This window comes from Gorilla gorilla, chromosome 7, assembly GCF_029281585.2.
Source record: "Gorilla gorilla gorilla isolate KB3781 chromosome 7, NHGRI_mGorGor1-v2.1_pri, whole genome shotgun sequence".
NCBI lineage: Eukaryota > Metazoa > Chordata > Mammalia > Primates > Hominidae > Gorilla > Gorilla gorilla.
This window is the reverse complement of record NC_073231.2, coordinates 10,377,844-10,449,932: the sequence shown is the minus strand read 5'-3', so window position 1 is coordinate 10,449,932 and position 72,089 is coordinate 10,377,844. Positions and strand designations below refer to the sequence as shown.

The window sequence follows — 72,089 nt, the reverse complement described above, 5'->3', positions numbered from 1 at the left end:
TCAAGGCATCCTCCTGCCTCAGCCTCCCAAAGTGTTGGTATTACAGGTGTGAACCACCACTCCTGCCTTCTTTACCAGTGAAGCTGTCTGACCTAGGTTTCCATAGGCTAGTCTTAGTTTGTTTGGCCTTCTGTAACAGAATATCTTCAACTGGCCATGATCTCATTTTTCTCTGTGTAAAATCAGTTACAAAGTCTCCTTGTGCACTTCCCACTCTGAAATCCTATGCTTTTGCCGCTTTCCAGTGACAAATCTAATAGTCAAACAGAAAGACAAAGCAGTAAGCTTGAAAACCAAAATCACAAGTCCGGATGGCAGGTAGGCGTTCAGAGGACAAGGTGGTCATTGTGGACTAGATATTCCATGGGGGAGTTTTGGCCTCAGCTGGACTCTAAAGGAACCCAGGACTGAGTCCTTGGAGAGGAAGATTCTGGAGGTTAGATGGAGAGGACAGCAGGAGCACTGGCCCCGCATGAGCTAGTGGCCCTTCCCTAAGACGGAGAAGATCTTTGTCCTTCTGATGGAGAGCTTGTCTCATTTTTCTCTGTCTGTTCTTCAGAATACCCTGAAAATGTTTTTAGCATACGATTTCAGAATCGTCACAAAAAGCCTCAGTGTTTCGCTAGTTATAGAGAGATTCTAAAAATGTGTGGATCAAGGGGTACCACTTCTACTTATTAACCTACTTGTGGTAGGTAATATATTCATCACAGTCACTTGCAAGTAGATATTGCTCTCTTCTAAAGGCATACAGCCATTCATCCAAGTTCATACAGTAATTATCCAAGGCTCTCTGCCCCTAGTTACAAGAACTGAGTTAATGTGCTCCTGAGTTTGTCTATATTTTTAATGATCATTTCATTTCCCTCATTAAGCATTTAGGTTGGTCATTTGAAACGTCCAAATTGATAATGTTCTTTCATCTTTATGTGGTTTTCATGGAAGCATGAGAACTCCTCAAAGTCAGAGCAGTGGCTCTAAAATGGATCTGCTCCAGTCACTAGAACTCCTGCATTCCCAGGACAAACACCTGCGTATCCAGGACCATGTTTCCCAGCCCAGAAACGACTCCTGCACACCTAAAGATACCCCATCAGCCCTCACCTCGCCTGTTAGCCTCCTTCCCAGGAAATAAAAGCAGAGGAACAAAGAAGCCACAGAGTTTCATCTCGGGGATATGGAAATGAAATACACTGCATAACTGTTAAAACTGAATTGTGTCCTCCTGAAATTCATATGTGGAGGCTTCATGCCTAATGTGACTGTATTTGGAGACAGGGGCTTTAAATAAGTCATTAAATGTTATCAGTCCATTCTCACCCTGCTAATAAAGACGTACACAAGACTGGGTAATTTATAAAGGAAAGAGGTTTAATTGACTCACAGTTCCACATGGCTGGGGAGGCCTCGCTATCATGGCAGAAGATGAAGGAAAAGCAAAGGGATGCCTTACAAGGCAGCTGGCAAAGATAACTTGTGCAGGGGAGCTCCCATTTATAAAACCATCAGACCTCATGCGGCTTATCCACTATGGCAAGAACAGTATGGGGGCAGCCGTCCCCAGGATTCTATGATCTCCCTCTGGCTCCCTCCCATGACATGTGGGAATTATGGGAACTACAATTCAAGGTGAGATTGGGGTGGAGACACAGCCAAGCCATATCATTAAGGTGAAATGAAGTCAAAAGGAAGGGGCCCTACCTCATATGACTGTGGCCTTATAAGAATAGGAAGAGACACCGGGGATGCAGGTACACAGAGAAAGGGCCATATGAGGACACACCTGGGAGATGGTCATCTGTAACCCAAGGAGAGAGACTTTAGGAGAAACCAACCCTGCCCACGCATTGTTCTCGGACTTCCAGCCTCCAGGACTGTGAGATAATAAGTTCCTGTTGTTTAAGCCACCCAGTCTGTGATATTTTGTTTTACAGCAGCCCAGGTAAACAAATGCAATAACAATAGAAGAAAACTGATCAGTGGAACAGAAAAACCAACAGAATGGATGTCTTTCACAATGACTATGAAAAGCTTGGAAAAGGATTCCACTAAAGCTGACAATTCTTTCATAGCTGGATTACGGAACAGTTGGACATGAAACAAAATAAAAACGATCACAGCTCTCCCTCTGTGCCTGAAGCAGTTTCTAGGGGGAAATTCAAATGTGAAAAGCCAAGTGGATGATCTGAGGTGTTGTTAACTCAAGTGAAGGCGCCAAGCATCAGGCAACGTGGACTTTCTGACCAGCACCGTGTTCTTGCCTGCAAAGCTCCTTATTAGTAGGGATTGGCACAACCCTGGAAATAAACTTTTCTCAGGTGACACATCTTCAGTGAGAACATTGTTTGAGGCCTCTGTGCTCGAAAGACCATGTTTGGTTTTTGAAATGTTTGGTTTTCTCCTTTAGAATGGAATAGCCTGGGGAGGAATAAGGAGTGTGGATGGCACCTGCCCAGGAGATGCTTTCTTTCTCCCTGTAATCCAGATACAATGCTATTTTTATCTATTAGGTGGCAAAAGCAGCAATGATTATGCCTTTCATCTTTTTTTATGAGGTAAAGCTGCAGGCCAGGGGATGTGTTTAGCTATTCTGTTCTGCACAGAGCCTTCTGGACAGCTGATCTTGAACGATGTGCAGTTGCTAAGGTTGCTAGCTTCTCCAGAGTAATTCCTGTTGAAGGCTTTCCCACCATCTTGCACAGTTGGAGTCTGGGGCTGTTATGAAGTTTAAGAAGAAAAACAAAGCAAAACAGAGAAAACAAACAAGCTCACCAGCTTCATCATGTAAGCAAAGATATCTTATGAAGGAATTGGTTCAGTTCACATAAAAACCTTGGTATACAGAGGCAGGAAAATATCATTATACCCATTTCACAGAAGGAGAAACAAGGAGTGATTAGAAAGAAGGAATGAAGAGGAGAAGGAAGGAAGGAGAGGAGAAGGAAGGAAGGAAAGCAGAAAGGAAGGAGGATGGGAAAGGGGAGGAAGAAAGAAGGATGCGAGGGAGGAAAAGAAAGGAAGGAGAATGAGAGAGAGGGAAGGAAAGAAGGAAGGGAGGGTTAAATGACAGAGGGAATGAAGGAGGGAAGGAAGGAAGGAAAGGATAGAGGAAGGGAGGGAGTAAGGCACAAAGGTAGGTGCGGGGGTCCAGGCATGAAGGGAATGTACCTTTCATGAGTGTGGTTACATTGAACTGCACGTGCTTTGCGTTGGAAACCGTAAAGTCATAATGGACGCTTCTGAAATGGAGCCACCTGGTCTACCATAGTCTCTTCTGAAGAGACTCAGGCAAGATGATGCCATGTAGGGTGGGTAAGAGGCAAGGGTCCAAGCTCCCTTTAGCTCTTCACCATGGTTTAGTCATTCAACCTTTTCACTAAGCTCTAGTGAAAGGCTTGAGCTTGAATCCCTGCATCATCATTTACTAGCTTTGTAGTCTTGGGTTAATAACTCATTTAATGAGCAAAAATGGGATGAAACTATCCGCCTTTTAGGATGGCTATGATGTGAGCTCAGATTATGTGCATTGGTTGCTTAAAAATTGGCAGGTCCTGTGGAGATGGAGCCGTGTCATTCTGTTCCTCGCCTTCAGGGCGTCCCGCAGCGTAGTGTGGTGCTCGCACCTGTCTGCGTTCACCATGAGTCATCGCTGCACCTGCATCTTGTGGCGTTTATGCGATAGTGATCATAATGGTAAGTGCAGCAGCTAATGTTCATTGAGTGTTTGCCACTCACCAGGTGATGTTCTAAGTGCATTTTATATATTATTTTATTTCCAGCACATTTTGAGGAAACTGGGGAAGAGGGGTTAAGCAGCTGGACCCATGCCTTGCCACTGGTAAATGGTGGGCCTGGAATTTGAGACCAGGGACCTTGACTTCAGACCCCGTGATCCCGACAGCTCTACCATAGTTCACTCTGTTTCTAGCTTGAAATGTAGCTGCTGATTAATTCTTTATGCCTTTTTCCATAGCCGGTGATTTGAATAATTGCTTTTCAGTTAATGATCTCATGATATCAAACCTTTTTTGCATTCCATGATGTTGTGTGTGTGTATGTGTGTGTGCGCAAGTGTGTGTGTGCATGTGTATGTGTGTGTGGTTCTCTTGTTTTTAGTAAAAATAAACAGGAGGGTTTTCGTACCCACAGATTTGAGTTTTGAAAGCTCTTATGTAGCACTGGGTGGGGTGTGAGAAAGAGAGGAGAGGGAATTGTCATTTTCTTTTCCTGTAGAGATCTTTAAATTGAGATGGGTTATCTGACTGAAAGACTAAGAGGGGTGCTAGGATTAAGATTCTAGGACGGTCTCTGAGATCCAGGCTGGAAAGCATAAATTCGCTCCTCCCTACTGTGAGTCAGTGACTCTCGGGGGGATGCAGCAAATCCTGGGCTCTGAGTCCCAGGTTCTGTTTCTCTTTGGAGGGCTATGTAGGGAAGGAGCCTGTCCAGCACTGGCCCAGGACGTTGGATCTAGCCACACAGACATGTTTGCTGAGAACTTACCTGGTGCCAGGCTTTGTACACTATGTCCTTGATCTCACAATAAAACCTGCACAGAAGCAATATTTTCTCCATTTGTAGAGAGGTGGAAATGAAGGCTTAGAGAGGTTGTAACTTTTTTCAGAACCCAAAACTCATAATGGAAAAGGCCAGTTATGCCTAAAATTGGTATGAAACCTTGGAGAAAATACACGATACATGTAAAAGCTGAGATAGGATAAATTACTGTTGTTTAAGCTACCCAGTCTATAGTATTTTGTTTTATGGCAGCTGAAGTAAACAAGTGCAGTAACAATAGAAGAAAACTGATCAGTAGAAACAGAAAAGCCAACAGAATGGTTGGTTTAATTTCAGAAGATGTAGGTAAAGTTCTTTACAAGTCCCAAGCTTTCCCTTTATGGTTGTGTCAAGAGGCCTGAAAGCTATCCAAAATGGTACCCAGTCCTCCCACACATGGGTACACACACACACACACACACACACACATACACATCATGGAATGCAAAAAAATCAAAGCTCAAGCACTGAGCATGCCTCTCTCTGTGCTTTACCACCTAACATAATAAAGGTTTTTAAAATGTTGAACAAAAAATGAATTCTGGCTTGGGTAAACAAGGCTTGGAAAGGAATGAAATGCAGGCAATTTTAATTTACTGGCAGTAGCAGCTTCTTCCTTACTAGCATTTAAAGCCAATTAGCAAAGATGGAGAAAAAATTCTAAACATCGGAAACTTCATAAACAAAAACTCACTAATCCAGGAAGCTGCATGGCTCGCCACCCAATTATACTCACGAAAGCAGCACATGGCTGTCACTGAAGAACAGCCAACAGTGCTCTGAAATGAATCGTGATGGGTGTAGAAAATGTCTGAATTATGTAATAATAGCTTACATCGGTATACCATTTTGATACGCGGTATCTCTTCAAACAGTCACAGCATCCCTGAGACACAGCTAGGGGAGCCATTACTCTGCCCACTGAATGGAAGGGGAAACTGAGGTGCAGCCACCTGAACTGATTCTCCAAAGTTTACATAACTGATCAGTGGGAGAATGGAACCACCCCTCCTCAGTGGAACACCTTTTTCCTCTCTTTTTTTTCCCTTGAAATTCATGGGAAGATAGATACAAAATGGAAGAATCTGTAGAAACTCCACAATTGGGGCTTATTTGGTAGAATTGTGGAGGACAGATCTGTTTAAATAAATGGGCCTTTCACCTGAAATTCTTCTCTTCCAACATGGTCACACGTGCATTACCCAATAGAGGATGTCAACTCACAATTAACATGAGCTATTTAATAAAGCCCATCTCCACGAGTCAGAGGTTTATGACACGAAGTGATTTTATTTTACTAATGTGGACAGAACTCTCCATGATACAGCTGGGACTTTAACTCAGGTTTAAAAAATAATTGAAGAGTTGCTAGTCACTTGATAATGAGGGGAGATAAGTAACTCACAGAAGATGAATTGAGGAAAATTAGAGGAAAGGCTGAAAAGGAAGGTTGCTATAGCAACGACAGAACTCACCTTTTCCCCATAATGACAGTGAAGGTCAGAATGGGCCTTGGGTCCCAGTTGGTACCATTGAAATGGAAGAAATCAGGTATTCTATGGCAATTCTCTCCCAAGGCACTGCCTGGGTTATGTAGATCTCTTTAAGCTAAACTTCCGTGCTTTTAATCTTCTTTACCTCTTAGGACTCTTTTCAATCTCTCTTCATTTCTGTACCGCTTATCATTCCACCCATATTTTTGGCGAATTTTATCGTTTAGCCCTTAAATAGAATTGAGTTTTTCATTCTACATTGACTCAGCGATCTGCAAGTAATGGATGCATTTAAAAATGACGACAATGGAACCTAAACCCAAAGAGTTGTAGACTCATTCAGAAGGCACCAGGGATGCGTTCGGCAGTGGGAAAGCCACAGTGCCCAACTGCACAGAAGCATGCTCTTGTGGGAGAGCAACGAGACTCACAGGGACCCTCCAGGGCTTGTGAATTCACAGGGGGATGAGACTGCACCTCGCTTTGAGTCTAGATTATTAAGAGTTTTATTTATCATCACCAAGAGCTTTATTTATGATCAGCAAGAACTTGATTTAGAGGAAAGACACCTTATTTAATTGAAATTGTCGGGGAAACTTAATGAGGAAGAATATAATTATGATGCTCGGTAATTAGCTCTGTTGGCATGAAGCAGGCAGGGATCGGAGTGAAATGCTGAAAAGTAAATCAGGATCCCTGATTTCTGGGAGTTCTGGTCCCAACCCTAATTCCCTGGTCATCTGGGAGGAATGACTGTCATTTCTCCTCTCTCCCTTATTTTTCTTTTTACTGTTTTGCTGTATGTAATAGAGAAATGTATTCTTGAACTACAAGATCCTGGAGGGAAGGAATTCTCTTATTTATCTCCATAAAAGACCCAGAAACCCATTCTTTCTCTGGGATTTTCTTTTTTGTCTGTAAAACAATAATTTTTGGGGGGGAATGTGGGAAGGGAGATTTTTTTTTTTTTTTTTACGCTTTACCATATCCCCTTATCTTTACCTCTTCCCTTCATTTGATTATTTCCCGCTGGATTTCTGATATCGTGTTGTCGTCTTCTATTGATGCTTTTCTCTACTTACACTTCATATACTTCCTTTTTCTTTCTTCGTCTCTGCTACTGATGTATCTGTGCCAGTTGTTTTCCCCTCTGGTGATGTGTAGATTTATGAACAAAATGACTTAAGTTATTTGGCATACATTATGGCTTGAAGATAAACTAGATGGAGATTTAAAATGAACTTGTCTGTTCCCCAATTGCATTGATGTTTATAATGATGGCTTTAGAGGTTGGTTATTATAAAAAATGACTTAATGAAGGACAGCATATTTGAGTGAATGAGCTTAACTACTTGCACCTTACATGTGTGCAAAGCCAGTGGGCAGTGGTTTTTTTGTTGTTGTTGTTTCTCCAGTAGTATGGCACATCCATCTTCAATTATTTACAGGAATCTCATGGCATCTTGATTCCCTCAGCTTGTCAAAAAAAATTGCAATGAACAGCAAAGAAGACTATATTCAAGCTTATTGCAATTGGGGAAAGAGACTATTAAAATAGGGGAGAGACATAGAAATAAACTCTTAAAACAAGGGGGAGAGTTTGTCAGCACTGGGGTGAGCTAGCAGGAAGCACTGGAGGACTTTGGAGGGGAGGGTAGCCAATATGCTTAATTGTCTGTGTTTGTTAATTGGCATTTATTAAAGTTAGCCTCCTACCCTGCCACATAGGCACTCAGAGATACATACACAGAGATATGTACACATGCATTTGTGCACACACAGATACAGACACTCATACAGATGCATACATGAATACACTGACATATATGTACAGACATACACAGATACACGTGCGCACACAGACGCATGTGTACACACAGAGATACATATGTGCACAAACAGATATAAAAAGGGATGCATACATACACACATAGATGGGGAAACAGGAAACCTATCCTTTTGAATGACTAAATTTCAAAGAGATAGCTCCCAGATCCTTGAGAAAGACGGTCTTGGGTTGCACAACTGGCAAGAGGCTGGGAGATAATTTACGTCTCAAAGGGGCAGAGAAAGAACTTACAATGGTGAGTTTTCTAAAGTAAACATTCTAAGTAAAGGGAAGTCAGGGGTCTGGAATTGGGAAGAAGCCTGTCTAAAGTTTAGTCCTGCAGAGGGGTGCATTGACCTTGGCCAAGCTTAACAATTCATATGAAAATCTGATATATAGAAATATGCAATTTCTTGCAAGATTTATGTGGATTTATCATTAGCACTGGCCCAAAATGCAAAGGTGAACTAATTGTTGGCTAAGGAAAGTGATTTTGACTGCAAGCCAAAATGAGAGACATTAAAATAAAAATAAAAAGAATGTGGCAGTATCACGGGAAACATGTACCAGTGGTGCTATGCTATAAAGTGTAACTAAAATTAACCTCACATTCTCATAGTATATGTTTTCCTTTTTTTTTTTTAACAGAAAAGTGTGTAATTTGGTAATTTTGTCTATATTTTGTTTTTTTAAACTTCTCTAATTTTTTATTTGAGGTCAAGAGACATTGAGACATTGTAGAAGATCAGGAACTTGCATTCACATATTGGTCATATGACTTTCTCTTAACTTGGCCAACCTCAGACTCTCTTATACAAATGGACACCATAAATGACTTGTATCATTGTCATGAAGATTGTTGTAGATGGTCAATAAGTGATGATTAAGCCAGACGTGGTGGCACTGCCTGTAGTCCCAGCAATTCGGAAGGCTGAAGTGGAAGGATCACTTGAGTCCAGGAATTTGAGTCCAACCTGGGCAACAGAGCAAGACCTCCATTGCTTAAAGAAAAGTGAAGATCAATAAGTGATTATCTTATTATTATTCTTTATGAAATATGAGAAGTGCCTTAAACCTGAGACCTTCTATAACCTTTAATTTTGAGAAAGGCTACACTTTGTGAAAACAAAGTTCTACTTGGCTTAGGGAGACACAGATTGCTATTTGTGCCTCCCTGTCACAGTGTCTGTCACAGTGGTACAATGTTTTCAATTTTTAATTTTACTATTTTAAAATTGTCTTTTATTTCATTGGACTTAGGGGTACAAGCGGTTTTGGTTACATAGATGAACTGTACGGTGGTGAAGTCTATGATTTAAATGCACCTATCACCTGAGTAGTGTACATTGCACCTAATAGGTAGTTTTTCATCCTTTACCCTCTTCTTACCCTTTCTCTTTCTGTGTCTCCAGTGTCCAAAACTGGGGATTAGCCCAGGAGGGTTCTTGGCTTCACCCAGGAAAAGAATTCAAGGGCAAGCCAGTGGTGTTAGTAACTTGTGTTGAAGTGGCCGTGCACAGCAGAGGGCCTGCTCTTTGCAGAGCAGGGCTACCCCACAGGCAGTGTGCCCAGAGTAGCAGCTCAGAGGAGCTCTGCAGCCATATTTATACTCACTTTTAATTACATGCACATTAAAGGGCGGTTTGTGCAGAAAGTTTTAGGATGAGGCTGGTAATTTCCAGGTTGTCAGACATATATGGGTCTGCCTGTCAAGAGAATTTGGGGAGAGGAATCTAGGGAGGGACTTATTTGGAAGGAATGTACTGCACCGTGAGACCAGGTTTTTTACTTGGGGAAGGGCTGGGTGAGCTGTCCTCCCTCCTGAGCCTGGTGTGAGGGCTTCCAGAGGTCCCTTAGAGAGCTCTGAAATGTGCTTTTTTCTAGACGGACTCTGGTGGAAGAGACTGGCTAATGCCCTTCTCAGCTCTGGGCAAAGCAGAGATGAGGTCCCTCCTGTTGTGTGGGGATCAGCCCTCACTGCCCTAGCATATGGGTGTTTGCTGTAGCCCAAATGTAGGCTACACTGGGTTTTCCTGAGTGCTCTTTCCAGGACCACCTGAGGGGACAGAACTCTCATTTGGAAGGGGGCAAAGGTGACCATGGGGTGCCCTGGGTGCCCAGTCGAGTGATGATCTGAGGCTCCAAAGAGCTTATGAAAACCACCAGGAGAAAGAGGCAGTGATATTTTTGGCTGTGTCTCCACCGCAAATCTCATCTTGAATTGTAATTCCCATAATCCCCACATGCCAAGGGAGAGACCAGGTGGAGGCAATTGAATCAGGGGGGTGGTTTCCCCCATGCTGTTCTCAGGATAGAGAGTGAATTCTCATGAGATCTGATGGTTTTATAAGTGGTCGTTCTGCCTGCATTCATTCTCCTTCCTGCCACCTTGTGAAGAAGGTGTCTTGCCTCCCCTTCATCTTCCATCATGATTGTGAGTTTCCTGAGGTCTCCCCAGCCATGGGGAACTGTGAGTCAATTAAACCTCTTTCCTTTATTAATTACCCGGTCTCAGGCAGTTGTTTATAACAGTGTGAAAATGGACTAATACAGGCAGCTATAAACTTCCAGACTCACCCAGGATATTAGCTCTGCTATCCCCAGGCTCAGAGGGTGTGAAACCTTCAGTTAGATGCTCTCCCTCCTCCCCAGCTTCAGCCTTGATGGGAGCAGTGCTGTTGGCCAGCAGGTGGAATGGACAGAGAGAGGATGAGAAGGAAGATTAGGGCCCCTTTCCCTTGGGGTAACATTAAAATCTTGGACCCAACATTCTAAGGAATGAGAATGAGTCTAGGAATGAGTTCATTCTAATGAATGAGCTGCATTTAGACTCAACATGAGCAAGGACCTCTCCAGCGACCTAGACTGACTGAGCAGAAAAGCTACTGGACCTGCAGAAGTTTTCGTTAGGGCAGGGGCAAAAATATGGCATGTGAATAAAGATCAACGAGATAGTGGGAGTCAAGAATAAAATAGTGCTTTTTAATGTCATGCGTTCTGCTTGCTCAACCTGCCAAGTTATTTCATTCGAATAAGATTTTTTAATGTATTAGTTTGATTCTATTAATATTATGTTTTCTTAGTAATTCCACTGTTTTGGACTAAAAAAAAAACCCTTAACAGCTTCCTTTTGCAAATAAAATGGTAGTAGACTCATAATTCAGACATTGTGTAAAATTTTATTAGCGAAGATTTTTTCCTGTTTTTTGAAATACTAATATTAAGCTTTTTTTAAATTTTACTTTAAGTTCTGGGATACATGTGCAGAACTTTTTTTTAACTAAGCAATAAATGTTATATTACATATGCTTACAATTACCATATTATTCATCATCCAGAAATGGGACATATTGTCTTTCCACATATGCTGAAATATTTGTTCTCACACAAAAACTATGGTTTTTGGGTAAAAATTTACCTTTTAAGTGAGTCTGACCGAGAAGTTACAATTTGTTTGCTGGTAGGCTGAATCCATCCTTAGAGGTATAATTGTCTTTCATATACAGTAGCTTTTTTTTCTGTTTTTTTTTTTTTTAATTTGTATTTGAATTCCTTTAGATAAGGAATGCCCTCTTCTGTCTGCCATTGTCACTGCAAATTCCTTTGCTTTCACTCAGCCTGATTCTTACAGCTGCTTCAACTTCCTGACCCTTACATACTCTGGGGATTTTTTTTTTTTTTTTTTTAATTTTTTTTTTATTATACTTTAAGTTTTAGGGTACATGTGCACATTGTGCAGGTTAGTTACATATGTATACATGTGCCATTCTGGTGTGCTGCACCCACTAACTCGTCATCTAGCATTAGGTATATCTCCCAATGCTATCCCTCCCCCCTCCCCCCACCCCACAACAGTCACTCTGGGGATTTTGACTCCTGCTACAGTTATAATGATCAATATGGGTTTTATATATATATTTGAAAGACAGTTACAACTTTAATAGGGTTTATATATGAGGAACAGCAGTGTCTACTTGTGGAGTAAATCATATCAATGATTTTTTTTTCCCAAAATCAACATGGAATATATTAAGAGTGATTGATCAAGTAATCCTCTCCTAGGTATAAGAAGCATGCTGTGATATTGAGTCAATTGGTTGCCCAATCACAGACATCTGTCACCGGCAGAGTAACAGGTAAGAAAAGGACCATTTTAATATATGGCACTGATTGCTACAAGAATCACTTTGAGGATTTCCTGTCATCTTTCTCATTTTTATTATTTTCTTATTTCTTTAAAAAATGCAATTAATTAAGAGCCTCAGCATCAGGGACTGAGCAAAGCTTATTTCCTTCCCAGTATTTTCTATTTGGCTTTATCCCCTATTTGGTGGTGGTTTTTTTTTTTTTTTTTTTTTTTCAAGACAAGGTCTCACTCTGTCACCCAGGTTGGAGTGTGGTGGCATGATCTCGGCTCACTGCAACCTTTGCCTCCTGGGTTCAAGCGATTCTCCTGCCTCAGTTGCCCGAGTAGCTGGGATTACTAGTGTGAACCACCCCACCCAGCTGATTTTTATATTTTTAGTAGATACAGGGTTTCGCCATGTTGGCCAGGCTAGTCTCAAACTCCTGACCTCAAGTGATCTGCCAGTCTCGGCCTCCCAAAGTGCTGGGATTGCAGGCGTGAGCCACCGCGCCTGGCCTTTACCCCTATTTGACTGCATATGTTCTTGGGTGATTAATACTTTTACCTCAGTGTCTTTTAATCATAGGAAACACAATAAACTAATCATATTTAGTGCTCCTACAGCAATGCTCATTTTCAAATCATATGAGAAGGCCTTGCTAACTGATGGTCGATGCTCACAGGTGTGTGGGCTTTGAGCAGTCACTACACCTTCCCTCTTCAGGCATGATGAGAGGATTCCTGCAGCGTTTTGCAAGAGGTAATTATGACCCTCTCCCAGTCTCTGGTCAACTTCCCTTCCTGGCACAGATTGGCCTCTTTGAAAGGGGGTATCCTTTTCAAGGAGATGCATGATGTGATTTTATAATTGGTAGGGGAAATTGGGGTCAAGGGAGTCCACTGAAGATTAAAAGCTCAGGCTGTATCTGTGAAGCTGCTGTGGACAGGAGGACAAACAATTTGATTTCCCTTTGTTCGCAGGGGTTGTGAGGATGCTTCTGGATTCCCAAGTCAAGTTCATGACTTATTCATAAACATATATTTAACTGATGTAACGTTAGAAACAGCTCTCTGAAGCCAACCCAAGTGCAATAACATCCCTCCCAATGGGGTGGATTCTACTTAATTTTGCTGGTGCTGGCAGTGCGTGCATATTATTTTGACTGGGAACATATTATTAGTGAGGATGGCCCTACATCCTGGTAATAATACATGTTAGCCCTTTAGAAGGCAATCAAATAAATGTGACAGTAGCCAAGTGTGTTAGTGTCCTGAAAGGGGTGTTCTGAGACACGGGGAAGGCTATCTCCATAACGAAATCAAGAAATATTCCTTTCCCAGCCTTGTGTTCTCTCTGACTCATTTTATTTTTATTATTTGTAGTTTTTGAAACAGGGCCTCACTCTGTCACTCAAGCTAGAGTACAGTGGCACGATCACAGTCACTTCAGCCTCCATCTCCAGGACTCAAGCAATCCTCCCACCTCAGCCTCCTGAGTAACTGGGACTACAAACGCATGCCATCATGCCTAGCTAATTTTTTTGTATTTTTTTTGTAGAGATGAAGTTTCATCATGTTGTCCAGGCTGATATCCAACTCCTAGGCTCAAGTGATCCTCCTACCTTGGCCTCTCAAAGTGCTGGGATTACAGACATAAGACACTGCACCTGAACTCTGATTCATTTTAACTCATAAAACTTTGAATATGCAATTGTGTTTAATTATCTTTCTTATGTTTTCTGTGACAGGTTTTCTGGACTTGACCAACAAAGGCAGTTAATATATTCCCTATAGTTAATTTTTATTTCCTGGAAGTTTAGGAGGCAGAAGAAAAGTGAGAAAGATATTGAGGAGGAAGTTTCAGTTAATACACACTCACATGCAAGCCCAGCCCCTGCAGTCATATCCTTCACTTTGCTTTGAGTGACAAATGGTGGTGACTTGTCACAGTGCTCTTAGTCTGAGGGAGGCCGGATGGGGTCTCACTGCACAGGGAGCACAGAATGGGAGCACGGCAGCTGGGGAGAGCCCTCCCCACTTCCCGGTGCCAGCCTGATGGAGAGGAGATGAGACAGGCCAGGAGGAGGTCAGGATGTGGCTGCAGATTAGGAAGGACCTGGTAGGGTTTTGATTGGGTTTTGGCTTTAATTCTGGGTGAGAGTGGAAGTCCTGGGAGGATTCTGAGCAGAGGAGTGACAAGCTGACATTTGGATGCCATCATGGTGCCTGCTGAGCCAGGGTCAGAGTGTCGGGGCCCAGGCAGAGCAGGGCGGGGCTGGCGCAGGTTTCTGTGTGTGTGGTGGTGCAAGGGCATGGTGATGGGGCATGGTGATGGGGATGGTCTGCAGATTGTGGAGATGCTTTGAGGCTACAGCCAACAGGATTTCCTAAGGATGGGCATTGGGTGGGAGAGAATGAAGAAAGTTGAAGATGGATCTGGATTTTATTTTGGTTTTGTTTGAGCAATTCTAGTGAATGGAATTGTCATTAACAGCATAGGAAAGACTATGAGGGAAGCATGCTTGGCAGGGACAATAAAGGAATAGCTTTTCAGCTTTGGGCAGGTGAAGTTTGAGATGCCAGTCATATATCCCACAAGACAGGCCATGAAGTTTGTTGGATGACGAGGTGTGAGTTCAGCTGGGCATGGTGGCTTGTGCCTGCAACTCCAGCACTTTTGAGAGGCTGAGGTGGGCAGGTCATCTGAAGTCAGGAGTTCGAGGCCACCCTGACCAACATGGTAAATCCCCATCTCTACTAAAAATATAAAAGTTAGCCAGGTGTGGTCGCAGATGCCTGTAATCTCAGCTACTGCAGAGGCTGAGGCAGGAGAATCACTTGAGCCCAGGAGATGGAGGTTGTGGTGAGCTGAGACTGCGTCACTGCACTCCAGCCTGGGTGACGGAGTGAGATTCTATCTCAAAACAACAACAACAACAAGAACAGCCAGCTTTGAGTTCAGGGGAGACATCGGGAATCATTAGTGAGAAGGGATGGGGTCTAGAGAGAACAGGGCAGAGGTAGTGGTCTGCGTCAGAAAGCAAGCTAGCAAAAACAAAACAAAACAAAACAAAAAAAGGGTGGTGAGGAGAAGCCAGCTTGGACATGGAGGTGGCTCTCTGGAGGAGAAGCAGGGCAGGGTCTTGTCCTTAAGCTGAGGAAAGAAGGAGAGATATTTCAAGGAGGAACAGCTGCATCCAAGCTACTGAGGGGCCACACAGGAGAAAACTGACAAGACACTGCTGAGTTTAGGCAGCGATGGGGCAATGAGCACCATGGTGAGAGACTCAGGGAGGTGGTAGGAGAGAAATGCTGATGGAAAGGGGTTTAAGAATGACCAGGAAAGATTTAAAACAGAGGGAGCAGATGATTCTTTTTCAGGAGTTTTATTGTGAAGTAAAAAGAGAGGAGGTTGTAGCTGGAGGGGATAAAGGTTATGAATTTTGTTTTGTTTACCTTCCAAGACGGGAGAGAACCCCAACACTATTATAAACCAATGGGAATAATCTGGGAGAGTGAAAAAATTATGTCAAGAGGAGACGGGAGAGTTGCTGGGCAGTTTTCTTCAGGGCCCTAAGGTGAATGGGATTCAGTGAGCACCTAAGTGCAGGGTCCCTGAGAAGGGAGGGGGAACCTAGTGGTGAGTGTCTGTGGCTCCTGCAGGAGGGAGAAGATGTCAGGCCTTTCTGAACTGGCTTCTCGGCTTTTTCCTCCTCTATCAGCTGGTGTCAGTTCGCTGGGATGCTGGCTCCTGAAGTGGGACCATCAGGAGACACGTCCCTTCCTGAAATTTGGAAATTGTTTTAGGAGAGGGAGAAGAAAACTTGTCAACAAAAGAACACAAGGAAACAAGGCATGTGAGTGAGTGAGTGTGCATGTGTGGTGTGCACGTGAGTGTGGGATGCAGGGATAGGCCCCATAGTCTAGAAAATGTAAGAGGCTAAAAAACCCCATGTGAGAGTCCACACAAGGGGTTATCTATAGACTATTCGTAAAAAAAAAAAAAGCCTCAATTTCTATGGTGGAAATATCTGGCCACCTTAGAAAATGGTGGGAGGATAGTGGGCTATAGGATTTCTGTGTCAAATTAATAAGAATAAGGGAAAATGAGACATGTTTTTGATCTGTGTTCCACCTTGGAGTGCTCCTTTGGTTCGCAGTGGTCTAGGTGTGTGGAGCACAGCCTCAAACACAGATATGCATTTATGCAGGACATGGTCCCTGAACAGACTCAAGCTCTACCAGGGACCTATGGGGATCCCTGTCATAGTTTTATATTAGTATACAGTTTCCTGACTTTGATGGTTGTGCCATGGTTATATAAGACAGTGTCCCTGTTCTGAGAAAATACATGGAAATCTTCAGGGATAGAGTGTCTTGATGTCTCCAACTTACTCATGAATGGTGTGGGAAAAATAGAGAGAGACACTGATAAAGTGAATGGGACACAATGCAATATTACACTTATATTTTTGCTAATTTTCTCTAAGTTTGAAACATGATCAAAGTTGCTGAGTGGGGTGGGCCTGGCAGTCTGTTTCCCAGGCTCTGCCTCGTCCTCTAGAGCTTTATGAAGCTCCCATCCCTCCAGTGGCAGATGGAGCGTGCTTGGGGTGGGAGGTGCGGTCTGTATCAACCCCCTTCCCCATTTTTAATATGAACAATGGACACTTTCTCAATATTGGGCGAATATCATTGTGCAAGCAACAGTAAGACAGGCCTTCTACCCTTTCTTCAGCTCAGACTGTGGCTCCCAATTCCTGCTCTGTGGGGTTTCTGCAGCCATCCTGCCCATCCTATGTATCGGTGTCTTTTCCAAGTGTGAGCGATTAAACAGCTCTGCTGTGTGGAAGCATAACTTCTGATGGCTTCTTACTCTGAGGAAGAAACACCTCTCACATTCACACTGTCTTCCCCCCTTAAAAAGGTCGGGTATACCGGTATCTTTGACTGATGTTTCTCCTGGAGTTTGGAGTGAAGCTCTGCAGAGTAGAAGATATTGGTGGGCTTCGTAATTATTAGGAAGACACGAGATGAGATTGGTATCTTAAATTTATTTAGAAATTCATCACTGTAGAATTATTGGCCATAATCCAAACAAATTCTTGCACAAAAGTACACATTTGGTTGGCCTACATAGTCTTTAGAATGAAGGAATATTTTGTTATGCAATTCTCGGTTTATCCTGAGATTCTGCCCCCTGTACTTTAGATCTGCCTCTACACATTAGGTTTGAATGGAATCGAATAGGACCGTTACGTTGTCTGAATTTATCCTACTTTATGTAATTGAAGGTTAGAAGCTTTTAAATGCACCATGGAAATAGATGCACATTTCTGTAGAATAAAGCTTCTCCAGAGAGCTTTCTAATGAAGCCACATGGTTGGCATATAGTAGATGCTAAAAAATTTGTGTTTTATCCTAGGTTTGTATCTAATTTTCAGAAGAGCTAGACAGTAGGTGATTACCTTTCTGTCCACTGCTTAAGTATGGGTTACAAAGAACAAGCTTCTGGGGCTTAATTCAACAAAAGCCAATAAACAACATTATGGACTAACCTGTTAACAAAGATAATAATATAATAATATATATTATTATTATAGTAATATAGTGCTTACTGTGACCCCGGCTGGTCTCAGTATAGACCTATTTATTTATTTATCCCTTAAAACAGTGCAATAGCAGCACAATCAGGCAGGTATTGTTACAAACACTACTTCCTAGTGGAGAAGGCTGAGGCCTGCAGGTTAAGTCTGCAAGCTGGTAAATGGTAAAGTAGGATTCAAACTCAGGGGCTCTCCTTCCAGGGTCTGGGATCTTAGTTACTAGCCTACCTTCTCTGAGCGGCAGTCTATAGACTGGACAGTCTCACGGACACAGTAGGTAGTCACAGATGATGGGGGGAAGCTGCGGGTGTTAGGTGACGTTTCTGGGTAGCCAAGTCCTGCTCATATGAGTGGAAGAGACCTGAAAGAGGCTTGTGTTTGGTTAGACAGGTGGACCCAGGCAACTGGGGGTCCAGGGTCAGTACTTTCGTGGAGACGGGCGCTCAGCGGAAGTCCGTGGTGGTTACGGTAATGACTATTGTATGTTACGATCCTCACTGGCTCTTTGTAGAATTCCCTCCTCGCCTACCTTTGAAGTAGGGGGGTGGGCATGGGACTGGGTTCAACCAATCAGATGTGACTTTGCTTTTAGAAGAAGCTTGTTAGTAAACCTCCTCCTATTCTCTTTCCTCTGACTCAGAAACGTGATTTTCCAGAAAGCAGGGACTGCATCAGCCTGGGTCTAGAAGCAAGGATCAGGAAAGAAAAGCCCTTTCAGCCCCTATTCCTACCCAAGATGGGGATGTGGTCAGAGGAAAACACAAAACTTGTTGTCTGAGCCCACTGAGAGTTTGGGATTGTTTGTTACTGAACGAACTTAGCCTATCCTGACTGATACACAGCCCACTGTCCTCTGAGAGGAAGCATCTCCATACCCAGTCCAAGCAGAAGTGGGGTGTGAGAAAATAAATGGAGAGTTTTCATGTCTGATCCTGAAGTGCTTGGTTAGTTCTCAGGAATAACATCCTCAGCTTTTTATGTGAGCATAGAACCAAGATTAATGGATGCTGATCCTGGTGTGACCATTACAGACTCAAGCACTTGCTGAAACCCTCAGGAGTCTTATGAGGTGAAGAATCAGAATTGTGCATGATATAGGATGAACTCCTCATGAGACAGGGAGAATGATCTTGTAAGGTTACTCGGAAACTTTTCTTTTTTTTTTTTTTGAGACTCTGTCACCCAGGCAGGAGTGCAATGGTGTGGTCTCGGCTCACTGCAACCTCCGCCTCCCGGCTTCAAGTGATTCTCCTGCCTCAGCCTCCCAAGTAGCTGGGATTACAGGTGCGTGTCACCACACCCAGCTAATTTTTGTATTTTTAGTAGAGATGGGGTTTCGCCGTGTTGGTCAGGCTAGTCTTGAACTCCTGATCTCAAGCAATCCACCCGCCTCGGCCTCTGGAAGTGCTGGGACTACAGGTGTGAGCCACCTCGCCCAAGCAGAAACTTTTCTTTTGAGGTTTGATTTTAACTCCTCGGATGGGATTGGAAAGTTGCTGCACTTCCCTACTCCCCAAGAAAGCCAGATTTCATTTTGTGGAACTGGTGAGAGGAGGCCACGCGCTGCTGCATGTCTCAGAGGCCTGTCACTCATGGGGTCACGGATGACTCCGCAAGTCCTCTCAGAAGCCAGCCCGGCCTGGCTCCCGTGTCACGCTGCCTTCACTGTGGGCAGATGCAGACGCCGGAGCAAGGTGACTGCTAGCTGCAGGCGTGACCGTCCGCTGCAGTGGAGGGCCTGCCTCGGCTGTCCTGAGCCGGACAAACAAGGCTTATTCAGGGGACTGTTGGAGTGTTTGTGTCCCCTCCCACCAGGTATAAAATGGCCCACTTTCACCCAACATGGAGGAGGCGAGTCAAAGAGGTTCCTGGAATCGTGTACAGGTGGCAGTCGATGGGAGAGCCAGGTCATGTACCTCCCCAGCTTACCTGTGACTATTTCCTCATTTTACAACACTCAGTCTGACATTAGTTCAGTGGAAGAAGATGAGAAATGGGAAAGTTGCAAGGAAGCTGCTGCGTTCACCTCGTGAAAGGCCACCAGGGTCCCACGGTGGAGGCAGCAGATGGGGAAGGGAGGAGGCCAACGTGCAGGCCCAATGTCTCCTCGGTGTGACCCAGAAAATGCGGGTATCATGGATGGAAATGGGCCAGGGAGGAAACGTGTGTGCCCCAGGTCAGGGGCTATGTTTATTCCGTTCACTCTGTCCTCAAGCTCCCAGCACAGTGCCAGGCAAATATTTGATGGTCAATATTTGTTAAATACTTTTAAATAAATGAATACATGAGTGCATGAACAAAAGGCTCGATGTCTCCTCGGTGTGACCCAGAAAATGCGGGTATCAGGGATGGAAACGGGCCAGGGAGGAAACATGGTGCCCCAGGTCAGGGGACTATGCTTATTCTGTTCACTTTGTCATCAAGCTCCCAGCACAGTGCCAGGCAAATATTTGATAGTCAATATTTGTTAAATATTTTTAAATAAATGAATACATGAGTGCATGAACAAATGACATGGGGGTGGCTGTGGGATGCTGACTGCAGGAACTGCTGCTCAAGAGCGAGGTCTTGGCTGGAGAGAGAGTTCCAATTCATCTAAAGCAAAGTGCTGGGAGCACATGTGGTCTTCAGGAGAGGCAGCATGGCACAGATGGAAATGTGCTCTGCTTTTGGGAAGGGAAGCTGGATTTTCAGGAGAGAGCATAGGGTGCTCGTCTCTATGGCCAATGAAAACCCTCAATAGTTTGATTTTAAAATGTCACTTACTGTTAGATTTGTCACCTGAACTCTCTCTGAGGCATAAAGTTAAAATTGTAGGCTGTGTGCCGTGGGTCACCTGTAATCCCAGCACTTTGGGAGACCGAGCTGGGTGGATCATTTGAGGTCTGGAGTTTGAGACAAGCCTGGCCAACCTGGTGAAACCCCATCTCTACTAAAAATACAAAAAGCCGGGAGTGGTGGTACACGCCTGTAATCCCAGCTACTTGGGAGGCTGAAGGAGGAGAATCGCTTGAACCAGGGAGGCGGAGGTTGCAGTGAGCTGAGATTGCGCCACTGCACTCCAGCCTGGGCGACAGAGCAAGACTCCATCTCAAAAAAAAAAAAAAAAGAAAACAGAAAAAAAAGTTGAAACTGTAAATATGGATTCAATCTTTGATTTGCACCTAGTTTAGTTTTCAGGCAAGAAAAATAATGATCACTTAAGAGGTATAACCATGATTGCCTGGAATTGAAGTGGCTGTTTATTTTTCAGAATGCCATCATTTCATCAGGCAGTTTTTACTTGCCTTCAAATGCCTGTGTTTCTTCTGTGAAGTTTGAGGGGATAATGCAGCTCAGTGCTACACAATGCATTTGTATTTCTCTCATTGAAAGCTTTTGCTGTCATATTTGAAAATCAGCTCAGACGGACACTGCAATTTGCTGAAATCAATATAATTAGAGAAAAAATTGATGTGCTGAGAAGAGTTCAATGCAAGGAACTGTTGAGCATGATTGAAATGCCTAATGAGCTGTGTGTCTTCAAAGTCTAGGATCTGAACCACAGTGAAACCTGGACTTTTGTAATGGAAATTTTATGTTAACGCTCTGTTCCTCCACAGCAGAGCAATACTTGAAAAAAATCTGGATCTGGAGTTGTGTCCCTTTTAAAGAGTGGTTCAGGCTTCACACCATGACACCAAAATGTCCTACTCACACCGAATTTCTTCACATTATTAATGTTTACCTCTGTGGTTGTGGTGGGGTGTGAAACTGTTAAATTCTTTTGAGTCCCAATTTGTGCTTTTAACAGCTGAATTCTCCTAGGTGTTTCTCTAAGGCTTTTGTAGAAATCACTATTTCCTCTCTATCAGCACAGGGAGCAATCTGTGTAATGTGATTTGGCTTTGTGTCCCCACCCAAATCTCACCTTGAATCGTAATAATCCCCAAGTGTGAAAAGCAGGACCAGGTAGAGATAATTGAATCATGAGGGTGGTTTCCTCCATGCTGTTCTCCTGATAGTGAGTGAGTTCTCACAAGATCTGATGGTTTTCGGGGCCTCCCGCTTCGCTTGGCACCCATTCTCTCTCTTGCTGCCCTGTGTAAGTTTCCCAAGGTCTCCCCAGCCATGCATGCAGAACTGTGAGTCAATTAAACTTCCTTTTTTTTTCTGAGACAGAGTTTCGCTATTGTTGACCAGAGTACAATGGTGCATCTTGGCTTGCTGCAACCTCTGCCTCCCAGGTTCAAGCAATTCTCCTGCCTCAGCCTCCCAAGCAGCTGGGATTACAGGCACCTACCGCCACACCCCGCTAACTTTTTGTACTTTTAGTAGAGACTGGAGTTTCACCATGTTGGCCAGGCTGGTCTCGAACTCCTGACCTCAAGTGATCTGCCTGCCTCAGCCTCTCAAACTGCTGGGATTACAGGCATGAGCCACTGCACCCAGCCCTCTTTTCTTTGTAAATTACCCAGTCTCGCTATTTCTTCATAGCAGGATGAGGACAAACTAATACCCAGTGTTTAAACGAAGATTTTGGTTTGCGCACAGAAAAGCAAATCGTGTGTTGTTTGTGGCTGCAACATCATTTATCAGATGGATAACTAGGCTTTGTCCTGTAAAGCCCCTGATTCTGTCTGAGGCCCAGGATTTTGGCTTGGAGAGTTCATGGGGGCTGGGCGCAGTAGCTCATGCCTGTAATCCCAGCACTTTGGAAGGCTGAGGCAGGCAGATCACTCCAGGTCAGGAGTTCAAGACCAGCCTGGCCATCATAGTGAAACCCTATCTCTACTAAAAATACAAAAATTAGCCAGGCATGATGGTGGGTACCTATAATCCCAGCTAGTGGGGAAGCTGAGGCAGGAGAATTGCTTGAACCCAGGAGGCAGAAGTTGCAGTGAGCTGAGATCATGTCACTGCACTCCAGCCTGGGAGACAGAGTGAGACTCCCTCTCAAAAAAAAAAAAAAAGAGTTCATGGGGTGTCATTGTTAGAGCGTCCTATCGGCAGTGAGAGGCAGGGAACAGGAAGTCTGCTGGCATGGGAGAGATGATCAGTCGCGCTTCTCAGGAGCCGTGTGAAGAGGTTCACTGAATGAACCAGAACTTTTCATGGAATACGTTTTCTCAGTGGGAAATCACAGCCAAAGAGGTGGGGAAAATGAGGAGGGAATAGGCTTTGAGCCAGGCAGTGGTGGAGGCCACCCTGGCTCGGCACAGCTGGGGACCTTTAGCTGCTGCTCCACCTCCCCATCACCTTGTCTTCTTGTGGGAAGGGATGATGAGGCCTCCCCATGTGGTGACTGGGAAGACAAACGGGACATAATATTTTAACAGTGTCGAAAAGAAGGCAGCATCCCTGTCGTGGGTACAAGCTTCTTCTTATCTGGCTTCTCAGCACAAACACACACGACTGTAGTCCTTGGCTTAGACTTCACCCTGGAACGTTCTGGAGGGTTTTAAAGAATTTAGATATTCATAGAGATAAGGAATATAAGCAAATGACTGAAACTGTGCTGTGGGAAGTGAATTTAGAGTAACAATCACATACACATTCTCCCACACCCACACACCAGCCTGATGACCACGCGCCGGGAAGCTGGTATCTCCCTCTGCATTCACCCTCTCCACATCAATGCTGTTGACTAAGGGCGTCTATGGGGAAGGATACTACCTTCCTCCTTCAAACCTGCTGGGCTTATTTCTGGTTTCTGTGCTGCTCTGTGCTGCTTCTGCTTCTTGTTTTCAAGGCACTTAATAGAGTTGGCAGAAACTTCCAAGCAGCTGCTATATTGCAATGCTGGGATTTTAAGCAAGTGTTTTTCTCAGTCGATTTCAAAGGATGGTTCACCTCCTTTGAATACACTCTGTAAGGCCACAGTGCTAGATGCTTCTTATCGAGGAGGCCTCAATTCCGTCCATGTTTGACCTGTGTTTCTGCGGTGGGTCGCTCTGCAAGGAGTGCTGTGCTTCACCCTGCTGCCTTGGTTTTCTGCTCACGATTCAGTGGTGGATGTGGCTTCTGCCTCAAGTCGTTTTTTTTTTTTTTTAGACGGAGTCGCGCTGTCGTCACCCAGGCTCGAGTGCAATGGCGTGATCTTGGCTCACTGCAACCTCTGCCTCCCGGGTTCAAGCCATTCTCCTGCCTCAGCCTCCCAAGTAGCTGGCATTAGAGGTGCCTGCCACCATGTCCAGCTAATTTTTGTATTTTTACTAGAGACGGGGTTTCACCATGTTGGTCAGGCTGATCTCCAACTCCTGACCTCAGGTAATCCACCCACCTTGGCCTCCCAAAGTGCTGGGATTAGATGCGTGAGCCCCCAAACCCAGCCAGTCATTTTTTTGATAATAGTAAATTTCAGGTTATGTTGGAAGTGAGAAGGATCTTTTATGGAGCAGAAACATAGTTGTGGGACCTTGATAAGCAGTGTCACTAAACACATGCTGTAACTCACACGGACTTACCATCTGCATGTCAGCTGCAGGACGGCATCTGCTGCCTGGCCTATTGCAGTGGTGCTTTGGTAATGGTGCTGGAGAAGCTGGTGATGAATCCGAGGAAGATGCTGTGGTCACTGTGGTCCCATGACTGCTCAGGACCCAGTCTCCCTCCTCTGCACAGATCTTATGTAATCCTGCCAAAAATCACACAATGCAGGCATTCTTTTCACAAGGAAAAACTCAAGAGAAGTTTACGTAACATTGCTTACATGTAGACAAGCTGAAATTTGGACCCAGATATGACAGGAGGCAAAGGTCTTGTTCATTCAATTTACTTCACTCTACCATCTTTTCCGGTGAAGGAGTAACTTTTTTCATTCCTTTTTCCCCGTTACTTCCTCTTCTGACTCTTATTTAGTTTTTAATTTTATAGCTGGATATTTTGATCTTGATTAAGGTTTAATATTAACCATGCTACTGGAGTATTTTAAGCACAAAGCACTGGCATTTCTTTGGGTATGGGTCAGGTGGGTGGGTATTATGGACTGTATGTTTACGTCCCCCCCAAATTTCATCTGTTGAAATTCTAACCCTCAATGGAGAGGTAGTAAGAGGTGGGGCCTTTGGGAGTTGAGTAGGTCAGGAGGGTGCAGCTCTCATGAGTGGGATTAGTGCCCTTATAAGAGGAGCTAGGAGATCATGCCTCCCTCTCTGCCACATAAGGATACAGTGGGAAGGTGGCTGTCAGATCTGCCAGCACCCTGATCTAGGACTTTCCAGTCTTCTGAATTTTAAGAAATAACTATTTGTTGTTTAAGCTACTGAAGTTTTCGGGGATAGTGGCCAGAACTAAAACAGTAGGAGGGTATGGACAAGATGGCCACCGAATCAGTCTCCCTCATGGACAACTGTACCTAACACGGTACCCAGCACTTAGTCGATACTTAATAAATGCTGGTTGAATGAACAAAGACATGGATATGAAAGCACGATAATTACACCAGTCAGTGATTTCAGTCCTTTAAAGGTGTCAGGTTTGCATGTCGGTCCATTGTCAGGTGTGGCAGGTGTGTTGGACGCTGCAATAATCCCTTCAGTAAAGGCCTCCTTGCCTCAGTTTTGGGGGCAGCCGTGCACAGTCTCCTGCTCTCAGCCCCTTCAGAGGTCACTGCAGCTGCAGAGAGCCACCTGGCCCCCAGTTGTGCTCTGTCAGATGGCCCCTGGCTGATGGATGCAGGAGGGTGAGCCCCCAGCTTCTGGCCCTACTCTGGATGGCTCTGCAGCGCCCATCTAAGGGCTGAGCTCCCAGTGGTTAACAAGGCTATTTGGGATCTGCCTCCCAGTTCAACTTCTGCTGTGCCCACTTCTGCCTCCTTTCTTCTCTTCCTCTCCTTAATAAACCCCCTGCACATCAATAGGCTCAGAGTGGGCTTTCTGGAAACCCAGTCTGGAGCACCAGGTGGCTGAGTATGGGCGGATGTTTTTTGTTTGTTTTTTTCTCCCTCCAGGCTTCATACTTGTCATTCCCAATGCTGCTATTAGGTGATTGTGTATAAGGAAACGTAATGAATAGGCAACATTTAGAACACTCTTGTTGTTCTATAATATGTCCATATAGAATAAGATCTATTATTAAATATGGATAGTTTGCATTTATATATAAACGTAAAGCCAAACTTTTATTTGAAACAAATGATAAAGAAATGGCAATGCCTAAGTACCTCTGAGTGCTTTCTCTTTAGTGTAACTGAAATTAATCACAATTATGCATACTTTATTTGTCTTAGAGTGTGATGTTTCCTGCTTATATTTTTCTCAGTGTATTTTTCTTTAGAATTTCAAAGATGCTGCAATATACAGATAAGAACTTGATGTGAACATTGCTTTTTGTCCTATGACACTTGATTCTGAGTTTAATCCAGTTTTATGTTCCCAACATAAGAAGATGAAAAATGATATTACACCCACTCAATATTACTATGTGTGTCTTTTCAGTGGAAATGATCAGTTATGTCTCCTTCCAGAGATTATTCTGTTTATCAACAAACAGTTACAGCTTGTTCTTTCTCTCTTTTCTCTCTGCTTCTTGTTCTCTGCTCAGACTATGACAAAGAGCATCACAGCAACCATATGATGTGCCTGTATTTGGCTACATGTCAGTGTGCCTTCAAAGGTTCCCATGTCTAGGGTGTGGGGATCATGTTTTGATTCTCCTTCCCCAGCAGAGTGCTCAACATGTAACTGGGGATCAGCAACTTTTCCGTAAGTGGAAGTGAGAGGTGACAGCGTGCTGGCAGCCCTCACAGCCCTCGCTCGCTCTTGGCGCCTCCTCTGCCTGGGCTCCCACTTTGGCGGCACTTGGGGAGCCCTTCAGCTCGCCGCTGCACTGTGGGAGCCCCTTTCTGGGCTGGCCAAGGCCAGAGCCGGCCCCCTCAGCTTGCGGGGAGGTGTGGAGGGAGAGGCGCGGGCGGGAACAGGGGTTGCACCAGGTGCTTGCGGGCCAGTGCGAGTTCCGGGTGGGCGTGGGCTCCGCGGACCCAGCACTTGGAGCCGCCGGCCAGCCCCACCGGCCCCAGGCAGTGAGGGGCTTAGCACCTGGGCCAGTAGCTGCTGTGCTCAATTTCTCCCCTGGCCTTGGCTGCCTTCCCGCGGGGCAGGGCTTGGGACCTGCAGCCTGCCATGCCTGAGCCTCCCCCAGCTTCTGTGGGCTCCTGTGCCACCCGAGCCTCCCCTACGAGCGCCGCCCCCTGCTCCAGGGCGCACAGTCCCATCAACCTCCCAAGGGCTGAGGAGTGTGGGCGCATGGGGCAGGACTGGCAGGCAGCTCCACCTGCAGCCCCTGTGCGGGATCCACTGGGTGAAGCCAGCTGGGCTCCTAAGTCTGGTGGGGACTTGGAGAACCTTTATTTCTAGCTAAGGGATTGTAAATACACCAATTGGCACTCTGTATCTAGCTCAAGGTTTGTAAACACACCAATCAGCACTCTGTGTCTAGCTCAGGGTTTGTGAATGCACCAATCGACACTCTGTATCTAGCTACTCTGGTAGGGACTTGCAGAACCTTTGTGTCCACACTCTGTATCTAGCTAATTGGGTGGGGACCTGGAGAACCTTTGTGTCTAGCTCAGGGATTGTAAACACACCAATCAGTGCCCTGTGAAAACAGACCACTCAGCTCTACCAATCAGCAGGATGTGGGTGGGGCCAGATGAGAGAATAAAAGCAGGCTGCCCGGGCGCGCAGTGGCAACCCGCTCGGGTCCCTTTCCACACTGTGGAAGCTTTGTTCTTTTGCTCTTTGCAATAAATCTTGCTTCTGCTCACTCTTTGGGTCCACACTGCCTTTGTGAGCTGTAGCACTCACCACGAAGGTCTGCAGCTTCACTCCCGAAGCCAGCGAGACCACGAACCCACCGGGAGGAACGAACAACTCCAGATGCACCCCCTTAAGAGCTGTAACACTCACCACGAAGGTCTGCAGCTTCACTGCTGAGCCAGTGAGACCATGAACCCCCCAGAAGGAAGAAACTCCGAACACATCCGAACATCAGAAGGAACAAACTCCAGACGTGCCATCTTAAGAGCTACAACACTCACCGTGAGGGTCTGCAGCTTCATTGGTGAAGTCAGTGAGACCAAGAACCCACCAATTCCGGACACAGAAGGACGAGGAATGAAGGGTGTTCTGGTGGGTACATGTTGGCTCCTTTGCTCAGCTCAAGTGACCTCTTAAGCCTGTTCTACCTTTCACAGTGGGAAGAGAGGAAAGGGTCACTAGAGTCAATTGTAAAATGTGGCTCCATCATCTCAAATCGGGGATGAATGCCTGCCTATTTCTGGATATGTCAGTGAAGGCAGACACAGAGAGTTAGAGAAAGGAAAGGAGAATGAGACAGAGAGAGACAGAGATAAGAAGGGGCAGAGGGAGTGAAAAAGAGAGAAGGAGAGGGTAAGGGAGAGGAAGGGAGGGAAAGGGGGAGAGAGAGAAAGAGGGAGGAAGAGAAACAGAGGAGACAGGGCTGAGATACCAGACAGTGGATTTAGAGTTCCTGGTTCCCACAAGGCTCTTTGTGTGAATCAGAACAAGTTTTTCCCACTGGAGAGCTGCATCCCTATGGGTCCATGGCTTTCCCACTGGGCTACATCTTGATATGAATTAGAAAATGTCATTTTTAAGTTGGAGATTCTCCATCTCAGCACTATGGACATTTGGGCCAGATAATTCTGCTTTGGTGGGCTGTCCTGTGTAGAACGTTTATAGTAGCATTCCTGGCCGTTACTCACTAGGTGCCAGTAAAATGTATGTCAAATTGTGACAATCAAAAATGTGTTCAGGTATTGCCAAGTGCCTCCTGGAAGGCAAAATTGCTCCCTGTGAGATCCGCTCACTTAAGTGAACATAGCTGCGTGCAGGAGTGCATGGTTTGGAGAAAGGATTGTAGGTGGGTTTTTAGTCATTCCCCAACAACTTTCTGGGCTCCAGTTGCTTCCTTGGCCAGGTACACTTGTGCAGTGCACAATCTCCACAACTGTACATAGCAGTCCTGCTGGTACCCGTGCATTCCTCTGTCATGGCTGAATCTCTTCCACTGGGTTCTCTGGTACACTCCTGAGTCCTTAAAGCAAATGTGCCCTTTATACATTGTCTGTCTTGACTTTAGTTTTATTTGTAGGTGAACATCCATTGTTCTCTTCTTATCCCTCCATCTCTGTTTATGTTTCATCAGAAATTTCAAAAGGTGCTACTCTGTTTATGTTAGCACAAGTAGCTACTGTGTGTCTTTCGAAACTTTTTGCAAGTGTGAAAGTGTTTGGTTTGAAAGGTGGTACCTGTATTCAACACTCATCAAATCTCTTCTTCAAGGGCCTTTTCTTTTTTCTCTGACCTTTTATTTTTGGACCAAACACCTCTAAGACACCACAGAGTGTATCAGTTTCCTTACAAAAATGTGGCATCGTTCACCTTATTAACGCTTTTTGATCTTTGACAAGTGATAAAGTTGTGATATGAAACATAATTTCTCATAACTTGAAGATACTCCAATTAGCATATATGAGATGGGAAAAAATAAAGAGGGTATTTTCTAATTAATTGAAGATCATGCTTAGATTTAGAATGGTGTTTCCCAAACTATCAGGTCTGTAAGTTCACAAGAAAGAATCACCACCATTTTTAAGTAACAAAAATAAAATAATATTTTGAACAAGTTGTTTTTATTTCTTCTTTTTATTTTAAACAAGTTATTATTGAAAGGGTGATCATGATTGCAGTTTCTCCCTGCAGTATCTGTTACCAGGCTCACAGGTGCAAAGTCGGAGTGCTAGGTGAGATTCCGCAAGTGTCCAGGCTCTTTTCTTTCTATCGAATGAAAAATCTTTACTCTCAATTATAGGTTGTCAGGAGTGACAGCAATTGTTTGGTGGCTCTGTAATACAGTTTTGGATATTTTATCAAATATGGCCCTGGAAATTATAGAGCATTTTCTTACTCAAGAAAACGTTCAGACACTTGAGACACTAAATCGATGAGCATCTATTGCTCTCAGAGGCACGCTGAATGTTTGAGCTTTCAAGGTTGCAGGGAGTGAATCCCTAATTCATGTCTGAGCTGCATTTGGGCCTAAAAAGTATTCTTTTTCCATGTTCGATTATAGTGTTGGAATGTGACTTCTAAAGATGCTCCATAATATGTCATCACATTTGCTCCAGTGAGAAAAGAAAAGCTCTTCCCAGATCAGCCCTCACCTCGGGTCTCCAGCCACACTGGCCTTTCTGGACCAGCCATCCTGGGACCTGCTCATCCCTGTGTGTTTGCACTCATCTCCCCTTAGTTCTCTTTGCATGCCTGGCTCTTTTGCATCTTCAGATCTGTCCTCAAATGTCACCTCTCCAGAGAGGCTTTTTCTAAAGTGGTGCCCCTCGGTCACTCTCAGTCCCATCACCCTGTTTAATTGCTCCCCATCATTTATTGCAATCAGTAGTGACTTTGTTGACTTGTTGGCTGTGTTTTCCCACTAGAAAATAAGATCCCCAAACTTGGGGCTGCATTGCGTCCACAACTGTGTTTCCAGTGCCTGGAACACAGTAGGTGCTTGACAGACAAGACTGGATTTCTAAATGGTTACTTCTTCCCTCTAGACAGTATCTTTTAAATCCTGTAAATGTATTTAGATTTTGGTTTCTTCTCTGCCTTTTTTAGATGAAAAACTAGTTTTCGATGGAGAACATTATTTTGCACTTTTTCTTCCTGAAAAATAAACCTGGTTTATCAGGGAGATGACTATACTTTCTTTGAAAATGATGTGAGGGCTTTGATGGCTTTATGCTGCTCTTTAGAAAAATCTCACAACTTTCAATCCACTGGGACGCAGGAGCACATGGAACATTGGTCCATTAAAGTCCAATTTTCAAATAATTGCTATTGGATTTTTTTTAATCTTTCTTTCTTTTTCAACTGTGTGGAAGAAATCACACTTTTGGATGAATTGTCCCAACACATGTAATTTCAAAGTCTATGCTCCCATGAAAGTCCTGCTCACAATTGTTATAAGCTGTGTCCCCCCCAAATTTATATGTTGTAGCCCTAATCCCCAGTGTGATTTTATTTGGAGATAGAACCTTTAAGGAGGTAATTCGAGCTAATGGGTTCATGGATGTGGGGCCCTAATCAGATAGGACTGGTGTCCTTATAAGAAAATAAACAGACATCACTATCTCTTTCTCTCTCCCATATAAGCACATAGGAAAGGCCATGTGAGGACACAGAGAAGGCAGCTGTCTGCAAGCCAAGGACAGGGACTGATGTGGTTTGGCTCTGTCCTCACCCAAATCTTGTCTTGAATTGTGGTTCCCATGGTCCCCACGTGTGGCGGTGGGACCTTGTGGGAGGGAGTTGAATCATGGGGGCAGTTATGCCAATACTGTTGTTCTCATGACAGTGAATGGGTCTCATGAGATCTGATGGTTTTATGGAGGGCAGTTCCCTTGCACATGCTCTCTTGCCTCCCACCATGTAACATGTGACTACTACTCCTCCTTTGCCTTACACCATGATTGTGAGGCCTTACTAGCCATGTGGAACTGTGAGTCAATTAAACCTCTTTCCTTTATATATTACCCAGTCTTGGATATGTCTTTATTAGTGGTGTGAGAACAGACTCATACAGGGGCCTCACTGGAAACCCTGACGGTACTTTGATTTTGGACCTGCAGCCTGTAGGACTATGAGAAAGTAAGTTTGTTTTTCCTTAGCCACCCAGTCTGTGGTATCTTGCTATGGCAACCTGCACAGGCCAATATATCAATGTATATATAATTTTGAATTTTTCATTTCAGCTTACTATTCTCATCACTAGTTCTGTGCTATATTTCAATGAATACACTTTGAACCACTCATTTATTATTATTATTTTTTAATTTAGGGATGATGCACAATATAGTACTAAACATCAAATGTTGACTTCAATGTAAACTGCAACACTCATTTACAAGAAAAGTTGCAAGTTGTCAACAAAAATTTAGCTGATTCCAACTGAGTACACGTGTTACCTTTAGGAAAGTAATGATTCTGAAGATGACAATGAGATTTCTGTAAAAACTATAATTAATGTAGCATTTCATATATTTGAAATGTGTTCAAAAAATTTTGTTGCTCTTTCCTCTGAAGCAGAAATGAATTGAAAACCACTTGATGTGGGTCTACATTGCAAAATACAGAGCCTCCTTTTCTTTCTAACTTTATGATTTGAGGATGTTGACTTCTGATGGGTCAAGAGTCTGAGGGCATGGTGTATTAATCTGTTCTCATGCTGCTAATAAAGACATACTGAGACTTGGTAATTTATAAAGGAAAGAGGTTTCTTTGGCTTACAATTCAGCATGGCTGGGGAGGCCTCAGGAAACTTACAGTCATGGCGGAAGGGGAACCAGTCACATCCTTCTTCATGTGGCGGCAGCAAGGAGAAGTGCCAAACAAAAGGGGGAAAAGCTCCTTATAAACCCATCAGAACTCATGCGAACTCATTCACTATCATGAGAACAGCATGGAGATAACCGCCCCCATGATTCGATTACCTCCCACCAGGTCCCTCCCACAACACATTGGGATTATGGAAACTACAGTTCAAGATGAGATTTGGGTGGGGACACAGCCAAACCATATCAGTTGATGAGGGAGCTTGCCTTTAACTGGTACTGAGTCTGCTAAGTTGCATTTACAAGCAGACAGACAAGTTTTAAGCTTCAGGTCTGAAGACACTGGGGTATATAAGACATGCTGGTGACCTCTGTGTGCCTTATGGAGCCACGTCTGCCACTTTTTCACTGTGCAATGTGCCCTGGGAGGTTGACCTCTGTTGACTGCATCAAGAGGTGCTTTTGCCCTCTGGCCTTGATTGGGTTTAGGTGATAGGAAGTACTTGCAGGAGATCAGAGAAGGGTAGGCTCAACAGTGCCCACACCCTCAATGGCACCCATGTCCTAATCCCTGGAGCCTACAAATAATGACCTTATAGGCACACAAGATTTTGCAAAAGTGATCAGGCTAAGGGGCTTGAGATAGGATGATTGTCTTGGTCCAGACTGACCCAATGTCACCACCAGTGGCCTTATCAGACAGAGGCAGGAGGATCAAAGCCAGAGAAGGAGATGTGATTGAGGCAGAGATTGGGGTGATGCAGCCATGAGTCCAGAGGACCTGGCCACATCTAGAAGCTGGAAGCAGCAAGATGCAGATTCTTCTCTGAGGTCTTCAGGAGGAACCAGCTCCAGTGACATCCTAATTTTAGCCCCATAAGAGTCATTTTGGACTTCTGACTTTCAGAACTTTAAGAGAGTTTGAAAAATACATCACAGACCACTGGAACATGTTTTAAGCGGCAAAACTATATCGTTCTCTTTTCTTTTTAGCTTTTCACCTTGGGAAGGAAGTTGCTTCATTTTTTATTTGAAATGGAATTGTTTCTGTTGTTCTCCTAGACCTGGAGAGTGAAGGAAGCCATCCTTGAGGAGTCAAGACAAACTTTGGATGTAATTCGTGTTGATTTCAAGTAGCTTCTCTCTATATAAGACAGTAATATAATGGAAACATTTGTCCTTCTGCCACTAACACAGACAGTTGTGTTGTTTTAAGACGTTAACTATTTTGGTAAATTCTTACAGGAGCAATAGGGAGGTAATTAGAGGGGGAGCAACAATGAGATGAGGGAGCTTGTGTTCCCTCCTCCCACGCTCCCTGGGGGTGGCGTCTGATATGGTTCCGGTCTGTGTCCTTGCCCAAACCTCATGCGTAACTGTAACCTTCAGTGTTGGAGGTGGAGCCTGGTGGGAGGTGATTGGATCACGGGGGTGTATTTCTACTGAATGGTGCTGTCCTTGAGATAGTGAGTTCTTGCGAGATCTGGTCGTTTGAAATTATGGGGCACCTCCCTCCTCTCTCTCTTGTTCTGCCTTTGTCATGTGAGGTGTCTGTTCCCTCTTCACCTTCTGTCATGATTGTAACTTTCCTGAGTTCTCCCCAGAAGCCAAGCAGATGTCAGCACTATGCTTCTTGTACAGCCTGCAAAACTGAGCATAGTAAACGTCTTTTTTTAAAATAAATGACCTGGTCTCAGATATTTTGTATAGCAATGTGAGAATGCCCTGCTACAGCATCAGTGAGCTGCACACGTCTCTGTACTTCCCTCTCACTTCCCTTGAGGCCCAGGGATGGGAAAGAAAAACTCTCCAGCTGCCCCACCCTTGCAAACAGAATTTCTTCTACACTTCTCTCATTTTATAGGAGTTTGAATTTGCCATTGTTTCCTGCTGAGCTGCTCTGAGGAGTAGCAGCTAGGAAGCGAGGACGGGACTCTGCGGGAGATGAGCTTGCATGGTAGCCTCCTGTCTCTGGCCAGAGTCTGCCTTTTTAATTGAATCCCTTCTGGGCCCCAGTGAGAACGAAATACATCCCCCCAACTGATGACCTCAGTCCTCAAGCCCCAGTGCTGTGGTTGCTATTTCAAAGGATCAAAGTTGATTCATGTGGAGAACATTTCTCATTGGTTTCCAAGGGTTAACAGTGGGAAAGATAGAGTGAAGAAGATAGGATTAAACCACTGCCATGAGAAATTAAAGATGTGTTATAAAATGTATCAGAAAACTTAAGAAAATGTACTCTTCTCGTGTTTTTAAAAACAATGCTTAAAGAACTCTTACGAGTATCCTATTAATTTTTTTTGTTTAAAAACAATTCTTTTTTTTTTTTTTTTTTGTTTGGGACAGAGTCTCACTCTGTCGTCCAGGCTGGAGGGCAGTGGCGCAATTTCAGCTCACTGCACCATCTACCTCCCAGGCTCAAGCAATTCTCGTGCTTTAGCCTCCTGAGTAGCTGGGATTACAGGCACAAGCCACCATGCCTGGCTCATTTTTGTATTTCTATTGGAGATGGGGTTTCAACATGTTGGCCAGGCTTGTCTCGAACTAATGACCTCAAATGACACACCCGCCTTGGCCTCTCAAAGTGCTGGGATTACGGGCATGACCCACTGTGCGTGGCCCAAAAACAATTCTTAAAGAACTCTTATTTTGAGAATCCTCTTAATTTTTTGAACTTTTGGAAATAGGACAAAATACTCTTTGGAGAAGGGGAATAGGTCTCTGTGGAAGGAGAAGAAAGTTTGAACAAACCATCCAATGGGAAGCAACGAGGCAACAATTTCTCTTTTGTTATCCCACTGCTATTTTGTGGCTATGTACTGTCCGGGTAGTGTCAATAATGTAATCCTCTGCTGTGATTTAATGGCAATGTAAGGTTTCACGCTTAATTTTCTGGTAGTGTTTGAAAAATACATCACTGACCGTTAGAATGTGTTTTAAGTGACAAAACTATCTCATTCTCTTTTCTTTTTAGCTTTTCACCTTGGGAAGGAGGTTTCTTTACTTTTTATTTGAAAAGGAATTGTTTTTGTTGTTTTCCTAAAGCTGGAGAGTGAAGGAAGCCATCCTTGAGGAGTCAAGATAAACTTCGGATGTAAGGTCTGTTGATTTAAAGTAGCTTCTCTCTCTCTGAGACAGTAATATAAATGAAGCATTTGTCTTTCTGCCACTAATGCAGTTCTGCCGTTTGTAGTGGCCTGGGCTCCCTCTGGGTGGAATGTTTCACCAGGCGTTGTGAGAAGAGGAGAGCGGGATTCTGACCCAGGCGCTGCTGCTGGAGGCTCTGTGACACCCGCACATCGTCACTTAACGTGCAAGGGCTGTCCATGGTCACTGTCTCTTTACCGTGCATGATGTAATTGGTGTTTCATGACTATAATAGAAAAAAATGCTCAAGTGTCTGTGTGGATGATTGAATAGAAGAGAAACCTACTCTGTGCTCATAACACAGGGTTTTGTTTGTCCTATCTTCCCTTCCAGGTGAACGGTCACTGGGTCACAGAATTCCACTGGGAACGGGAAGAGCCTCTGGAGCAGCACCTACAGTCCTGCCTTCTGTGCTTGGGGTGAGTTGGGTGAGTGGAGCCAACCTAATCCTCGGGATGGGGCAGAGTAGCATCCGCAGGCTGGCTCTGCCCTGCCCAGTGGTCAGGGACAGGTGCTCCGGGTGGGGGCTGTGCAGGCTGGGTCCCTTCACTCCTTAGGCTCCTGTCACCTTGCTCTCAGCCACTGCTGCAGGCGAGCATTGGGCGGGCGGATTTCTCACAGGAGATAGACAACTTCAAAGGCATGGTTGCTGTCTATCCTGTCACCCTCATGCACTCACAGGATGAGATTTTTTTTTAACCATTTGGCAAAATAAAATTTAACTGTCAAAAAGAAAGGTCTGATGCTGCCTATGAACGGTTTTATATTTCATCCTTAATGCTTCTGTCTCTCTCTTTTTTTTTTTTTTTTTTTTTTTTTGAGATATGGTCTTGCTCTGTTGCCCAGGCTGGAATGTAGTGGCACAATCGTAGCTCACTGCAGCCTCAAACTCGTGGGCTCAAGTTAGCTCTGATGTTAGCCTCCCAAGTAGCTGGGACTACAAGTGTGCACCACCATGAACATTTTTATTTTTATTTTTTAAGGGATGAAGTCTCACTATGTTACCCAGGCTGGTCTTGAATACCTGGGTATAAGAGACCCTCCCACTTCAGCCTCCCAAAATGTTGGGATTACAGGCATGAGCCATCATCCCCAGCCCTATATATATAAAAACTTCAGGACTATTATTTATCTCCTAAAATTAGTGTAGAGTAATTTTTAAACCCCCTCGCCTGTATTCTGCGTATCAGCTTTAGTTGCTTTCTCTTGCCGAGCCTTCTGCATTATCCAGGATTGTTTTATTCTCTCAAACACAGCCATTTCCTTGAACAGGGGAGGTAATACCTGCATAAGTGTATGTACAGTATGTAGCAAACCATGTGGGTAATTCCTAAACTATTTTGCTTTGCAATAATCAAGGGTTTGAAAACCCTAGGTGAGTACTGGCCCTCTGGTGCCTCGCTCCCTCAGCTCTCTCTTCTCCGTTTTCTTTGCTGCTTCATGCTTTCCTCCATCTTTGCTGTGTGTCCCCTTCTTTCCTAATTATTTTGCCTTGAAATGCTGCTTTTAAAATACGGTTGCTGGCTTCTCAAGCTTTCCATATTTAATTTATGCTAAGTCCTGTATCTTGGTGGCAGCGCATCAGTCTTTCCTCGGCAAAGTCCTTGCTGACATATCCTTTTTGTCCTCTACTCCAACGTCTGCTCTGCAAGAGGCGTCTGGCTGCAATGCCTCATGCCAAGCTGTTTTGAAATCATTTCTGAAAACTTACCATTTTGCTGAAAACGTATTTCTCTATTGGAGTCTCCAGTGACAGATGGTCTGTTTCAATATTTTCCTGCCCATAAACAATCCCAATAGTCATGGAAGAGAAATGTATACCTTTGTAAGGAGCATTTTGGGTGGGCTTTCTAGGGTTGGTTTCTTTGCTTGTTATTTCCTGCTAGAAGTATGTTAGATGGAGGCTGTGTCCTATTATAGAGCCGTGTTTTGCATAAAGTCTCATCAACTGTCAGCATCATGACTTAAAATGTGATAATGAGATAGAGACATTTAAGTTCCAGGTTGCTCAGACAGTGTGGAGTCGATCATGCCTGCATAGCTGTCCAATTCAAGCATGCATGCCGACACGTGTGTGTCTCTTTCAGCGTTCTAAGTTGGATGACAATTTTACTTTGGATGGATTTTGTGATTTGCATAGAATTATATACATCTTCTTTAAAGTCTTTTGCCCAAGTTGCACTGAGACTCTCAGAAGGGTGATTTTCAATAGGGAATCCTGGTACTTATGGCTGTAACATTTGAGAAGAGCTAACACTTGACACACTTCCTCATTTTCAGCAGCACTGTGAAAACTACAAATTCATTTACACGATTTGTTGAAAAACTGCAGAAGTTCCTTAAATTTTATTTCTTTTTTTGAGACGGAGTCTCGCTCTGTTGCCTAGGCTGGAGTGCAGTGGCATGATCTCAGCTCACTGCAAGCTCTGCCTCCCGGGTTCACTCCATTCTCCTGCCTCAGCCTCCCAAGTAGCTGGGACTACACATGCTTGCCACCACACCTGGATAATTTTTTGTATTTTTAGCAGAGATGGGGTTTCACCGTGTTAGCCAGGATGGTCTCGATCTCCTGACCTTGTGATCTGCCTGCCTCAGCCTCCCAAAGTGCTGGGATTACAGGCGTGAGCCACTGCGCCCAGCCTAAATTTCGTTTCTAAAAGAAGTGAGAGCTAAAGGTAATAAAATTACATATGAGAAAAAGAAAATAAATTTGAGAAGATTAAACCCTCAATAATCCCATCTTGGCTGAAAGTGGGCAAAAGGCAGGTTGCAAAAAGCAACAACAATAGGTGTATCCTCAGATTTGTTGTTGCTTTTTCTTCTACCTGGAAAAGCTTTCCATCATCATTTAGCAACATATAAAATCTGAGTGTTTCAGACTAGAGAGCCAATGTAAATACTTCCAGGGTGTGTAGGCTTTCTTGACGGTGTTTATGAGGACAAATAACAAATTGTATACCTGTTGTCTTTATTTATAGAGTTTTCAAAATGAGTTCTGGGAAATGTTAGGCCATGTATAAAAGAAGAGGTGGTCTTGAGAAAGGCCATGGTACCCGTGGCTGGAGGTCCTGGACACAGCCTCTCCCTCATCTCATCCATGGAGAAAGTTCCCTATATTAGTTTGTTCTCACATTGCTATAAAGAACCACCCAAGCCTGGGTAATTTATAAAGAAGAGGTGTAATTGACTCACAGTTGTGCAGGCTGTACAGGAAGCCTGGCTGGGGAGGCCTGAGGAAATTTTCAATCATGGCAGAAGGTGAAATGGAAACAAGCACATCTTCCATGGCTGGAGAAGGAGGGAGAGAGCGAAGGGTAAGGCACCACATGCTTTTAAACAGCCAAGTCTTGTGAGAACTCACTCACGATCATGAGAACAGCCAGGAGGAATTCTACCCCCATGATCCAATCACTTACCACCAGGTCCCTCCCCCAACACTGGGGATTAAAATTTGACATGAGATTTGGGCAAGGACACAAATCCAAACTCTGTCATTCACCAACATGTTATGACACCTACCGCTCCTTGCCTCAATGCTCGTTTTCGGCTAGCTTCAGTTGCCAGTTTCTGGTGCTTCTTAAATGGGTTTCTTAAATAGTTTTCGGAGGTTATGTAAAATTGTGTCACCGAAATATGTGTGTATGCGTGTGTGTGTGTGTGTCTGCACACATGCACATGATCTCCTGGGGGAGAGATTCAAACATTTTCATCATGTTTTCAAAAGATGCCGGGATCCACAGAAGGTTAATAATTACTTCTTTTTGTGTCCTTGTTCAGCATGGGTTCTTTCAGTGAAATTAGGTGAATACATCATATAGCCTGACAATGTGAATATAGATTGTGCTATAATTTAAGTGTTTCTTCTAAGAAGCAAGTGTTGAAAGCTTAATCGTTAAGACAACAGTGTTGGGAGGTGGGGCCTGATGAGGTTGATGCCATCATGATGGGAGTGAGTGAGTTACTGTGAGAGCAGGCTCCTGATAACAGGATGAGTATGGCCCCCTTCCACTGCTCTCTCACACACACTCTCTTGCCCTTCTGCCTTTCGTCATGTTATGATGTGGCAAGAAGGCCCTCGCCAGATGCCAGCCTCTTGATCTTGGATTTCCCAGCCTCCAGAACTGTAAGCCAATAAATTTCTGTTCATTATAAATTACCCACTCTCTGCTGTTCTGTTACAGCAGCACAAAACAGACTAATATAGATTGCAAACTCAAAAGGCTTTGGAAGCAAGGCTGGTAAAATGAAGGAGCGCAGCAGGTGATCTACAAGGCAGTAGGGAGTGTTGGAGCCTGTGGGCAACTTGGAGAGTGGTGGCTTATTTAAGGACACCCTAATTCAGTCAAAAAGTTTACATTCAGCTCAACTGCTGGCTGAATATGGTTCACAGGGACTGCACTGCCATTTATGACAACCTTTGCTTGTTGAGAACAAGAGAGAGAGATAGCCTCCTCCTTGTCTTTATTTTCTGTTTATCTGCTAGAAATGCAGAACAATAGTATGTAGATGGGATAGGAGCTGGTCATCCCGGGTCCCAATCAAACAATATCCTGACATGATTTACAAGGATTGAGTCCTTTCAAAGTGTTCAGTTGAACCTAGAACAAAGTAGAGAATTTCTGACATGACCTGCTAGTTGTGCCCCGCACGGCCTGGCCTCTGCCTGCCTCTCCCACTGTCTCTGGGCCTCTTGCTACTCTCCTCTTCTCTCACTAAGTTCCAGACTTCTTTCTTCTCTCTCCATGCATCTGGCTCTTTTCCACATCACAGTCTTTATTTCTGCTCTTTTCTCTACCTGGAAAACCTTCATATTTACTTTCATAGCTAACTCCTACTCAGTTCTTTAGGTTCTAGTTCATACTTTTTGCTTAAGGTATTACTATCCTTACTGTTCATAGACAGCAAATTTCTTGAGAGCAAGGATCATGCAAACCATTTTTGCTGCTGCGCTTTCTAACACAGCACCTGACACCCAGTAGGCACTTAATACACATTCTTTGAATGAGTCCACCGCAATATCAATGATTAGAGATGAATAGATGTCTGGGAAAAGCTGACCTCTTGGGTGAGAGGCTTCACGGATGGCACAGCCTTGGTGTGGTCACCATATCCCATGGACTGACTCTCAACTTTGTAGGTTTCTGAACCTGAGTTGTGTGTCTGTCAGGACTCAGTGATTGATTGACCCCCCTAAACTTATGGGAGACTGTGGTTTAAACTAGAATGCTGATTTTAAAATTCATTATAAGACTGGGCCCAGTGGCTCAGTTAGCATTTTGGGAGGCTGAGGTGGGCAGATCACCTGCAGTCAGGAGTTCAAGACCAGCCTGGCCAACCTGGTGAAACCGAGTCTCCACTAAAATACAAAAATTATCCAGGCATGGTGGTATACACCTGTAATTCCAGCTACTCAGGAGGCTGAGGCAGGAGAATCACTTGAACCTGGAAGGTGGAGGTTGCCTGTGTGACAGAGTGAGACTCCATCTCAAAAAAATAAATAAATAAACAAATTCATTATAAAACTAAAACTTCTCTTATATCTGAATGCTTAGGTCAGCCCACCAATGTATTTTCTCATTAGACATTGATAAACATGGAGATAAAATAGATAGTGGAAGAATTAGAAGAGAACATGGAAGCAGAATGTGATCTAGAGCCCTGTTTGGCCACCACAGCAGGTATGGGATATGAACAGCTGAGTTAATTGAGCAGGTTAATGGGGATGGCCTTGCCTTCAGTGGTATTGGAAGGAACCTGACAAATTATTGATCCATTTCTAGACTCTAGGCTATTGCCTAATAATTTGTGTTGTGTTTCCTCTAAAAAAATAAAAGAGGATACCAAGATTCAATAGATACCAAGCACTCATTTACATTGCCAAGCCTTTATTGAATAGCTAGGTCTCCTCTTTCTGCTTTTGACCTCAGAGACATAGTTACTTGTAAAATGATTTCTGCAGATGGCTAATCTAATCCAAAGTGAATTAATTTCAATAAACTTTCAGAAGGTGAACTTACCTTGTCTTTGACTTCGATCCTCTGTGCTAACTTATTAATAATTACTAAATGATTGTTGATGGAATACATACTGTTTGAAACCAGTTCGTCTTAGTTCTTTCAAGCTGCTACAACAAAAGGCCTGAGACTGTGCAGTTTAGACACAATAAAAATATGCCTCACAGTTTTTTTTTTTTTTTTTTTTTTTTTTTTGAGATGGAGTCTTGCTCTGTCGCCAGGCTGGAGTGCAGTGGCCTGATTTCGGCTCACTGCGACCTCTGCTTCCGGGTTCAAGCGATTCCCCTGCCTCAGCCTCTCAAGTGGCTCGGACTACAGGCTTGCACCACCACACCCAACTAATGTTTTGTATTTTAGTAGAGATGAGGTGTCACCATGTTGGCCAGGATGGTCTCGATTTCCTGACCTCGTGATCTGCCTGCCTCAGTCTCCCAAAGTGCTGGGATTATAGGCATGAGCCACCGCTCCTGGCCATGCTTCACAGTTTTAGGGGCTGGAAATCTGATATCAAGATGCCAGCTGACTGGTTGTCTAGTGGGAGAATCACTTCCAGGTTCATAGATGGCACCTTCTTGCTGTGTCCTCACATGGTACGAGGGGCCAAGGTGCTCTCTGGGGTCTTTTCCACAAAGGCATTAATAATCCCATTCACAAGGGCTGTGCCTTCCTGACTCAATTACCACCCAAAGGCCCTACCTCTCAATACCATCAATTTGGGGCTTAGGATTTCTACCTGTGAATTTTGGAGGAACTCATACATGAGACACAGCCCTGTGCCATTAGGTCTTACTGCCCATGACATTACCTGGTGAATGATGATGGGGAAAGAGGGGCCACAGTATTATCTAATTTTGGCTTATTTAAGTTGAGATCAGTTTTCTGGTAGGTATAAAAGCACATGCAAACAAAGAACAGCTCATAGTAGAAGACAGAGAAATACAATACATGTTCAAAGAAGCAAACCTATGTTCTTTTAAAATTAATACAGTATTTCAACATTTCATGCAGCTACTGGAAAAAGAATAAGCCTTTATCTTTTTAGTTCATGTAAAAGCACTTTGGAATGGATTTTTTCAGGATTGGGAAGTAGCATAAAATTAATGTCCCTTAAAGTCACCTTATAGATTTTCTGTCTGAGACCCCATTAAGGCAACCTAAGTATTGCCATGCTTGCATGCTGACCAGAGTAGAAGTATCACTCATATTTAGAGTTTTAAAAAATGCAATTACAGGAGAAGTCAACAGGTGTGGCTTTTGTTTTTTCTTTCTAAACCCCGGCTTAAAGCGCAAGCGCACAATTCTCAGAGCAGGGGACCATGACCATCTCACACTATTTATAGGCACATACGAGGCTCATCAGCAGATGCCAAGTCTCTGCTGCAAAGGCTGTAGCCCTACAAAGGCTGGAGACTGGCACGGCACATATTTTATTGTGCCAGACAATACAAAGCTGGAAGGCTGCTTTATATAATTGCCTTTTGCTGTTGCATAAAAAAGGGTGGATGTTGGACAGGCAAAAACAATAACTATTTTCTATGGTTGTCTTTATACATTTTATGTAATTTTAGATTTGTCATATTATGCCAAGAGAAAAAGTTGACTGATCAGTGTCCAGTAGACTTGTTTTTTTTTTTACATACGGCTAAACATAATTCATATGATTAGTAGAATAATGTCTTTGTTCCCCCCATGAAATCTATTAATTCCCAATACCTGCAACTTGCAAATATTATGTTATTTGGAAAAAAGCATCTTTGTAGATGTGATTAAGTTAAGGATCATGAGATGGGAAATTATCCAGGTGGGCCCCAAATGCCTTCAGAAGTGTCCTTATAAGAGAGAGAGGCAGAAGGAGATTTCACAGACACATAGCTGATGTGAATATGAAACAGATTTAAAGGTGCTGCTGAACTGGAACGTGGGAATGATGTGGCCACAAGCTGAAGAACGTGGCCGTCACTAAAAGCTGGAAGAAACAAAGCATAGGTTCTCCCCTAGAACCTCCAATGGGTGTGTGGCTCTGCTGAGACCATGATTTTGGCTCAGTAATGCTGATTTAAGACTTTTCGCCTCCAGAACTATGAGAGAATATATTTCTACTGTTTTAAGTTTCTACATTTGCAGTAATTTGTCAGAAGAAACAAATATAAGAAGTAGCCAATATATTGACTGCGTTAGCATTTTAGCATTGAAATCTTAAAAAGGTGTCATACATCATCAAGATGGGAGAATTTAGGTTTCATTTCCTGCTCTGCTACTAGCAACTTGCTTACTTCCTGCCTCTAATCGACTATTTTTCAGTTAAGGGAGAAACGATTTAGACAAGCTCAAGACCTTGCAATAACTCTTTTAATGGTCAGTTTTATTTTTCCTTTGGCGCAAAAGGGCATTTGTAGCGTTACTCACTGGACGTCCTCCTATGTGCCTTTGTGATTTCAAATGTTATATTCTTGGCTTTTTCTAGGACCATCGTGGCTCACTAGTTTCACACTCCTTGACTCGATATTCAGCTCCAATTTTCATTCTGTTTAACTGAAAGAACTGCATGGTTCACAGAGACCTGGACATACAACCGTTAGAATTAAATTAGCACGCAAGAGTGCCCTGATGATCTTCACAAAGACGCAGAACCCAAGTGCTTTGGAATTGTTTTAGCACCCGGTTTGGAGCCAAACAGTCTCACAACTCCCATGATGACCCAGCTTTTTTTACACCTCTTAAAGTAGCAATATGAGTTTTGTCTTCCCAAGGGTAATTTTGGTTTCTTACAAAGGTAAGAAAGAAAAGTATGGAAAATGATTGAAATAAAAAGGGGGGCATACAAGGGGTAAATATCTTCAAGAAAACCTGTGTCTTTGCTTAAAATGATGTAGAAAAGATAGTGAAAGAACCAAACCGTCACAGCAAATTCTTTACAAATTAATGCCGTGATTCCTCAGTACTGTCGAAATTACAGTTCTGGAGAGGCTATGAAAACAACTTCCATTCTGATGACATGGAATCATTATATTTTTGTGACTATATAGCTGACAATAAAAGGAGCAATGATAACAATTCTCAAAAAATGTAGGTAGATTTGCAGAACTCTAGGTGGACAGGTATCATTCATGCATATTGACAATTAGCAATATGGAGATAGTTCTTATGGAACTTATGTGCTACACAAAATACAACTTAAAGTTGGTTATGCGTCAGTTTCCTTTCAACTGAGATCTTCCAAATTTTTGGATTGAAGTTCTTATACATTACATGGATTCAATGTACCCAATCTGATTGCTGGGTTTTTTTTTTGGATGCATTTTTTGTCTTATGAAATGAGTATATTATTATTTTTAATAAAGCTTTTATATTAGCTAATGGATAATTTTAAACCTTCAATAGAGAACATTTGGAATGATTGTCAAAGAGTGATAACATATATACTATAATTTAAATATTTGCTTCCTCAAACTCATATTGAAATTTAATTGCCACATTTAATTGCCAGCATAATGGCATTGGGAGGGGGGCCTTTAAGAAGTAATTGGGCCATGAGGGCTCCACCTTCGTGGTTGAGTTTAATGTCTTAATAAAAGGGCTTTAAGGAGTGATCTCTCTCAGCTCTTTTGCTCTTCTGCCACGTGAGGAAGCGTGTTCCTCTCCTCTGGAGGAAGCAGCATTTGAAAGGACATCTGGGAGCAGAGACTGGGCCTTCACCAACACTGAACATGTTGGCCCTTAATATTGGACTTTCCAGCCTTCAGAACTATGAGCCAATAAATTTCTGTTAATTATAAATTGTCCAATCTGTGGTGTTCTGTTATGGCAATAGGAAACAAACCAACACAATATGCTTTTATTGACAAGTGTACTGTGTCACTGTGGTGAGATATCTATTGGTAGACATATCTACTGTTCACATTTTATGCTGAAAAGTGATTCATTATCCTAGGAAAAAATACAATTCTCTCACACCCTGGTTTAATAACTAAATATAATTGTATTTAATAAAATTAATTCAAATCTACTTTCTGGTAGAATATGCTGATATCCAGTTTTGATTTTGATACTATATGAGTTTGATCATTTCAAATTAATGGAAATGGTCAAGCTATTAGTACTTAAGACAATAGCATGTATTATTCTCTTTCTAATACTTCATCATGGTGGATAAGCTCCTATACATTTCTAAATATTTATAATTTCCAGTTATTCAATTAATTAGTGCTTAATTATTAGCTCATTTTAAGTGGCCTTTGCATGTGGCTCAGTCATTCAAATGAGGCTAATGTCTATCTTGAATTTGGGGTTACTTTATACTCTATTATTCTCTAGCTAAATTTTGTTTGCTGTATCTTTATTACATTTCATATATCTGCAAAGCAGACAGCAAAACATAGCAATGAAAGACACTAAAAACTGATTAGAGGTCATGAAATCAGTACTCAAGTTTCCGCTCGAATCACTTCATGAAGATTATCTAACATGAGAGGACCCCATCTACTAAAAATTCCTTATCCTGAAGTTATACACATATGTATGAGCTCCTCATCAAATCATCTCTAGTCTCAGGTCTCAGACTAGTGTTTAGGTTTCCATTTCATATATCGATAGGTGCAATATGCTGCTTGCTGAAATATTATTCCTTCTAGCAATGAGAATGCTGCTGGTGATAGAGAATTATTTGCTAGTTAATTAGACAATATCATAAGATAAAGTTTTCTCCAACCAAGCTTCTCTCTCAAGACTAGTATGAACAAATGCCAAATTAAACATTTCAATGGAAATGAACTGGTATGGTGGTTCAAACTACATATAAAAGTAAAAAATTATAGTGAATTATTTAAAATATAATCAAGATGAAATCTTTCTTCTGGCAATTACAGAGTAAAATAATCTTGGATCCTTAGAATGAATTATTCTTCTCAGAGACAGAGAAATAAATTCTTCGAAGAGAGCAGGGATGTATCCAAAATATATAGAGTTGTAAGACAGTTTAAAGATAATACTAAATGAGTGTTGTGGGCCATTGTGAAATAAATATATCATCAGCCATCTCCAAATACAGCTTGGATTGCTTAGTTTTTATGAGACAATTAGAATGGGTTGTTTCAAAGTTTCAAAGTTAACGGAAAGGAATTAACTGAGGGCATGATATATCTTAGGGTTTCATTTCTTGCGGGCCTTTCAATAGACAATATGGTGTGTTAAATTACTTTCATTGCTGTCTTGATTCTGATGGATAGGTGGGCATAGAGTCTCATTAATGTATGTGCCTAACAGATGTTATTCAAGCTGTCTTTGGCATCGGCACAGATGGGCTGGATATGTGGCCTGCCAACAAGACAATAGATGGATTTTATCTCAAAGACTCTATTCTCATTGACCGGAGAAGTGCAAGTGGCCAATAAATGCCTGAAAGTGTCCAATGGAGAAGTTGGAAGTTCAGCATTGGGAAGAATTACATGCAACACGTGTTGCTTGAGCGCATGCTAAGGGTCAGGCTCCCTGTGGGGCACATGGTCAAGCTCTTTATGATTTATAGTCATGTGTGCAAGTAATTGTAATACAACTGAGAACAGAAGGTCCACCGGAAAGATAAGGACAAAATCCATGTGGAAAATTAAGTTCAACCTGAAGGTTGGGTTTACAGAGGAGGGTGAATCCAAATTGAGCCTTGAGCTATGATGGGGCTTATATGAGCAAATCTAGTGACTGTACACTCAGTGAAAGGAATTTGGGGATGAAATAACACAGGCAAGAAAAATAAGACATGTTCTAATTGGTATCTGTATTACCCTGATAGATTAAGAATGAAGTAGAGCATGAAATAGAAAAAGTATATTAGGCCCAGCTTATGGAAGGTGTTTAATGCTAGGCTAAGGATATATATATATATTTATTTTTTTGAGATGGAGTCTTGTTCTGTCACCCAGGCTGGAGTGCAGTGGCGCGATCTCGGCTCACTGCAAGCTCCGCCTCCCGGGTTCACGTGATTCTCCTGCCTCAGCCTCCTGAGTAGCTGGGACTACAGGCGCCCGCCACCATGGCCAGCTAATTTTTTTTGTATTTTTAATAGAAACGGGGTTTCACTATGTTGGCCAGACTGGTCTCAAACTCCTGACCTTGTCATCGACCCACTTCGGCCTCCCAAAGTGCTGCGATTATAGGCGTGAGCCACCATGCCCGGCCGACTAAGGATTTTTGTTCTATATACAAAGAGGATCCATCAAAATTTTCTGAGCACAAAAATAACCCAATGAATGTGATGTGGTAGGAAGATACCTGGGTGGTAATGTAGAGGAGGCATTGCAGCAAGACCACTGAAGGCAGAGATACAATATAGGGGACTGCAAGGCTATTGTACTGGGTTAGGTCAGTGGCAATCAAGGCTTGAGTTTGGGAAGTAGCCTTGGGAAAGTTTTAGAAGAAATGGGAGTCATAAATGAAAGCTATTTTACTATGATGAAGGCATCAAAAATGTTAAGAGACACTGGAGATACTGGAATAAAGCAGAAAATGTCCATCTTTTTGCAAATCCACTCTAGTATTCAGAGAAGATTAACTGAGCTTGACATATTTATAGGAAAGGCAAGTATTATGGGGAGAGAGAGTTGTTCATATGAAGACATGTTTAAAATTTTGGGGTTTTAAGATTTGAAAATGCAATGGATGATATTATTTAAATTCCATATCTTCAGTTTTTGCAAAATTATTGAATTGCTGAGTTCTAGAACCATGGGGTCATCATTGAAGCATGTAGAACACAACACTAGAAAAAATGGAAAGGCTTCTTATTGGAGGGATGGTAAATATATGCAACCTATATTCTTGGATTGTGAGGCCTTGCAATGCTCTTCCTTCATCTGGAGAGTCCTCTCCTCTTACCTTTCCCCAGGGCTGAAGAACAAGGAGGGTGTCCAGATAAGTAATTTTTCTGTGCACAGTGAATTAGGAGGCAAAGAAAATTGCTCAAAAAAATTGGTAAGAGTTTGGGATCTTAAAGACATGGTAATTGTGGTAGCCTCTGTGGATGTAGGGAGAAGGAAAGGGGGAGAGAGAGAGAGAGAGAAGGAGAGAAAGAGAGATTGTTCAAGGTGTTGAGACTTCAGTACTTGAGTCATGAGAACGTTGTCTAAGTGTCCTGGGCATAGCAACTAAAGTTTTGTATATTTCTTCTTTATAAGGATCTTATACACAAGATCTTGGACTACTGTTGTGTTTCCCTAGAAATCCAAAGTCGGCTAGCACCCAGCTCATATGTCATCACCCTGGGAAGTCTTCCTGTGTATTGCTGTTGTCTTTGTCTTTCTCGGAGCACTGATAGTGTACTGTGTACAACTCACTTACCAGACTTACATCAGTGAATCATGTGTAGATTGCTAGCAAGTATTCCTGGAGAAGTTACTTAAACTCTGTGATTCAGTTCTGTAAAAGAGAAGATTGAAATAGTACCCAACATGGTGTTGTTAGAGTATTAAATCAGACAATTCATAGAAATGGCTGTGCTCAGTGCCTTCCACTATATAAAGCTTTGATTCAGCGCTACTGTTGTTACCATCTGTGTTTTCCAGGACAAGACTGGGGAGGGAATCAGACTCAGGTAGTAGCGTATTCCTTTGAATCTCAGAGTTACAAAGTGAGGGTTATATAATGATTAGTTGCACAAATCCAGATATTACCATAAACATTTTAGCAGCAACATATCCTGATGCTCAAATTCTCAACTGATTGCTTGGCCAGGGGCAAATGTAGCCATAAACAATTTTAGAGCAATTTTGACAGTCAGAGATATTTTATGTGACCATCTCCATTGACTTTGGAATTGAAAGATTCTACTGAATTTTCATATGAAGGATATTGCAATTATGTGAATTGGAAGAATGATGTGAAATGAAGAAAGAGAAATCATATAAGCTATAGTTGAAGAATACAATGTATTCTTTTTTAATATACACATTGCAGCAGGTTTATCATTTGAATTTAAAATCAGAGCCGTATGTCCTTGTATGCCATTTATTCAATTTTTGAGGGAGAAAATAGTACTCTCAAATGTATCGTGAAATGACATTACATTTACCACCCACCAGCCTGTGTTGATTGAATAGTCCTGAATGTTCAGGTGCAACCTCTGAAAGTAAAGCAGAAATGAAGATATAAATACAATAGGCTCATTGTCTGTAGATAAACTGGAGAAATAATAAACTTGTTTTTCTAGGTAACATATGACACAGAGAATTTCTGATGCAATATTGAAAATGCCAGAAATGTTAAATCGGTAGGCAACATTAAGAACTATAAGAATGGTTTTGTTCTTGTGCCTAGCCACCCAGGAGAAACAAGAATATAGTACTTTCTCCCGTTAATGGTATAATGAATCCAGAACTGTTCTGTGGGATGTTTCTTAAACTTAGGAGGTGATAAACTCTCTCACCCTATACTTATTTCATTACAAATTAGTTGGAAATTTCTTCTTTAAAAAATTTCTCTTGGGTTTATTTTCTTCCTTCCATGCTTGCTTTTGCCATTAAAGCTGAGCTCCTTTTCAAGTTTGGATTGTTTTAGTGGTCTCTTGAAAAGTCTTCCCACTTCGGATGCATTCTAGATGATTGTATGGGGTTAATATTTTTACAACACTACTTTTATCATGTCACCTTCCTGCTCTAAAATTAATTATTACTGTCTATTTTTCTCACTTCATCCAATAAATAGCTGTTTCTTGACATTTTCAGGCTCAGCATTCCAGTCCCGCTCTGTCTCTCTCACTTATTTTTTCCCACTCATCAGTATTATTGTGATTCACTTGGAGCCCCCGTTGCAAGCACTTCTGCTTCTCTGCGCCATGTTCCTTCTCCCCTTTGTGCTTTGACTGCTCTGTCAGCTTCATCTCTTTTCTGCCTCCTGCGAGATCCATCTATCTAGATCGATTCCATCCTCAAAGCCTTCTTGCTGCAAACTTGGTCATCATTTACAAACCCAAATCAGCTCCAGTATGCCGTCTTGCACAGCAATGGCTGTAAATACCCTGCTGCCATGGTGAGCACAAAGAATGCACAGTCTCCGGAAGCTTTCCAGGGTTGTGAGGTCATAGCTGAGTCTTAATATTCTTGTCTCCCACAGGACTCTTGGGACATCAGGGTGGGCTACCTGGTATCTTATCTGCAAGAGAGCCCCAGGGCTTAGAATGATGAGGGATTTGGAGTGATAGATGGGTCCTGATATGGTTTGGCTCCCTGTCCCCATCCAAATCTCATCTCAAATTTTAATCGCCATCACCCCATGTGTTGAGGGCAAGGCCTTGTGGGAGGTGATTGACTCGTGGGGCTGGTTTTCCCCTGGCTGCTCTTGTGATAGTGAGTTCTCACGAGATTTGATAGTTTTATGAGGGGCTCTTCTCCCTTTGCTCACCGTCTCTCACCTGTGCCATGTATGACATGCCTTTGCTTCTCTCTCACCTTCCTCCATTATTGTAAGTTTCCCGAAGCCTCCCAGTCATGCAGAACTGTGAGTCAATTAAACCTCTTTCCTTTATAAATCACTGTCTCGGCTGTGTCTTTCTAGCAGTGTGATAACAGAGTAACACAGGTCCTGAGATTCATGGGTTAAAAATGGGTTGGTATATAAGCCCTGTCCCCACTTGCACAATTGCTGGTAAGAGATAGGGAAAAATAATCAGGGAACAGGTTAACCATTTGCAGCAAGTGCGTTTGAAGGCCGCTTCCAGGCCACTCTGCAGACTTTTCAAGTTCTTCAGAGAGGTCTTGGCATGAGTGAAAAAAACACACTCCTTTGGGGACTACAGGAGGAGTTGCCATTACCTGGAAAGGAAGCTTGTCTTCATCTTACAAACAACAGTAGGATAAAGGGTGTGGAGTGGAGAAAAAGTCGTGAAAAGAGTAAAAGACTGTGGGCAGGGGATGCAGCAACAACACCATCAAGAAAACCCAAACCAGCAGGTACTAAGGAGCACCAGCCCCTGGGACAAACTGGGTGAGGGGGGTGCAGAATGAGACAGAGACAGGAGGATGAGGGAGACAGAGGAGGATGAGGAAGAGAGAGAGGCAGAGAGAGAGGGAGAGAAAGAGAGAGGAGAGAGGGAAGGCAGAGGCAGAAGGTGTCCTAGAAACTACTTAGTATGTTGGTGCCCAGGTTAAATGCTATTGAGAATTATCATAAACCCTCAGATACTGATGGCTTTGTGTTCTGAGTCAATAGATGCAATATTAAAGTAATAAAGACTGCAGCCTTATCTATCAGAAACAAAAGCACATCTGTGCTTAGGAAGTGACTAACACTTTTTCAGTCCCTGATTTATTAGGACATCCCACATGGGTCAGGCCTTCAGGGCCTTTGCAGCCGCCTCTGGGATGTTTGGCCGGGTGGATATGTTTCTTCTGGGGCTGTTTCATGCCCTTCCTGGATGAGGCTCTGCGTCACAGGTGCTTGAAGAAGTGTAAACACATCTTGTTTCTTCAGCAGTGTCTTAGTTCATTTGTGTTGCTATAAAGAAATACCTGAGATTGGATAATTTATAAAGAAAAGAGGTTTTTTGGCTCACGGTTCTGCAGGCTGTACAGGAATCATGGTGCTGACATCTGCTTCTGGTGAGAGCCTCAGGAAGCTTCCATTCATGGAGGAAGCTGAAGGGGAGCCAGCATGTCACATGGCGAGAGCAGGAGCGGGAGAGAGAGGGAGCAAGAGAGGGAGGGAGAAGGGGCCAGCCTCTTTTAAATAACCAGATCTCATGTAAACTCATAGAATGGGAATTCACTCATTACTGCAGCAAGGACAGCACCAAGCCATTCATGAAGCATCTGCCCCCATGGCTCAAACACCTCCCACTAGGCCCACCTTCACTGCTGGAGGCCACATTATAGCACGAGATCTGGAGGGGACAAACCATCCAAACCACATCAAGTAACAGAATAAAAAATGCATCCTGGTGTGTCTTACTAGTAGAAGCTTGGAGTCCTCTTTGGGCCTTTTTTATGTCAAAGATGATAAATTTCTATTTTTATTTTAGAATCTTAAAAATAATCCATAAGCTGTGAAGGCAGGTTCCAAATAGGTCTGAAAGTGGTTTGAGAAATAGAAACATAAGTGCGTCAGTTTACAAATGGCTACTTTGAAAGAAAAGAAGACTGGACTCAGCATCAGAGCATGGCTCAAGGATGTGCCTGTCTCTCAGCCATGCTGGGCGCTGACCCCTTTGTAAAACCCAGAGCAATAACACATGTTCTCCTTGTTACCATGGGCTTTGTGCAAATCAAGATAGAATGGAATGATTATATGTGGAATTAATTGTCACATACCCCGTAAATACAGCATGTTAAATATAGTTATACATTTCTTAAAATCGTTACAGTTTCTAGACAAACCTAGCACTCTTTCCTTCAAATAAGGTGAAGATAGAGCAAATAGGCTTTCATAGAATGCAAATTCAGAACTTGCAGTAAGACTTATAGCTTGGAAAAGTTCAAGTTTTTTTAAAATAGAAAAGTGTTGCATTTTACTAGAATGTTAGATAAGACATCAGTACTGTAAAGGTATGGAGAAATAATGGTTGAAGAAGGAATTCTCCCTAGACAATTCTAGAGAATATGCATATTATTCTCATCTTGGGCGAAACATGATAGTGGGATTAATGCTTTCTGCCAAACAAATAATTATGTGTTCTAGTTATTCAAGGGAATCTCAAAACTGAAAGTTCATAAAGTCCTAATACTGTTCCATATATATATATATATTTTTTGAGACGGACTCTCACTCTGTCACCCAGGCTACAGTATAGTGGCACAGTCTTGGCTTACTGCAGCCTCTGCCTCCCAGTTTGAGCGATTCTCCTGCCTCAGCCTCTCGAGTAGCGGGAATTACAGGTGCCAACCGTGCCTGACTATTTTTCTTTTGTATTTTTAGTAGAGACGGAGTTTCACCATGTTGGCCAGGCTGGTCTCAAACTCCTGACCTCAAGTGATCCATCCACCTTGGTTTCTCAAAGTGCTGGGATTACAAGCTTGAGCCACCACACCTGACTTTTTTTTTCTTTTTTTTAACAGATCAACTATTTTCTTTTAATATGAGGCAACCATTTCCTTGTCCTTGTCCTGAAGTCTCCTGTGGCTTCATTTGCTGTCAACTATGTTTGAGATCCTGTGCTTCTCCTGGGCATCCATTTCTTAAGCGTCCAGAGCCTAGGGGTGATGGACTATTCCTGTTATACACTGGCAAAAGCACTTTTTATATTAAAGGAAAAAAAATGAGGTGGAGTTTTGTCTGAGGTCAATATTAGGTTTCCTATGAGATGAATCATATTATAGTTATTCAACTATACTGTTCTCAGCTTTTCCTAAAATTCCTTTCCCCTGACATAAACAGAAACACACACAAAGCCAAGACATTTAGGCAATACCAGAATCACTCCTTTCTGCTAGGAGGCTGCCAGGTGTGTGAGAATTTCACATCTACAATTTACCTCCTATGGGACTTAGGTCTCTCACCTGGACCAGTCTTCCTTCTGCGGTTGGGAATGGTGTCGTTTCTAAGTTTTGAATAGAAGGCCTCACTCCCCACACCTTCCTGCCACTTTCTTCATCTGAATTTGAATTTTCTTTCTTCTGTATTGGAAAGTTCTTACTAGTTTTTTTTTTTTTAATTTTACAAATGGTCCTTGCCAGTGATTTGCATAAATTGGGGTGACAGATGCATTTTATGTAGCAGCATGCCCTCTCTAGAATGCTTTCTGCCAGGCACTTTCTAAGGGCCTGGATCCTAGCCAATGTCAGAAGGAGTGTAATAAACTGATAAAAATAGAACCGGATGGCAAAAGAAGATAACTAGCTCACGGAGAGGCCATTTCTCATGCATTTTTTGGGTGGCAGCAGGGTGCTGGTCAAGGACCACTGTTGATTAAAGAGTATAATTGGATTGTTTGCAACTCAATGAATAAATGCTTGAGGGGACGGATACCCCATTCTTCATGATTTGCTTATTTCATATTTCATGCTTGTCTCAAAACATCTCATCTACCCCAAAAGTATGTACACCTATGATGTACCCACAAAAATTAAAAATTAAAATTTATAAAGGGCCACAGTTGATAATAGGGGTATATTTGGAAACATCTAATGTACTGAATTTTCCCCCATCAAATGAGTGAAAGAAAAGATTGCAGGGGATGGTGAGGGCACTATGCATTCTAAGTTTGGTGCAATAGTAAGAAAATTAGTGCATTGCATGGGGTGAATATGAATAATGAGTATCAGCGTGCATGCCATTTGGAATAATCATTCTAGAAACAAATCACCCACAAAATGAAAGTGATTTCACTGAACAGGGTTGATGGCTTTGAGGTCACCATTCTGTTGGTTCCCTTGAACACAGACTGGGCGACTGGTATGTTGCATATGGCCCTCTTGTATGGGATGGGGATTACTTGTTGGCAAAGACACCATAGATTTTCTAAAAAGAGCCTTGGAGATCATCCATTTGACAGTTGTACAAACTGAGTTCTGAAGCTTTGTGAAGCGTGAGCTTTATTCTATTGCTGGAATGCAAGCAATTGATGGGGAGTGTTAGGCCGCTTGCTAGTCAAGCTGAGAGGCTGCCTAAGGCTCTGCAATAGCCCTGAATGATAATGCTCGCTGCGGTCCAGGCCATTAAACCTCTTTGCGTTAACTTTGGATCATGTTTACGGCATACCATCAGGTGCCCATCTGATGATTTTAATCACAACCATCATTCACTTTTCTCCCAAAATTAGCCAAGTTTTAAGTTAATTGAGAGAAAGCACCTGTCCCAAAGTGGTTCCTTTGATTTTTCTGGTTGTTCTAGTCATTTTGGGACGTTCATTTAATTCCATCTCAGTCTCGGATGGTGTGCAATAACTTACCCTGTATTTCCCTGCTCTAAACCAGGAACTATTGAGTAGAAAAAATTCACGGAATGCTAAACAGTCTCTAGGTTAGTTAAAAGTAAAAAGATTACTTGGGGGTGGTGGGGGCTAGTGTTTTTATTTTTTTATGGAAAAATCTGAGATTAAAACATAAGCCTCAACCCTCAAAAAATGATTTTAATGATGTCAGTACTTGGAAGTGTGGAAACAAGTCTTGGTACTGTACTTTTTTTTCTTCTCTACATAGCTGTAGTATTGTGGGATAAGGAGTGTATTAGAATTCAGAAGACCTGGGTTCACATTCAGACCCTTCCCCTATTAGCTATTTGATCAGGATCAACTTACTCCTTTGAGTTTCAATTTTATTGCCTCAGAGGCTTGTTATGAAGATAAAATACAATGATATGAGATTAATGTCTACTTAGGTGTTTGTTGAATTTATCGATTATTGAGACAGCCCAAGATACCTGCATTTCATAACCTTAATAGTAAAGTTTGTTTTTTAGTGTGTTAACAAATGAAGAATGTAGTTTCTGAGCAAGTGTCTCTTCTCAGTGGATTGTCATCTTTTCATTTGTATAAACAATACATCTTTCTAAGACAAAAAATATTCCCTTCCTTTCTTCCCTTTCTTTCTCCCTTCTTTTCTCTTTCTCTCTCTTCCTTTAAGTCCCGTCTCCTTTCCTCCCTCCTTCTTTCTATTTCATTTTTTTTTGTGGGGATTATGTGTAAAATATTTTGTGTCCTCATGAGAAGATATTAATTCAAAGAGTATGGGATAAGTATAGGATAAATCATTCTTACAGCTTAGTTATCATATTGACTTGTATCATTTTAACTATTTTTTCATTTAAAGACTTTTAAATACATAGAAAATAACACAGCAGAACCTAAGTTAGATGTAACAAATGTATCTTTTTGGTATATTTGCTTTAAATGCCTTTTTTGAAAGAAGCAAACTATTACAGAGACAGCCACAGTTACAGACCCACATTGCATCCTTGTCTTTCCTTTTCCTGTTTGCCCTCTCTACAAAAGTGATAAAGTGCCAAATGGAGCATTCCCTATTTTGGAAATGTATAAATACTTGTTGCATTTCCATTCTGTTGTTAAAACATATGTGTCCAATTTATTAGTTTTTACTATTCTATGGCATACAATTTTATTGCCATGCCAGAATTTACTTATCTTTCCTTTATCGATGAACTCTTCAAAGTTATTTCCCAGTTTCTGCAACTATAAATGTTTCTATAGAAAATTTTCTTGCATATATATGTGTGATAACTTTGTCAGACTATATGCCTAGGAGTAGAATGCTGGGTTATAATGGATTTACCTGCAAAACCACACTGAATATTCCCTACTGCTTTCAAAGTGGCTGCACCAATTCACAGCCCTGCTGGCAGTGTATATGTGTTACTATAATCCCTTATCCTTGCCAACATTTGATATTGTTAAGCTTTGAAACATTTATCCAATTTTCATTGTCATTTAATTTGCATTTCTGGAATTGCTAGTAAATTTGACCATGCTTTCATATTTATGTTGGCTATTCAGATTTTATCTTTTGTAAATTGCTCATTTGCATCTTTTGCTCATTTCTTCTATTGCATTCTTTGTTTAAAATATTTACAAGAATTTTTATTTTCTCTATACTAATCTTTTGTGAGCTATACGCATTGTAAATAACTTCTCCCTATCTGTTCCCATTGGTGTAATCTGATTATGATGCTTATAATGGCTTTTATAATACAAATTTCTTTTTAATTGTAAGGTTGCTAACACTTTCCTTTATGATTTGCTGTTTTGCTTTCATGTCCTGTTCAAGCATTCCATTCTTACCTTGAAGTCATAAATATAGTTTCCTATATTTCATTATAGAGGTGTTCAAAGGTTTTCACCTCTAAGATCTTTAATGACATAGGAGTTATGTTACATATGGTATTAAATAAATCTGTACCAGAAAAGTTGATGCTAGCTCCTTTAACAAATAAACTCACAAGTAGAAGTCATCTAATCTGATAAAAATTTATCAGGTAGGTCCACAACGGACATTTTTGATTGGCAGTTGCCTTTACTGTAAGACTTGACTCAGGAACCCCAGTTCCTTCCACACTATAGATCCACCATTTCTGCACATGGCTTCAAGGTTGCCAAAAGAGTGCAGAAGGCTTGGCGATTGTGCAGTGAGTCCTTAGTGGGTCAGGCCTGGAAGTGGGTGCATTAATTCTGCTCACATTCCATCAGCCAGATCTCAGACACGTGGCTACATCCAAAAGCATGGGAGGCTGGGGAAGGTGATTTTAGCTGTGTGCCCATGACAACAAGAAAAGAGGGTTAGTGAACAGGGAATCTGTCCCTGCCCCAGGTCTAATTAATTATCATTGTTATTATTATTTTGAGACAGGGTCTTGCTGTGTCTCCCAGTCTGCAGTGCAGTGGTGCAATCTCAGCTCGCTATAGCCTCAACCTCCTGGTCTCAAGCGATCCTCCCACCTCAGCCTCCCGAGTAGCTGGGATATAGGCACGTGACACTAAGCTTGGCTAATTTTCGTATTTTTGGTAGAGATGGGGTTTCTCCATGTTGCCCAGGCTGGTCTTGAACTACTGAGCTCAAATGATCAGTCTACCTTGGCCTCCCAAAGTGCTGGGATTACAGGTGTGAACCACCATGCCCAGCTTATATTTATTTTTATCCATAAAGATAGCACATGTTGTACAACTTAAAAAATATTGATATTATTCCAGGTTCCCATACATAAGCTAGTTTAATTGTTGACTCTGTTTCGTTCCATTTTTCTATTTGTCTGTCTCTAAACCTCATTATTTTTGTTAATATAACCTTACAATAAGTTTTGGTATCTGGAAGAGTAATTATCAGTTCACTTTTATTCAAAGTATATACTTTATATACCTAGATAATTAGAAAAATATAAAATCCAAAGTAGTGATAATATACTTGCTCTTTTTCTTGGGGGTGGGGAGGCTTTTGTGTGATTTGTGCACATTCTTTGCGCAATCTGTTTTTACGTATCTGTGCCCCAGGCAAGAAGTGTTTTACCTCCAAAATGGACTCCATTTCATGGCTAAGAACCACAGTACTGTTTGTTCACTTTCAAAAGGTGTCAAAGTTGCCCCTGGTAGTGCTTTGTTATCGTCTTTCAATGTAGACAGAACATCTTAAAACCCTGGGAAAACAAGATTTTCCGGAAGTTGGGTTTCTGCTTCTTAGTCCACTTCCTACTAAGTGGAATGCAACCAAGGGAAAAGCAAATTATTATGCCATGTCTTTAAATAGATATGATTATGGATGCAATCGTTGGTATCCATAGGTTTAAATCATTTATTTTATTTAATTAATTAATTTATTTTTTGAGGTGCAGTTTCCCTCTTGTTGTCCAGGCTGGAGTGCAATGGCGCGATCTCGGCTCACTGCACCTTTCTCCTCCTGGGTTCAAGGGATTCTCCTGCCTCAGCCTCCTGAGTAGCTGGGATTATAGGTGCAGGCCACCAAACCCCACTAATTTTTGTATTTTTAGTAGAGATGGGGGTTTCACCATGTTGGCCAGGCTGGTCTTGAACCCCTGACCTTGGGGTGATCCACCTGCCTTGGCCTCCCAAAGTGCTGGGATTACAGGCGTGAGTCATTGCCTCTAATCATTTAAATACAAAAAGGCTTCCTAATTTGTTTTTTTTCAATATAAAAATATGTAAGAAAAAACACTTTCCCTAAGAATAGCTTTTTGGTTACAAATGATCTAAGGTGTATTAAATGTGGAAAACCCAAATATTCTAAGCAGAGAACGAGAATGGAATTCAGTATTTTCAAAGGAAACAATGCAAATTTGGGCTGATGTAAACAGTTAAGAAAGGCTACACCAGTCACATCTTTTATTTTTTAATTTTCTCTCTCCTTCTTTTTCTACCAGAAGTGTAACTAGCTAAAGCAGGAGTAAAACAGGCTAAAGTCTCCCTCATCATGTTTGTGTTCCTCTCTCTCCATTACTACCCTCTAAGATTCTCACATTCCTCAGCATCCAGGCTGGTTTCCTGCCCTGATTACAATGTCCTTCTGGTCTTTCACCTGCCCACGGACCCTGCATTTAGGACTTCTGTTAGCTCACTTGATAAACTAAGCCACGCAAATGCCCTGGGGATGATAACTAGCTAAGGTCCTAGGCAGCACCCCTGCACTGACGAGCCCAGAGCTGCTGCGGTGGAGATGTCACACACTGAGGCAATCAGCAGGACAGCCATTTCCAGCTATCACAGCAGCTACTGACCGGTTGCTAAGGTTGGTGCCACCTATGTGAATATTTCACCTCACTTTTTAAATAAACAAACATTGTCAGATATTAGGGATAAAACCTCTAGTTGCTCAAATGCTAGGTGATACAAATGCCCATTTTTAATGCTTCAAGTATTCATCAAGCAGCTACCATAAGACAAGAGTTTGCTAAGTGCTGGGGGTTCAATGATAAATGTTCAGGTTTGAAAAAAAATAGACATGGTTCTTGCTCTGATGGAGCTTAGGATTTAGTGAGGGAGAGAAACATTGATACAGACACATGCGCACCCTCACTCATGGATCAGAGTTTGAAGGAAAAGAACAAGGTACCATAGATGAGGTCCTGGGAGGCTGGAGGAGACTTTCTTAGGAAAGGATTGTGTGTGGAGGGGAAGACAGTCTTGGGCTGAGGGCGTGGGTTATGCGAGGCTGTGGGGAGGGGTGGAGGCATGTGGAACATTGAAGCTACCAGAAGAGTACATCTTTCTTCCAGGGAAGAGACTGAGAAGAGACCAGTCCCAGTGAGGTGGGAGATGTGAGTAGAGCCATGTGATGCAGGGCTTTAAAGAATGTTAGAAGTTTGATATTTCTTTTTTCAGTGCAGCTGAAATGAGAACAGATTAGAGGTCACAGTAGCAGATTTGGGTAAATCAGTGCAGCATGATGGGATCGGACAGCAGCTCAGCTTGAAGAAGTGGAGATGAGGACATGGAAGAGCAGATGGGTGGTCGTGGATGAGCTAGTTGGATGTCACAAAATGAGACTGAATTGGACATGGGAAGTGAAACGGGGAAATATCAGCAATGACTCACAGAAGAAAGGTACTATCCAGCAATGGAGCAGAGTTAAAATGAAGCTAAATCAGTCAAAGCTTTAAAAGTGAAAGATGCTTACTGCAGAGCTACCCAATGAAAGAATAATGACCTTCTTGTTGAAGTCAGAAAATAAAAAACAATTCACTTTTTAATTAAGACTTTGTGTAAGCAAGAAATAGTTGCATAGAGTGTAGGGAAATAGCAGCCAACCTCCAACCAATTCTGATACTTTCAACAACAACAAAATTCTATTCTCTGCTGCCATTTCTATTTTGGGATCTAATTAATTATAAACATAGGTGCAAGACTGAACTTACATGTAGGCAGCTTAAGAAATAAAATATGACAGGCAGAGTAGGACATTGCAATTATAATCCACCTCTCAAAGCACTTTGAGGATAAAAGTCAGGTGATTTCTTTCCTAGGAGAGTTTGAAAACTATCCTGAAGCAAGTCATTTAGAACTTTCCATTTTAAATAATCCTAACATAAAGCTACATTTCAGAGCATTCATTTACATAATTTAAAATATGTAAAAGCATATTTCCTGATGATATAGGTACATATAGAATCTGTAAATTAATACATGTAAACATTCATAGATGCCAAACTGAGGTTTGGGGTACCTCTGGGAAGCTAGGGAATGCAATGGGTAGGTACATGGGGGTGATTGGCTTCATGTACAATTTTTAAACTATAAACAGTAAAAATATCAGACACATATGGATCAAAGCATCAACAGCTAATGGATCAAAATGTTAACAACTAAGGAATCCAGGGTTCTAAGAATCTAGGATAGAGCCCGTTGTATTATTTTCAATATTTTCTGCACATTTGCAGTATATTATGGTTATAAGTTTAAAAATGAAAGGTGGAATATTTCTATTCATTATAGTAAGGGTATGGAAACTATCTCATGTCTTGGAGAGACAATAAATTGCCTTAAATTGTATTTTCTAATATGTTGTTTTCATGGTCTCTAATCCTGTTTTTATCTTTGTTTCTATATTTCTATTTGAAAAAAAAAAGACACCAAGGCAAAATAAATAATTTTTTGAAGTATTTGCTGCTTTAAAGTAAATGGTAAATTATGATAAAATTATTTTATGGAGATGACAACTAAAAATAAAGAGTCACATAACTTATATTTATAGGTTATTTTATTTTTCTATACCTTAATAAGAATAGAGGTATGTGGTAAGAAAAGGGCTAGATTTTTAAGCCAGAATACTAGTTTTAATTTATCCTCTTATGCAAAATAGGACATTCATTTGGTAAAATCGAATAACTTTATTGGCCTTATTTTCCTTAGTTATAAGAAAAACAAAGGATTGGAACTGAATATTCTTTAGGTTATGATCTGGCTTTTACTTTGTAGGATTATTTTTACTAATTTTGCTTATGAAGATACTACTTTATCTCTTCCTAACACTGCAACCACTGCGACAATGACTTAGGACATTTTCGTTTAGTGAGGTGAAAAAAATAAATTTCATGGTGTGTGACACATATATGAAAAGGTACACACACTCTTAATGTGCACTTTTGTCAGATTTACAAAGTGAACACAGCTGTGTAAACTGTGTTGAAGTCAAGAGTTGAAACGCTACCAGTCCCTAAGGAAGCCAGGCTCTGTGGTCATGCCGATGACACTCAGGATTTCTGTTCTCCTGACTTCCAGCATCATGGGTTCACCCTGCCCATATTAGAACCTTATAAAAAAAAATCTAGTAGCTCAGTAAGTGTCTGACTTGTCTCGCTCATCAATATTTTGGGAGAGTCATTCATACATTTTCATAGTTGTTATTTACCCATATTTATTGCAGTGTAACAGGGATTGGCAAACTTTTTCTGTAAAGCACAAAGTTGAAAATATACCAAAATGTATTTGTCCATTTTATTGTTGATGAACATTGGATTATTTCCAGTTTTGAATTATAACATACAGTACTGATATGATTATTCTCATATACTTGTTTTAGAGCACATATGTATCTATTTCTATGTACTGAGGAGTATAATTGCTGGGTCACAGGACACATATATATTTAGCTTTCATTGATACTGCCGTACAACTTACCAAAGAGATTCTAACACCTTATGTTTCTTTCAATCAACGTATGAGATTTTTATTTGATCTACATTGTTAACAACAGTTGATTTTGTTCATCTTTTTAGTCAGTTAGGTGAGTATGTAGTGATATCACATCGTGGTTTTAATTTTCATTTTCCTGATAACAAATAAAATTAAGCAATTTATTTTATGTTTGTTGGGAATTTATATCTTATTTTGTGAATTGTTCATTCAAATATTTTCCCCATTTTCTATTGGATTGTTTGCTTTTTCTATTGATTTGTAGAAGTCTTTATAAACCATGAATATACATCTTTTGACAAATGTATGTTTTGGAAATATCTTCACCCAATGTTGGCTTTATTTTTTCATTCATCTGAAGGCATCTTTTGATAGAACTTCTTAATTTTAATATGGTCCAATTTTGCCTGCATGGTCAGCATATTTTTACTTTTCCCAAGATTGTAATAGTAATGCATCATATTAATTTTATTTGTAGTTCTTCTTAATATCGTTATTCAACAAATTAACAAAATGTCAACTCAGTAATGATCCACTAGTTCCCCTAGGCCCATGAGAAAAGGGAGGTAAAAGAAGCTTCAGAAGTTACCTGGCAGGGAACCTAGTGACTGGATAGGAAGTTTCAAGAGGTTGTCCTGCAGTAGGCTTGCTTTTGTTCTTTTAGTTATTTGTCAGGAGGTGAGGAAAAGATGACAGGGCAGATACTTAAAGTTTCTCTATGTAAAGTAGAATGCCAACAATATCACTTAGCTCCAGCTTTCCTATTATCTATACAAATCTAAGTGGAATAAATAGACATTATAATTTTGAAAGGAATAACTTGCTGGAAGTTATGGATATAATCTTGGTAGGATTCTGGTTATAAATTTTGGTGCAAATATCTTTATGAGTATGTAAGTTTAATACTTAAAGAAACTTAGAAACATTGAAATTGTGATTCCAGATGACAGAATAATTTATGACTTCCCCTTCTCCACATTCTTAATATTTTGGAAATTAAAAATAAATTCACTATAATGCTTAACCCCGGAATTAGAACTGGAATCAGAATTTGGACTGAGGGGAAGAAACAGGAAAAAACCCAACCAACTGAGGCAGCTGCAGCACATATTGGGAAAAGAGAGGCCATCCCTGTCGGTGGACTTTTTCAGAGGAACCTCAGGATAGCTCTGGTAGTGAAGGTAGCAACTGTAGACCTACAAGAAGCCAGTCAGGAAGGTAAGGGAGGAGTGGCTCAGACGCACCCTCAGCCTCCCTGTAGAGCCTGCCTTATGGAATTTGAAATAAACAAGAAGGGAATGTAAAGAATTCTGATAACAGGCCCTCCTGCCAAGTCCAATCAAATTGGAACAAGAGTGGAGCTGAGGTGTCCTATAATCTAAAAGCACCCTAAGTGATTCTATTGTGCATCCTGAGTTGAGAATGGCTGTCTTTTTGCATTGTGCCTCCACATACATTTTTATTATTTACGTGTGACAGAGGCCCAGGATGTCTCAACAGGGCTGCTTATGACCAGGGCCGTTTATGACATCTGACCAAGGATGGAAAGAGTTGAGATTTTTTTTCCTCTGTGTCATTGTGAAAAATAGTACAATAGTTAGAAAAAATGGGTATAATGTTTTCTAACATTTTATTCTAAAAAATGTAAGAAAGATTCCTTGTATGTGTTAATACAGCAATTCCTATAAATCAATTAAACAGTCAGCATTCAGCTAAAAAATATATTTACAAAATACAACACGATAAACAAAAATTAGAAGAGATCAATGAATATAGTGCAAAACTTAGTAAACTAGAAAACAAAATGTTAAACTTACTCCATTTTGACCAAACACACCCAGGAAAATAACTCACACCTTGAAAGGGCCAACAAAATAGATGAATACTGTTGAATAAATAAATGATATTTTTACAAATCTGTTTAAAAAAGAGAAAGCACACGACTTTACTAACATAAAGAAAATGTAATTACAAGCTTATAGGTTTAAAATATAAGAATATATGAATAAGTTATACAATGATGGTGATAATAATTATAATATGCATATTATTATCTGACATTTATTGAAGCTGTATATATATAGTCATATAATTCTCATATGAATCTATGTGACAGATCTTTATTATCCCTCATAAACTAAATTTTAGAGAGGTTAAGTAAGGTATCTAACAGGGCAGAAAAGCAAAATCTGCACTCAAACCCAGGCCGTCTAATTCCAAAAGCTCTTAACCACTTTGCAATATTATCTCCTGAAGTGAATAAATTGTAAACTGATGCAAAAAATAAGGCTTTTTTTCCCCAGTCAAATTGAGCCTTTTTTCTTCAGAACCTCATCATCCTGGGATCTTAAGTGCTCGAGAATCAAGTCAGTAGGTCCTGATGCAGATTGATTCTTGTTCATTGATGATTTCCTTGGGGCATTGCTGTGTGCTTTTTCCTACAAACTCTCATTAGTCTATGAGGGAAGATTTCATTGGTTGTTTCTCTTTGTAAGTTTAAAGGTCAAGCTATTATTAAATATAAGATTCAGCTTTATTTTCCTGAAAGGAGAAAAAAGGACTACCCCAAATGAGATTTTATTAACCTGTCTTTTCCTTTTGTTGGTAATACACCAAAGTGACTTGTAACCAATGGACTACCCCAGTCCTATCATTCATTCTTTTGCAGAAAGGCATTAAAAGTCAAAATTATCTTGAATGACATGAAATAAGGTACTTGTTTGTTTTTCTCCCTTTTTGTCTTCCTATATCAAAATGAAAGGACACCATTGATACTAGTATGTTATATAGAGACTGACTTGAGTGAATTTATTTTCACTTTTTAAGGTTATTGTTAGATTTGTTTCTTTCTTCCTTTTTCTTTTTTTTAAAGAAAGACGACCATAAGTATGTGTATAAGTATGAGACATTCAACTGATTTTCATATGTGCCTTATGGAAAATAGCCTTATTTCTTCAAAGTTACGTGTACAGTAACCAAGAAGTTATTTAGGTGGCCTTTTGTCACCTGACTCTAGAAGAATGGAATTGGTTTTAGTCTGTACCTACAAATGTTTTCAGAGTGGAGAAACAATGATGATTTTATGGTTGTTAAAAGGACTGATATTTTCTATTTCAGCTGGGGCAATCCATTTGTTTTCCATTTAACAAAGCGACTTCGCTATTTCATTATTGACTTCATGTCATTGTCCCTTTAGGAATTCTAGACGGTGGTTGGTGTTGTTTGAGAATTTTACTGGTACTACTGCAACCATCACACAACATACCCTCAAGAGATTTACTTTGAAGAACATAGCTATCTATGTTGACTTGGTGATACATTTTGGATTTGTGTCCCCACCCAAATCTCACGTCCAGTTGTAATACCCAGTGTTGGAAGAGGAGCCTGGTGGGAAGTGAATGCATCATGGGGGCAGATTTCCACCTTGCTGTTCTCTTGAGAGTGAGTGACTTATTTTGAGACCTGGTTGCTTAAAAGTGTGTAGCACCTCCCCCTCCTCTCTGTTCCTCCTGCTCTGGCCATGGAAGACATACCTCCTTCCCCGTGGCCTTCACCGTGATTTAAGTTTCCTGAGGCCTTACCCAGCCATACTTCCTATAGCGCCTAAGGAACCATGAGCTAATTAAACCTCATTTCTATGCCGTCTTGGGTATTTCTTTATAACAGTGTGAGAACAGACTAATACGCTTGGCTTTGGGTTAAGTTGTAAGTTAATTCCAGCATAAGGAGATAGAAAATATTTGTTTTTTTTGTGATAATGGAAACTGTCAGAGACAATTTGAGTTTTCATAGTCTTACTGAGGACAAGACCTAGTTTTTAACTTAATCTTTGTACTCTAAGTATTTTGCAAGTGCCTGGTAATTAGTATGTGCTTAATGATATTTATGGAGCAAATATATAAAAGTTTGTGGAAACATCATTGTATCATTATATTAAAGCCTTCAATATGTGATTGTTATTTGGTGCAATTTACAAAAGTAGCATTTCTTAGTAATAATTTGTGTCTTGAATTGTTCATTGGGTTTGCAAGTAATTATTTTCCAGAAATTGCTGGGTATGCATTATTACCATTGAGAACCAAGAGCTAGATCAATTCTCGGATGCTGTGTGAATGCACACATTACACACCGTCTATATTAAAATTCATTTTAGCTCTTCTACATGAATACAATTTTTTGCACAATGAAGTTTACTTCTTTGGGAATGAAAATTTATTTTGATAATTCTAAATGAGAGTCATTATAAAATTATTTCATGACTTAAACTGCCAATTCTTATTCTTTTTTATTAAGTTTAGATGTTGGCATAGTTGAAGAGCTAACAGTATTAAAATCATATAATAAAAACTGGCAACTGTTTACACTACCTCCCTCATCCCCATCTGCATAATAGATTTCAATTACTTTTGCTCTGTAGTTAATTAGGTCTTTACTTCTAAGTATTATACTGCTTTAAAAATATATTCATTTAGGCATTATTTATTGGTTTCCTTCTATGATGAAAATTTAACTCCCTTATATATCTTTCTCACAATTTTTCTTTTCTTGTGCTTTTAATGTGCCTGTACTGCATTTTTTTGAAGTAACAGCCAGTATTTTACATATGTTCATGGCTGAACAAAGTAATGGGCTCCTTACCTTTTTTTTTTCCCTATAGTAAATTGTTGCCTCAATTTGCTATAGTTTCCTATGTTCCCATTGCTAAAAAAATAAATAAAAATGGTAGTTACTGTTTAGATACATCAAGGTCAACCACCTATAATTTAGTTGAAACTTAAGTCCTCCCAATTTCCTGGATGTTGTAACTCTAAACATAAACAAAATGCAAACGTTACTTATTTATCCAACAAATGTTTAAGCATTCCACTTTCTTCACAATCCCATCAGCACCTGTTTTTTTTTTTGTTGTTTTTTTTTTTTTGTTTTGTTTTTTGCTTTTTATTAATAGCCATTCTGGCTGGTGTCAGATGGTCTCTCATTGTGGTTTTGATTTGCATTTATCTGATGATCAGTAATTTTGAGCTTGTTTTCATATGCTTGCTGGCCACATGTATGCAAAAGACCGCTTTCCTAGAGATTTCTGTTGCCCTCTAGGGCAGATGTTCTGTGGGACTGCCTTCTTTGTAGAATGCATTCCGGTTCTTATTTCCTAGGTCTTTTTTCCAGGTTTACTACTTCATTTTTTGAAGCAAATGCTCAAGTAACTTCTTTGGGAAAGGTGCAAGGAAGGTAAAATATTGCATGCCAACATTTAAAAAGTTATACCCTTACTCTTCATGGAAGGTCTAGCTGAATATACAATTTAAATAATTTAAAGGCAGAGGTTCCCAAACTTTTGGGCACCAGGGACTGGTTTCATGGAAGACAATTTTCCCACAGACAGGGTCGGGGGGCATTTGATTCTCATAAAGAACGTGCAACCTAGAACCCTCACATGCACAGTTCACAATAGGGTCCGTGCTCCTATGAGAATCTAATGATGCTGCTGATCTGACAGGAGGCGGAGCTCAGGCAGTAATATTTGCTCACCCTGCCCCCTATCACCTCCTGTTGTGCGGCCCGGTTCCTAGCAGGCCACGGACTGGTAGGGGTCCACCACCCCCAGGGCGTGTGGTGGACCCCTGGTTTAAGATGTTTCTTTACTGTTTTTCTGCTCCTTTTCCTGCTGTTGAGAATTTTGATTTCCCTTCTTTTCGTGGTCTTGTATTCTCTTTCTGGAAGCTTTAACTATTCATGATCTTTTATCTCTGCATTTTAAACCTTCACAATGACATGCTTTATTGTGAGTCTTTTTAAATTTTAACTTGTGCTGGGTACTCAGGAATTTCAACTTGGAAAGTCATATCATTCAGTTTAGGAAACTTTTTTGCATATCATTTTTAGATGATTTCATAACCTCCATTTCTCTATTCTTTATGGAGCTATTTTTATCCTCAAAATTTTCTGTTCTCCTTTATTTTCACCTGTCATTTAATTTTGTTTTGTTGTTGTTGTTCTTTCTCTCATGTCTTCTGGTACTACTTCTATTTTCTTTTGTGCCCAATTTGCCCATCCATTGAGGCTGTAGTTTTAAATATTATTAAAAATATTTTTCAGGTATAGAATGTGTATTGATTCTTCATATCGTAGATTACAATTTCATCAAAATCTTCATCTTTTAGTCTCTTCTGTATTTTTTTCTCTGGTTTTTGAACATATAAGTCTTACATATTTTTAAATCCTTGTCTACCAATTCCATTATTATTATCTCTGTGGGTCTGCTTTTGTTTTCTATATTTTTCTCTTGATTATTGTCCCTAGGGTTCTATCCATTCACACGTATAGATTTTTTTTTTGAATGTTAGACATCATGTATGAAAGAGCAGTGGAGAATACATATGATTTTATCTCCTTTCTTCTGCTAGGCAGAGGGAGTGGGGGCTGATCTCCACGACCCAATCAAGGACATGGCTGGTTGTGCTTTGCTAATGTTCATTCTTCCTGAGCTTCATGTGTGTTCCTAGGAAAAGGGCCTTGGTGACATTTCCATTGTGAGTCTGGAGGGGCTTTGTCTCCTCAAGACAAAGAGACTATGAAAATTTTTCCTCTCTGTACTACTCTACAGCCTTGTTTTCACACTTACTCCCTAGCCTTCTGCTTTGCACTGCATCAGAAGTTGGCAAACATCTTGAGGGAAGCCTGGCTCTGTTGACACCCCTGGTCTCCAGTTTTGACATCCTAGACCCAGGTGAGCAGCAGAATCTCCACTGTTTGTTTTCTGCCTCCAGCTGTGGCTTCTGCCTAAACTAAAGCCAAATTCTTAGTGGTTTGGCAAATGGCTTCAGGGAAATGTTCTGCAAATTCTCAGCTCACCTTTGAACATTTCTTACCTCTCTGGACTTGATGCCTCTTTAGTCCCTGTTTATTCTGAAGCTTTCTGATGCCTTTAACACCACACTTTCTGTTGTAACTCTCCCAACTCTTCTTTCTACTTGTTCTAAGCTATAGCTTTCAGTTGCTGTACATTGTTCTGTATAATTGGAAATGGAAATTCTATGTATTGGGAAGGTTTTTAGGTCCAAGTAAGACTATCTTGAATGTTTACATTTATTTTTCTCTCTCTCAATATCATCATCTGTCTCTCTCAGATATGCCCAATTTTCCAAAGTTGCTATATAGGGACCCTCCCACCAAACACATGCTTATTTTCCTATGACATACCATCTTTGATATTCTTCTCTGATGTTATGATCTGATAAACTAAATGGAAGAATCTGGGTAGAATGCTTAAGGACTTTAGTTCACATTTCTAGATTTTAGAGTTTAGTGCCAGATAGAATTTCTAGCTTCAAGCTTCCTCTTGGACCCACCCTGGCTCTTTTAGCTTCCCAGGGCTCCAGTGAAATGTAACTCAGTGGTTGCAGCCAATATGCCTCCCTGAGAAGACCCTAAAAGCCTGTGTTCTAATTTTTTGTCTTTGACTTTCTTCATTCATGGAGTTAGAAATAAGTACTTTCAAATGCCACCCTTGAAACTTACTAAGTGTGGCTTTTGGCTATACTCTGAGAGTGCTTTCTTATTGAGAAAGTAGAAATAATGTACAGATCATTAACTGAAGATGAAACACAATAATTTGACCCCCCCAGCACAGGGCCAGGAATACAGTCGGCACTCAATAAATGCCCATAGTTCCACAGTCCTTGTCCCATATGGACAAAAGGGAGGAGATTAGAGAAGATGCGTGAATGATACAGATACTGCAAGGGTGCCTGCCAGTGTGGTCCACTACAAACTCTCCATATGTAAGGCAGCCCTTGATATCTCTCCCAGACTTAAGCTAAAACGGGAGGAGAGAAGGACATGGACAACACAGACAGCACTTTCCTAACTTGTCAAAAAGAGAGATTGGGCCAATGCCTTTGCCTGAGTAATTAAAATATTGACAAGAACTCAACTCTTGAGTGGTTTAAAGCCCAAGCTGAAAGCAATAAATGAGAACAGAGGAGTTCCAGAAATTTCTCTGCTTTTTGTTTGCAGTCTGTGAACATATGGTCAGAGACGTTCTGCTCCCTTGGCTAAATCACAGTGCTAACGAAGCAGAGATCCCTGAATGAGTTACTTAGCTTCTAGCTGGGGTGGGAGACAAAAAAACAAAAAAACACAAAAAACTATGTTTTTCTTTAACAGATGATGCACCTAAAGTTGAAAAGCTGACTTCCACCTCCTGGGCAACGTGGCTCAGGTTTGTGCACAGCTCAAGACAAAACTGATGTCAACACCAGGAATGAAGGAGAAATCTGTGGCTTACTGAAGGTGAGTGACAGTACCTTCTCAGTTAGGTCACTGAGTACTCCTTCATTAATATCTGCAAGGACTATTTACATCCCAAACAATATGAACCATAGCAATACCTATAGCCTCAGGCATTTTTATTGTATGTATTTTTAAACCTTATAGGGGTTAGATGTTACCTAGGGATAAGGGGCTAAAGCTGGCTGAGGTTCAGGGTTTACATGCTCTGGCTTTGAGATGATCCTTTGAGTTTGCCTGCAGTGTGGACTTTAGCTTTAATACTGTTTATAACTGCTTTGGGTTTAGTGCTCCAAAAAGTACTGTAATTTGCATATCCTTTTTAGCTTGAAGACACTGGATGTAGCCACATTCTTTTATCTCATAACTTAGATGAACGACTTGAAAGTTTATTTATAATTTATCATTTAACTTTCTGTGTATCTGTATTAGAACAAACAAGATTTTATGTTATTAGAACAAAGTAAGTGCAGACTAATTCTAAGGTTTTGTCCAGGAAGGAAAAATGGAACCTTTACTTAATTTTTTATTTTTACTTGGCTCGTGTTATCTCCACACAAAACCTGCTAAACAGCTAGTTCTTATTTTCAAATCTCGTTATTGCCAACAAAGACCTTGGGAGTACCCATGGTTTCAGATGTAACATCTCCCAGCACGTTGGAGTGAATTCTGTCACATTTGTGTTACTTTTCTCAGAGTGCAAGCCATGCATTTGACTCTCTGGGAGAATTTTGGCTTGAGTTCATAGTAACTCAGGGAGACTGAGGCTCAGCTCCTAGAGACGGCACTGTGGCATTGCTTGGCACAGTTGACAAGGTGTCAGAAGTAGTCGACTTGTGGTCTTCTGGAGAGTTGACCTTGGGTATCCATCTTGGGCCTCAGTTGACTTTGTCTTAGAGGGGGATGGTGCTTGTCCACCGCGTCCAGTCTGCCTGACAAGGGTGTTATGGACGCTAATAAAGTAAACTGAGGTGCCTTGAATATGTGAATATGCTAAGGATAAGTAATTACTATAATTCCAGTCAATAATAGGTGGGTAATTTATCCATGGTGATAAGGAAATGAAAAGTATTCAGGTTTATGCAAATGTGTAGTGTTAGTAATATCAACGTACATAGCACCATCTATATGGCTTGGGTTTCACATTATCTCTGTGGTGGGCCTTTCCAACTCCAGCTGTTAGTATCATGTGCAAGTCAATTCCATCTTCCCGCTGAACCATGGATGACACAGGTGCCCAGACCCTTGCTGGTGATTTTCCTGGCACTTCCGATCCAACCTGTCCTTCAAAGTCCATCTTAAATGCCACTTCTTCATTCATCTTCCTAGGTTTTCTTCTTGTCTCATCCAGAGGAGAACATTTCTTTGTCCATCAAACTCCCATTGCAAATTGTCTATAATACCTTTACAGCTCTTACCACTTCCTGCTTTATATGAGTTAAACTCTTGCTTTGCTATTAGACCATTGGCTTCTGAAATGTGTAAAATAAATAAACTGAATAAAAATAGAATGCACTTAGTAAAGTCTGTGCCAGGAGCTGTGTTAAACTTTATACACTAATTACCTTGTTGAATCCTCACAACGATCCTATGCATGCAGCCCTATTATTATCTGTATTGTATAGAT

At 41.5% G+C, this 72,089-nt stretch overlaps 3 long non-coding RNA genes across 5 annotated transcripts; 2 read left to right on the top strand and 1 right to left on the bottom strand.

The window, feature by feature from the left end:
• The first annotated feature begins 5,929 nt into the window (after positions 1-5,929).
• On the top strand, positions 5,930-13,715 carry LOC134759053 (uncharacterized). Of its 2 annotated transcripts, none has more exons than XR_010134912.1 (4): positions 5,930-6,108; positions 11,941-12,014; positions 12,688-12,764; positions 13,563-13,715. It is a non-coding gene; the product is annotated as an uncharacterized lncRNA (long non-coding RNA). The 2 variants fall into 2 exon arrangements; XR_010134911.1 differs by having other exon boundaries at positions 12,629-12,764.
• Positions 13,716-34,919: 21,204 nt separating this feature from the next.
• On the top strand, positions 34,920-44,880 carry LOC129524385 (uncharacterized). Of its 2 annotated transcripts, XR_008668140.2 has the most exons (4): positions 34,933-35,044; positions 35,139-35,300; positions 35,426-35,511; positions 43,571-44,880. It is a non-coding gene; the product is annotated as an uncharacterized lncRNA (long non-coding RNA). The 2 variants fall into 2 exon arrangements; XR_008668141.2 differs by lacking the exon at positions 35,139-35,300 and having other exon boundaries at positions 34,920-35,044.
• A 4,207-nt stretch (positions 44,881-49,087) lies between these two features.
• Positions 49,088-50,126, bottom strand: LOC129524384 (uncharacterized). Its single transcript, XR_008668139.2, has 2 exons — positions 49,782-50,126; positions 49,088-49,216 (listed from the first exon to the last, which is right to left on the bottom strand). It is a non-coding gene; the product is annotated as an uncharacterized lncRNA (long non-coding RNA).
• Between the last annotated feature and the right edge of the window lie 21,963 nt (positions 50,127-72,089).